Source organism: Cololabis saira, chromosome 5 (assembly GCF_033807715.1).
Source record: "Cololabis saira isolate AMF1-May2022 chromosome 5, fColSai1.1, whole genome shotgun sequence".
Lineage (NCBI taxonomy): Eukaryota > Metazoa > Chordata > Actinopteri > Beloniformes > Belonidae > Cololabis > Cololabis saira.
The window spans coordinates 3358813-3430901 of NC_084591.1; the positions used below are offsets into that span (position 1 = coordinate 3358813).

Genomic DNA, 72089 nt, shown 5'->3' on the forward strand with positions numbered 1-72089 from the left:
GTTTTTCTTTTGGTATTGTTTTATTTTCTTGTATGCTGTACAGCACTTTGGTCGACCTCGTCGTTTTTAAATGTGCTTTATAAATAAAATTGACATTGACATTGACAATACACAAAAACTTGTGCAATACAGTACCTGTACACTATAAAATTATATATATATATATATATATATATATATATATATATATATATATATGTATAAAATAAGAGCGCTTCACAGAGATCATTATTCATTCATACACATTCTCTCTGGTGGTGGTAGCTACGTTTGTAGCCACAGCTGCCCTGGGGCAGACTGACAGAAGCGTGGCTGCCATTCCGCGCCAAACGGCCCCTCCGACCACCACCAACATTCAAACACATTCAAACACATTCACACGTTGCAAGCTGGGTAAGGTGTCTTGCCCAAGGACACTACGACAGTAACTGAGATGGAGCAGGATTCAAACCGCCGACCTTCCGATCATTGGACGACCCGCTCTACCACCTGAGCTACTGCCGCCCCCATGAATAATATTTGCATATCGTTGTGATTGATTAAGCATCAGGTCCATTTCAGTGATGTTGATATACGGTGTAATCTGATTACTATAATGGTAAATAATGTCATTTCAATCTTTAATATTTAAAATTCAGGTTTCATCTCCAAATTCAGTGCAATTTAAATCAGTAACATTTACTATTCATGACTTTTCTGAGGTGGAGGGGGGTGTTGGAGCTGGTTATTCTGCTAGATACTTTGGGACTAGTTAGTAGTCGTGTCAATCCTTAAAAGCACTGGAGTCAATCCTCCAATAGTGTAGAAATAGCGGTAGTGCAGTCGCCACACAGATCTGATCTGAGCTGATGGATGGAAACATTTATAGTGAGTTCAACATCATCATCCACTTCTCTGTGTTATTGTGCTGCAGTTGAAAACAAGCTCATATGGAAACTAGAACCAGGATGATGGAATACAATCACGCAGGATCAGGACAGAACTGGGTTTGGTCTGGAGCTGAACTGGTCTTGATCTTGATACTCTCGGGTAGAAGATTAAAGTGGACTAATTAAAGGAGCATGAGGCAGGATTTATGAAAAAAATTCTTATACGTTTTAAGTTTTCTAGTAATAATGTCAGATGAAGCGTTCCAAACCCAAAAGAATGATCCTCTAGTGTATCTCTCCTTTGGCTTGAACAGGCTGTGTGCTGCAAAATGTGCTGCAATTCCGATCAGGAATTTCCCGCGCTGTCCTGCGGATGTGACGTCACATGACGCTGCATGTGCGTTCTCCCCGTTCTCCCGTGCCGGCTTCACTGTTGGCTGCAGTACCCCCAACGGCCGTCGTGGTGAAGGGTGGCGCTAGAGAGTCGCATTTCTTAAAAGGAGCCTCATGCTCCTTTAATATTGATGTGAGGATCAATACTGATATATCGATACTTCCGATACCAGATTAATATGCTCTAAAATCTTTTCTCAAACTAAAATATCGATACTTTTGATACTTCAGTCATATGTGGTAAAGTATATCATTAACAGGAATACGGTGAAGTGACTAAACTATTCAGATTCTGTCTAAATGACTGGCTGTTGGTAGGAACTACTTTTTATTTTTATAGTGGTTCTTATTTTTTTTGTTTATTATTCTCTTATTTATTTTAAGGGTTTTATTATTTTACGTAGGATCTTTTTTTAGTGATGGAAACAGCTCTTTCTGTTGTTGTAACAGCTCGGCTGTATAGTGAATGAGGCCACTATCTCAGAATACGCATATGAAATATATATATATATATACACACACACATACTTCTGACTTTAAAATAAATAGCTAAATAAGTGACTCTGATGTCTTTTATCCTTAAACTATCTAAAATACCAGTTTTTTAGATTTATCGGGATGTATAATGTATTGTGACTAAACACGGTGGTGAATGAACTGATTGAACTTTCTTTACCTCAGGTTTGTTTTGTCGTCTACTCTTCTCTCTCTCTCTCTCTCTCTCTCTCATTTCATTAAAAGTGCAGTTTAACTTGTGGTAAGAAACTTTAATCTCTCTGTGGTTCAAACGCACCTGGGTCTATTTAATAGTCGTTTGTGTGAAGTATGTAGAGACTATAGACCATATATTTTTGTGGGGTGCTACTGATGTTCTGGCTTGACATTCATAAATAGATAAAGTGAAGGATTTTATCCTTCCCAACTTCTATTACTAGAGATAATATAACATTTGGCATGTTTTTATAAAACAAAAGAAAACAAACTCTGTTGTAATGTAATCCTCTGTTTAGCCAATTTTTTTATTCAATAAAATAGATATAATGTCATCCCCCCAATTAAAAAAAAAAAAAAAAAAGAATTAAGATTATATTTTAAATCTTTAAAACTGATAACTGGAACAAAAGCACAAAAAATGTATGAAGTGTTAAGACATTTTCCCACTGATTTAGACTGATATCCTTACTTACCCCTTGTATGATGGACCTGGTTGTATTATTTTACTTAAATGTCATGTATTTAATTTATTATTGTTTGTACATTATTTTCATATTATATTACTGTATAATTGTCATGGGACATTCAATCTACACACTTTATTCTCATGTTTACATACAGTGTCCAATCTACTGTTCCCTTTATCAACCTCGTTTCCATTACTAATATTTGTATGGAATTATATTTGCCATGTTTGTTTTAGAATGAACCTTTGACACGAAGAAAAAAAACAAAAAAACTTTATTGTGTGAAGTGACCCGTTACCAGGTGATTAGTGCCCCCTTGTGGCTTGGAATATTAGTAGCACTAATATTATAACAAACCAAAACAAACCAAAAACACCCATATTGGCTCCAACAAGGTGTATTTGTTCAATGTATCGATATCTAATCTACAGAAGAGTATTAGCGTCAAGCACGAGAAAAATAAAAATAATATTTTAGAGGAGGAAGATTTTTTATTTCATTATGCATAAAAGTCAAAAGTCGCAAAAAAGTCGAAATGCCGAGAAAAAAGTCAAAATGTCGAGAAAAAAAGTAAAAATTTCGTGAATAAACTTGAAATTTCGGCTTTATTCTCGAAATTTCGACTTTATTCCCGAAATTTCGACTTTATTTTTGAAATTGTACTTCAACATTAATCTCGACATTTCGACTTTTTTCTCGAAGTGCAGAATTAAAAAAAAATCTTCCATTGTCAAATATTTTCTCTCCTGCATGGCCGATACTCTTCCGTACTAAATCGGTTTCACCGATACCAGCCTGAATTTTATTCAATATCGGAAAGGAAATTGCTGGTATTGAACGTCACCACTAATTAACTAAGCTGAAGTTTCCTGCACGAATCAGTTTGCTGTGACCAGAGGTGTCAAGTAACAAAGTACAAATACTTTGTTACCTTACTTAAGTAGAAATTTTGGTTATCTATACTTCACTGGAGTAATTATTTTTCAGATGACTTTTTACTTTTACTCCTTACATTTTCGCCCAACTATCTGTACTTTTTACTCCTTACATTTTAAAAACAGCCTCGTTACTCTATTTCATTTCACCTTAAATAAAAACTATCCAGTTAAATTGCTCCATCCGGATAGAGTGAATTTGGTTGTGGTTGTTTCAGATGTTCTTGTCCAGTTTTGTTCTTACATCCGTTCCCTCAGATTCCTGCAACTAAACTTGGATGTACATTCCAATAAAGGTTAGGATAAATGATAACATGAACATGAAGTTTGACTTTTTGCACCATTACAATACTTATAGGAACTAGTCATCATATCTTCTGCTCTCTGAAACACATGTTAATGCTCAATAGTACACATATATGGTTCTTTAATATATTTATATTATACTAAGATACATTCATTTTCAATGGCTTTTTTCCCCCTTATATTACTTTTACTTTTATACTTTAAGTTGTTTTGAAACCAGTACTTTTATACTTTTACTTGAGTAAAAAACTTGAGTTGATACTTCAACTTCTACAGGAGTATCTTTAAACTCTAGTATCTATACTTCTACCTGAGTAATGAATGTGAATACTGAAGACACCTCTGGCTGTGACCATTATTATGTATTATTGTGTCTGTGAACCCCAGATTCAGGTCCAGGGTTGCCATGGTGACGCCAGAGCGTCTCGTTAGCGTAGCCTCCAGGGGAGAGCGGAGCAGCCTTCAAGGCCGGCAGCCGGGGAGCCGATATCGTTAAAAACCGTATCTGGGTCGACTCCAGTAACTCAGTCTGCATGGACGTCTCTCCGGTCCGTCTCTCCGGTCCGTCTCTCCGGTCCGTCTCCATGTCCATGAATTGGAGGTCGGTTCCCGCCACGTGGAGCTTGGACTTCTCCCAGGTCTATTCTTTCCCGCCACATCAACACATCAACCGAACTGAGGAAGTCCAGCTCCCCTACATGACGGTTCCTCCAGCTAAAGCTGCTTTCATCAACCAAAATTATGACTAAATATCGACGTCAACGAACCTTTATCACCTGAGGAAAAGGAGACGCAACGAAAATGCTGGTCATGTGACGATAACGATAATTAAATATATAATGCAATATCGTAGAGGAATAAAAACCAGACTGAAATGTAGATTACAAAATAAAAACTCTAGGAACAAGTGTAAGTAGTAAGTAGTTTCCTCTGGTTTAGTCTTTAAACCAGTTTAGTCTTTAGATCTTTGGATCCACTTTCCTACATAGACGTGGAAAAGAAAACCCAATGAGTCATGGAAAAAGAAAAAGACGGGGAGAAATGTAGAAAAATAAATACTTTGTAAACTCAAATGAGTGTCTTCTGTATCTGGAATGAATGTATTCTTGAGTCTATAAGGTAACAATAATATAATCATAAGATAACCTTGTTTGAATTGTAAAATGGGTTTGGCTAAATACAATCTTTGACTAAAATGGACAATTCTCACTAAAATAAGACTAAAATGCTCAGACTTTTAGTCGACTGAAACTTGACACGACTAAAAGGAGAATGAACGTGACTAAAACTAATAAAAACTAAAATGATATATGGACCCAGAGACTAGACTGACGCGTCTCGTTTCCCCCCCAAAGCAGAACCAACACATGTGCAGCGTTGCAGTTTTGCCTCATGAGGTTCATAAAACTTAAATTAAACCGTAAATATGTCATGAATGTGAAATCTAACTTAATTATCGATCTTGAGGCTTCAAATATGCTAATTTCACCTTAAAATCCACATTTGAACAGTCACCTGTGGGTATTGACTGGTTTCTGGATCCTGCCCCCGGTGGAGACTCACTGAGCTGCAGCTTTCTTTACTCCTGCGTTTAATTCACCACATTTCTACCATTCATCAGAAGCAGAAGTTTAACCGGATTGGATGTAAATGGCAATTTATTGCAATTTGATACATTTATAGAAAAGTTTAGTTTAAATTGCTCTTATAGAGAATTCAATAAAATCTGTAGAGCTATTCCACTTCCCTTGAATTTCATGATAAAAAATATTCTTACATACTCAAGTGTTATTGTCAAACTGCCTGATTTAAAAGTCGGTGAATTGAAATTGGGTGAAAGAAAATGTAATAACAAAGTACTTGGAAATGTGTTTAAAGAAAAGCTATTCAATGATATCAAAAAATCAACAAAAATAAAGATAACAGAAATTGAAGTAACGTTAACAAAGACATACAGCAGCTCCTTAAATGGCCAATTTCACCCAAAGCAAAAGAAATTCAGTTTAAAATAATAAACAATATTTATCCTGCCGCTGAAACCCTAAGGAGAAGGTTCAATTTTGATGTAGATCCTTGTATTTTCTGTAAAACAGAACTCGAAACAATTGAACACTTATTCTTTTCTTGTTCATTCACAAAGCTTTTTTGGCAAGATGTTTATCGGTGGTTAAAGATTGGGATCAACAACTGTATGTTCAGCAAGTTTCAGGTCATAATTTATATTGATGGTCTACCAAAGAAGGTATCCAAGATGGTGAACATAATTCTAATTTTGGGTAAATATCATATTCATAAAAATAAATGGAAAAACAGCAAACCCTCCCTAGTATGTTTTAAAAACGAAATAAAAAGTTATATAACATCTATTAAGGTACTTTCAAAAGATAATCAGTTTATACAAGATTTATATGAAACCATGTTAGAGTCTCTTGTTCTTTAAGTTACATTTTTGCGACGCTATACATTTTTGTTGAAATGTCAACCCCCTGTGATTATTTTATTTTGTGATTTTTTAAATTTATTTTATTTATTTTCTTTTTATTTAAATTTAGAAGTTTATATTGGAAAAAATGTAAAGTTACATTTCGCTTGTGTGTTGTGAATTTATGTTTCAATTGCAAACTAATGTTTCCTCAAAGGAATTTTGTATTTTTGAAAATGTTGAATAAAGTTTGTAAAAAAAAAAAAAAAAAAAAAAGAAGTTTAACCGGATGGTTCAGCACCACCTGCTGGACACACGGAGTACAACCAGCAACCAGTAACCAGTAACCAGCCGTAACCAGCCAGTAACCAGTAACCATTAACCAGCCAGTAACCAGCCAGTAACCAGTAACCATTAACCAGCCAGTAACCAGCCGTAACCAGCCAGTAACCAGTAACCATTAACCAGCCAGTAACCAGCCAGTAACCAGCAAACTGCTGCAGTCCAAAGTTCCCAGACTGAAACCGATCGGTGGTTAAACTGGTCCAAGGGAAAAGATTTTGCCTGTCAAATGTTTCAAACCCATTTATAAGATATATATACAGTATATATGTATATATATACATATATACAGGGTGCGATTTGTGAAAAGACCAGAGGGGGGGATCATTTTGTGAAATATTTTTATTCAGAAAAATTACGACACAACAGCGGTCCAGCAGTATAGGCTATATGAAAACTTGTTTCTTGTGTAAACTTACACTTAAGCTACATAATGTAGGCGGTAGGCCTATTTTGAACATAAACTGAACTACTGCATTTGGCAGAAATATTTTCTCCTAATATTGTTTTTAAATGTGCCAAATAAAAATAAATAAACAAAATTAATATTTTTTTTAATTCTTTCTCGATATCAGTTTAACAGAAAACATGGGAGCTGGATTCAGCAATGTCACATCTTGTTTCATCTTCTGTCACATTTTTTCTCTGGATTTTTGGTTGTGATCCTGTAAAATATGAGGATATGCTTCTCTGGATTCTTTTCATTTTTTCATTCATTTGACTGACTGTATCTTTTATTTTGGCGGGCCCGAAGTCGGACTTTTGGAATGCAAGAAAATCCGATTTGTTTTCAAAATAAAACTGCTTTCTGTGGGCGCGACTCGATCCCGGTATGAAAATCAAAGCACAAGCAGAATGAACACGGACTCTGTGTATTTTGGTTTGTTATTACTTGTTAATAATTACGATGTAATGGTGAAAATACTTTGGGTGGGGGGGATACATTTTGTCCCCACCGAGGATCAAAATAATTCAGCAGAGGGTAGGACGTGTAAATATATATATATATATATATATATATATATATATATATATATATAAATATCATAACATAATAAACATCAGGGATGTTCATTTTCAGTTTTAAACCTAAGAAATGAGCCTGCAGCCGTCGGGGTGAACATGGAAGCACAAGGGACAAACATCAGGGATGTTTTCTTTCATTTATTTACAGTTTTTTACACCAGAAATTCCACCGTTTAAGTTCTTCTTCTTCTCCTCCCGCGACTGTTTGGTGGATTTTATGACGTGAAAGACATTTATAGGATTTAATGCTCTAATTTAACGCATTTCTGCATCAATCTGCTAAAAGCGTGAAGCGTCAGAAATCTTTTGCATGCAACACAACGCTGGACCCGAACGCTGCCAGATAAATCACAAGTCCACCGGTTTGCATTCAGTCTGTCTGCGTCAGAGTCATGTTTATACCCTAAATCTGTGCCATGAGCTGGATTTAGGAGGCGTGAAAGTCCCAGAGCGGCTCAGACGTTTCCAGAGTCTGTTAACCTGCAGGTAGCAGGTTAACGTCTGCTCGGCTTCGTCCGGTTTCAGAGCTGGTTCTGCCAGGCGTTCAGCAAATCCTGCAACAAACAGAAATAAATCAGATCAGTGTTTTCATCCATCTTTGAGGCGTCAACACTAGTGTTGTTTCTGGCAGCCTGTTCCAATTTTAGTTCGAGTCTAATCTTTGGGTCCAGCTATCATTTTAGTTTTTATTAGTTTTAGTCACGTTCATTCTCCTTTTAGTCGTGTCAAGTTTCAGTCGACTAAAAGTCTGAGCATTTTAGTCTTATTTTAGTCAGAATTGTCCATTTTAGTCTAGTTTTAGTCAAAGATTGTATTTAGCCAAACCCATTTAACAATTCAAACAAGGTTATCTTATTATTATATTATTGTTACCTTATAGACCAGGGGTCGGCAACCCAAAATGTTTTAGATCCATATTGGACTAAAAACACAAAAAACAAATATGTCTTGAGCCGCAAAAAATGAAAAGTCTCGTATCAGCCTTAGAATGAAGGAAACACATGCTGCATGTTTCTATACTAGTTATAACTGGGGGAAGATTTATTTTTTTCATTATGCACTTGGAGAAAAAAGTCGAAATGTCGAGAAAGAAAGGAGCCTAAAAGAAAGAAAGAAAGAAAGAAAGATAAGAGCCTAAAAAGAAAGAAAGAAAGAAAGAAAAGAGCCTAAAAAGAAAGAAAGAAAGAAAGAAAAGAGCCTAAAAAGAAAGAAAGAAAGAAAGAAAAGAGCCTAAAAAGAAAGAAAGAAAGAAAGAAAAGAGCCTAAAAAGAAAGAAAGAAAGAAAGAAAAGAGCCTAAAAAGAAAGAAAGAAAGAAAGATAAGAGCCTGAAAGAAAGAAAGAAAGAAAGAAAGAAAGAAAGAAAGAAAGAAAGAAAGAAAGAAAGAAAGAAAGAAAGAAAGAAAGAAAGAAAGAAAGAAAGAAAGAAAGAAAGAAAGAAAGAAAGAAAGAAAGAAAGAAAGAAAGAAAGAAGAGCTCCGGCGGAGCCTGAGTGGACTCACCTGCAGGAGCTCCGGCGGAGCCTGAGAGGACTCACCTGCAGGAGCTCCGGCGGAGCCTGAGTGGACTCACCTGCAGGTGCTCCAGCAGAGCCCGGGCCTCCAGCAGAGCCCCCAGGGCCCCCGGCTCTACTGGGGGGCCGGTTCCCCGTCCGGCCTCATGCTGAAGGGCTCCAGGCGCTCGGTCTCCGGCAGCATGTTGTTGAGCCGCTCCATCAGCGGCACCGTCTGGTCCACGCCCATCTGGATGCGGCGCAGGATCATGGACATCTCGTTGACCTTCTGGATCTGCTCGGCGTACTTGGCGTAGCGTTTCTGGCGCTCCTGCATGATGCTGAACAAGGTTTCCACCGACAGGTCCATCTGGGAGGACGAGGGGAGGACAGCTTTACCACGTAGGACTGAGACACAGGGCTGGGCCATATATCCAGATCTTAATATATATCGATATATTTTAAAACGCCATATGGTACGAGACAATATCGTTTATATCGATTATTAAAATTTTTTTTTTTTTACATTTTTTTTTTTAATGATTTTGATATCGCTTATTTATTAGTTTTATTTGAGATTTGCACAAATGTTTTGTTATTTGCACAACTGTCAACCTCAGTGGAAAAGTCTGCCTGTTACTGTCTACATTGTATTAATTACACAGTGTATTTTAATTTAATTATTATGCAGGAAAGGGATATTTGTTTTATTTTATTCAAGAAGCATTTTTATTCTATACATGCAGTAGGGATGGGCGGTATGGACTAAAAAATGTATCACGATAATTTCTGGCATTTATCCCAATAACGATAAAAAAAATACCAATTCAACTCCACTTTTGTAACTATAAATCTATCTCACCCTCAGATCCGCCATGTTTGTACACAAAACCATAAATCAGTTTTACACAAAAACGTCATCAACGGGAATTTATCATTTTTACCACGAGATACAAATTCTTACCGTGGGGAATTTTTTGGACGGTTTATCATGAACGGTAAAATATCACCCATTCCTAATATGCAGGCAGTTTATTTTTATTTCATTTGTTTTATACATGTTGATATTGTGCAGACCTCTGTTAATAAAGGAACCTGTGTGACATTTGGCACGAAGCTTTGTATTAAAACTGACTGTTTTTTTTAAGGGTTTGCCTCAGAGAAATTCCCCCATAATTGGCGGAAAATATCGATATATATTGAGTATCGCCATTCAGCTAGAAAAATATCGAGTTATGACTTTTGGTCCATATCATCCAGCCCTGCTGAGACAGAATAAGAGCTCGACTCTACAGGAAACTCAGCGTCTGGTTGCTACGGCAACCGTGGAGACAGAACCGTTCACAGCAGGAGCTCAGTCAGCTGCTCCAATCAGACACCGGTCAGTTTCCTGTTCACGTCTATACACGAATCCAGCAAAACCCGGAAGTCGAGCGGCCGCCATTACTGCGGTGACGGCTCCGCTCCTCCGCTCTAGCCCATAGACATATATACGTATATAGATCCATGCTCCGCTCCCTGCCAGGCTCTCTTAATGTATTTGTATCATCGGAACACTCCTGTCCCGGTCACGTGCATTTGTTTTGATAGTGAATGAAGACGGGATGGACTTTAAAATCTACTTTTCTGTTTCACCAAGTGAACAGACGGAACGCAAAAAAAAGATTTTAAACTGCTGGAAAGGAACTGGAATTTACCGGGATACCTTAAACAAGGAAGCCAGGGAGCGGTATATGGAGAAAATAATGATTATTAACGATTTGGGTCCATATGAAATCCCTACTAAAGAATGAAGCTCCGATGAGGATTTACTGCCACAGTTCTGCACAACCCACGTCTTACTACCTTAGTGTTTGGCAGCTGCTTTGGTAAATGTTTGACTCGCCATGTGTTTCAATAAATTTGTATAATAGTACAACATACAGTACATGTTTTGTATTACTCTTACTTCTCTTTTCTTTTTTTTTACCGCTATATTATGCTGAAGAGGCTCCGAGGCGTGAGCAATATTTTTCTTTTCCTCGTGAGATTATTTTTTTTCTTCTGCAGCTACAAATAGAGTTGATATTTTTTCCTCAACAAACTAGTTTTATCTGCAGATTGGGGTTATGTATGTATGTATTCTGTATCATCCGGAGCTGAGATAGTTCTGCCTTCAATTAGAGACCTGTAATTGCGTTTTTTTTGGTCATCGGACGCCAGGCGATCAATAAAATATTCTTGGATACCTAAAATAAAACAAAACATAAACAGGTGTTGTTGTTGTTGTTTTTTTTAATGACGTAGCCTTTCCATAATGATTACATTTTGCGCTGCTAACGTCAAACGTAACGTATGCTATATTACAGTGTTTAATCATACACTCCCTTATCTCCCTATTCCTCTATTCCTCTATTCTTTCCCGCTTATCGCTCAAACAAATCATTATTTATAAATTAACATCAGCATTAATTTAAGATACCTTCATTAGTTATGGGAGGCCACTGTCTAACATCATCAATCCAGCTATAATGATGCTGTAGCGTCAGGTTACAATAACAGCGCTGCGGTGGCAGATTGACACCTGCCACCGCAGCAATGGCGCCGCCGCAAGATGGCGGCGCACACAAACCGGTCGCCGGATTCGTGTATAGAATGAGACTATTCTGAACAACGGCGTCTACAGGTTTGACCAAGTTAAATTTAAGACTTTTTAATACCATTTTCAAACCAAATTAAAAACCGAAAAGACAGTCACACACTTTGAACCCAATGTCCAGAGAAACAGGAATTTTCTAGCCTTTTGGCTTTAAATCAACATTTATCCATATTTGCTTGCCCTAATTCAAGACGCGACTAATAAATCCAGCACTGAGGTCAAAATTGCCAGATCTGGCAGGTTTCAGCCCAAATACGACGTAAAACCTGCAGAAATAATGAAAAACCAACCCAAAACAAACATTCTCTATGTTAAAACCGTAGATTATTAAATGTGTAATAAATTTCAAGTTATAAGCAAATTAGGTCTGCTCCAACTGTCAGCTCCTTTAAATCAGGGTTAAAATCAGGGTTAAAAACATTACTGATTACTCAAGCGTACTCCTAAATTAAACTTACCTGCTGTACTCTACTGCCGTTATTTTTAACAGCTTGTGCTTTTTATTATTTTACTTCTTTTCTTATCATCTTATTCTTAATTTTTTCAATCTTATTTTTTATTTACTGTCTAATTATGTCTTGCCGTTTTTAATGTCAATGTAAAGCACTTTGAATTACCTTGTGTTGAATTGTGCTATATAAATACATTTCCCTTGCCTTGCCTAAGCCAAAAAAAGCTCCAAACAAAGACTACAATTAAATTGAGTACATTAAACCAAATTAAATATCAGTGAGTTTATTGTGTAAGTTTTTCTACTTTTCTCTGCCATACTGGAAACTTTTTTGTTAATAATTTCTCCTAAATATTTTGTAAAAACCAGGAAAAGCAGCCCAGATTTTATCAACCCGCCCAGTCCTGTATTTTTCAGCCCAATTGTGCTGAAACCCGCCCAACCTGGCAACACTGGCTGAGGCGTCTAACAACTGGTAAACAGATTTATTATTTATCCTTTTCAAAGCGTAAGAAAACTTTTTAATGATGACCAGATAAATTCCCTCTAAAATTAAGATTCAAATATTAAGACCCTTGGATTGAGATTTAAGACAAATGAAGACATTTAAAGGCCTTATTTTAGGAAAATGGAATCTAAGACTTTTTCAGACGTGTTAAGGAGCCTCCCTGTGGAGAGACGTGCAGCTTCTATCAGTCCAACCTCCTTGACCCTCTTGACGAGGGCGTTCTGGTCGAAGGCCACGGCCTCGGCGCACTGATGCAGATGCTCCTGGTAGCGGATGCAGAGCTGCAGCACCTGAGCCGCGTCCAGCCGCTCCAGACTCACGCTGCTGGGGGACGTCTGCCCACTCAGGACCCCTGTTCACAGTTCACAGAGTTTATTCACAAATCATTTAAAAACACAAATACAGAGAGCAATAAACTTGAGGTTTGTAAAATGGGACTCCCCACAAGCTAACTGTAGCTTATGAGTAGGGGCCCAGTCACACAGCAAAACAACTATGATTTAAATTACACAGATAAACATAATAACCTTATATATTTATATAAATAATACATAAATAAACACAGACAATAAAACCCTGAGACCTCCTAAGAGTTCCTAGATACAAAGATATTCTTGTAAAAATAATACATCAGGTACTGGTACATAAACATTGACAGATAGTTTTAGAGTTAGACATCATTATAGCACTTATCAATCTCATTCCACATTTTTGGACCTTTACAGGTTACACTGAAACTTGTACATTTCAGTTTCCTCTTCTTTCCCTTTAAAAGTTGTTTTCCCCTTGTGGCGTGTTCATGTGTTCATGAGTGTTAGGGTTAGGGTTAGGTTCATGTGTTCATGAGTGGGTTAGGGTTAGGGTTAGGTTCATGTGTTCATGAGTGGGTTAGGGTTAGGGTTAGGTTCATGTGTTCATGAGTGGGTTAGGGTTAGGGTTAGGTTCATGTGTTCATGAGTGGGTTAGGGTTAGGGTTAGGTTCATGTGTTCATGAGTGGGAGCATTAACTGGGATGAGATGAAATAGTCTGTCATTGAGTCTAAACACTACATTATACATTACACAGGCATTGTGGAAAATGTTACACTCAGTAAGTTTCAGAAGCTTATATCCATAAAAAAAGAGGATCAGAGGGAGCATTAAATTTGCTCCATGATATAACTCGGATCACTTTCTTTTGTAAGATCTGTAATTTGTCAACATAACTTTGATATGTATTACACCATAAAACATTACAATAATAGACCGGTACAGAGTTAGGAGAGCTTCAAGTCTCAGCCCATAAAATAAGCCAACATATTTAGATAATTTCTTTGATAGTTCATCAATATGTTTCCTAAAGTTTAAATCCACATATATTCCCAAAAACTTAATAAATTCTACCCTCTCGATAGCTCAACATTTATCTCTATTTGTATATGTTCAATATTACTTCGGTTTCTATTTGAGCGAAACAAAACATAGTTAGTTTTATGATATTTAAAGATAATCTAACGCATTTAAACCAGGAGTCCACCTTTGTCAATTCTTCATTCATAAGGTTTTGGAGATATTCCAGCTTCTTATGTGAAAGAAATAAGTTTGCGTCATCTGCAAAAATAACTTTATGCAGGATGTTAGAGGAGTTCTCAAAATCATCCTGTGGACACAAGAAGACTTGAAGCTGGGGCTGGATTCAGGGACCCGGTTACGACTGCTCTCTAGGAACTACGCCGACGCTCCCGTCGGCAGCTGTGAGGTGGAACAGATACCTTTCAGAAGCGGCTGGAAGGTGGGGATCTCCTGCAGCTTGATGACGTCGGGGTCGTTGTGGATGTTCCGCATCGACTGGGTCCCCGGAGCCACAACCACGATGTCGTCCATCTTGGCCTTCTGCTTCGCTGGGGACGGCACCACTGCAACAAGCCAGCGGATGTTTAGGAATCGACACCTTCAGAGGAGTAAACTCCTAAAACTCCTACTGATGAAAACCACCGGAGGATCTGGCTGCAGTGGGGTGAAGTTAGTCTCAGGTTGGACCTTCAGCAGCTGCTCACCATCCAGGCTATGAACACAGTTCTCTCTTTTGGTGACAGAATTCCTCTCAGATTTGAATTTAACCCATTTTTTCTTTTCACACTGCACTACTTTTATTTTTATTCCACTGTATATACTGTTAATATTTAGTGATTGTATATTTTTTACTTTTTTCCTCCTTTCACTGCATGTGTGTGTTGTGTTTACTGCTGCTGCACAAAGCGAATTTCCCCACTGAGGGATGAATAAAGGACTATCTATTCTAATCTATATACTTTGGAAGTTATTGGGAAGAAAATATAAGTTTCAAAAATAATATTCCATGTAACTGTTAATATAAAATAGAGGAACCCCTTTATTTATAAAATTCAGCTTTGGTTTGGAGTCACATTGTCCAGCACATTTTATGGATCCTACTAGAAAAATATCCAAAGAAACAGTGATTATAACATAAAATAAATCCTAAAACACAATAAAGAGAGTCATGTCTTGTTTGTCTCTTTAAGGGACATGATTTCCCTATACTTACTAATTTTAAAACTAATTTTAAAATACTAGTTACGCGGCCCGGTGCGAGTTTAGGGGGTAGGATTTTAGTTTTTACTTCTTCCTACTCCTTTTCCAGCATGTTACTTATGATGGATGCATGTTTTTATTTATATTTTTGTTTATTTTGTTTTCTTATTTACATTTATTTATTACTGATTATTATTGTTTTGTTTTTTATTCACTACTGTTTCATGTTCGAAATAAAAATTCAATTAAATTAAATTTGCAGCAATTTTGCCACAAAATTTGGAAACAGAAAAATAATCATAATGCAAAATATTAGTTTTGTCTACAAGAAAACCCAAATTTCAAACCAGAGACCAACTTCTCCGCAGTTTAGCCCAAGTGCTTCTTTTTTGTGATCAACTTTTTTTATTTATCTTTCATGATTTTCTGATTATAAACGGTGGCATCTACAATGATGTTAAACAAACATTAACACATATCTTTACCCCCTTCCAAAGCCACCCCTCGGACATAAGCATTTGATGAAAACAAGTAATAATTAATAATAAGAAAAACAGAAAAAAAGATGATAGAACAAAGGACAAAATAAAACAAAGGCAAAACATAATAATATCAAAAACTGGACAAGGATAGCTGCAACAAGGTAGTCTATATCAATTTTAAATACATCTTTCAAGTTTAGCTTTGATTTGATCTACTGACATATACCAAAATAAAATATTTGGTTGTTTTGCATTATGGTTTGGGGCTGTAAATATTTCCAGATAGATAATATCAAGAACATTCAGATACCAATGGTAGATTTTAAGTGTGTGTGGTGGTTTCCATCGTACTGCAATTATCTTTATTGCTGCTGTTAGGCCAGCAAGCAAGATTTGTTTTTGACATAGTGAAGCATTAATTGTGGATAAATTATTTAAAATAAGTGTTTGAGGGTTTATTGGATTACTGTTATCGAGGATAATGCAGTTGCAACCAGTTGCCATTTAGGACCATTTTTAAGGTCGTAATTTGATCATTTAGATGCGTTTTTTTCACGCGTAGACCCGTAGAAGATGATGTTCGGGGATGTGGGTGGAACCTGGAGCCGGACCTGCGGCGCTGTAGTCCGGCTGCTTGTGCTCCGCGTCTCCGCTCTGCTCGGCCCCCATGGTGCCGACCAGGACCAGGACCAGGACCAGGACCAGGACCGACCAGGACCAGGAACCCCGGGACCGAGTCCACCTCCTGGCCCTATAAAAGAAAGGGAAAAGATCAGCGCTCACCTCGGCTCCATGTCATTGACAGCTACGAATCAAGCCAGAAATCTTGGTGTAATTATTGACTCAGACCTGAACTTCAACAGCCATCTAAAGTTTATCACTAAATCTGCCTATTACCACCTAAAAAACATTGCTAGAATTAAGGGGATTCTGTCTAAACAAGACATGGAAAAACATATTCGTGCATTCATTTTCAGTAGATTGGATTATTGCAATGGCATCTTTACAGGCCTTAACAAGAAATCTATCAGGCAGCTGCAGCTGATCTAGAACGCTGAACAGAGTCCTTACAAACACCAGGAAACTGGACCGTATTACACCGGTCATGAAATCGCTCCACTGGCTTCCAGTGAGTCAAAGGATAGAGTTTAAAATCTTACTGCTGGTCTACAAAGACCTGAATGGTCTTGGACCAAAATACATGCTGGATCTGTTAGTTCCTATGAAGCTCCCAGACCCCTGAGCTTCATCTGGATCTGGTTTGTTGGTTCCCAAGAGCCAGAACCAAGCAAGGTTCAGCAGCGTTCAGTTATTCTGCTCCTCACCGGTGGAACAAACTTCCTGTAGACCTGAGGTCTGCTCCAACTGTAGATCCTTTAAATCAGGATAAAAACTTTACTGTTTACTGAAGCGTACTCTTAAATTAAATACTTGTTAAATATTAAACACTGGACTGTACTGCCCTTATTTTTAACAACTTGCGCTTTTTATTATTTTACCTCTTTTCTTATCATTTTATTTCATTTATTTGTTATTTACGCAGGTAGCACGCTATAATGTAATAATTTCCTGAAAATGTAATAACACCTGGAAATGTAATAAAATTTGCACTTAACTGAATTGAAAATGTAATAAAACCCAATAATGTAATAACTTCATCAATAATGTAATAAAATATCCTGATGGATATTGTAATAACATTTTTACCGATAATGTAATACCTTATTACATTATTGGGAATTTATTACATGGTACTCAAAGTTTACAATTTAAACCAATGGTCATTCTGGTGTTTCAAATTCAGTGTATATAACATTCTTAGATACTTAGAACACAAAATGTAGAACTCTGGACTGAAAATGAACATATATATTACATTATTTGTCAAGTATTACATTATCAGTTTTGAAAAAAAAAATGAAAAAAAAAAGACCCACCTGAAAATGTAATAAATTCCCAATAATGTAATAAGGTATTACATTATCGGTAAAAATGTTATTACAATATCAGTCAGATATTTTATTACATTATTGGTGAAGTTATTACATTATTGGATTTTATTACATTTTCAGGCGCGAGAACTGCGAATGAGATGTACCTGCTGGATCTACTGCCCTTACTATTCAGCAACTTGTGCTTTTTATTATTTTACCTTCTTTTCTCATAATTTTATTTCATTGTATTTGTTATTTACTGTCTAATTATGTCTTGCCGCTTTTAATGTTCGTTCGTTCGTTTTTGTTTATTTCGAACATGTATAACCGCGGTTGAATTGGTTTGATATTGGATATTATGAATTCAACACCCATAAAACTTGTGATACATACCACTGATTTTGGTCAAACCACTTGTGATGTGTTCATGGTCATCTAGACTATATATCACAAAACATTAATTATTAAAAAATCATATATATGGGCATATATATGGGCTGATTTAAAAATCATATTATGGGCTGATTTAATGGGGTTGAATGAAAACAATCGGTGTTATGTATCACAAGTTTTATGGGTGTTGAATTCATTAAACCACATTAAATCAGCCCATATACCGTATATGATTTTTAAATCAGCCCATATATATGATTTTTAAATCAGCCCATATATATGCCCATATATATGATTTTTTAATAATTACTGTTTTGTGATATATAGTCTAGATGACCATGAACACATCACAAGTGGTTTGACCAAAATCAGTGGTATGTATCACAAGTTTTATGGGTGTTGAATTCATAATATCCAATATCCAATATCAAACCAATTCAACCGCGGTACATGTATAAAAAACAAGAAAAAAGATAAACAAATCGAGGTGGTCATTCCACCACATAAAGAAACAAAAAAAACAACATCAAAATGCATATTTCAATTATTTGTTTGAAAAGGAGTGGGGGGAAGTATTAACTTATTTAATCTCAACCCCTTTCCACAACTAAACATAAATTATATGTCTGTATTTACTTTTTATATCATACACTCATTTGTATAAATATATAACATTTTTACAAAAAATAACCTGTTTAATTCAAGATGTAAGCTCTATCATAAATATAATATAACAATGATATATATATAATCAGTACTGGAGTTGAGGGGGGATGAGGGGGGATGAGGGGGGATGGCATCCCCCCTGAAATAAAAACGGTCCAAATCATCCCCCCTGTAAAACTGACATCCCCCCTTTCCATCCCTTATGTCATTTCATTAATGAATGTGGTTTTACTGCTATTTCAACATTTAGAGTCATCACCAGAAAAATAACTTATTTGACAATTTTCACCTGTTTCAAGTAAATTTTCACTTGAAATAAGTAGGAAAATCTGCCAGTGGGACAAGATTTATCTTCTTATTACAAGCAAAAAAATCTTGTTCCACATGCAGATTTTTCTACTTATTTCAAGTGAAAATCTACTTGAAACAGGTGAAAATTGTTGTTTTTTCCAGTGATGAGTCTTGTTTTAAGTGTAATGAGATTTTTTTTACTAAAATGAGACATTTTAACTAGAAATAAGACAAATATTCTTGTTAAGATTTTAAGATTTTGCAGTGATCCATGTTACTTATCCTGTGAAGGACAGAGTCATATTGATAAGTTCAGAAAAGTGTTTTTTATTGTTGTGTTTTGATGTATTTTATGTAAGCCCAGTGGATATTTAAAGCTTACAGAAGGCTGCATTTTAACTGCTGCTGTGTCATTCCTGCAGTATTTCTGCAGGTGTTTTGGTCACTGCTATTATTTGTAATATATTATATTATTTGTAATAAGTACAAATTATCTGTCCCCATATGATAAAATCCACCATCCCCCCTGATTTTGTTTTACAACTCGAGTACTGAATATATATATAATTTTTACAAAAAATAACCTGTTTATTACAAGATGTAAGCTCTATCATAAATATAATATAACTATGATATACCTCTGCTCGCTGGGCCTCCACCTCTGCTCGCTGGGCCTTCACCTCTGCTAGCTGGGCCTTCACCTCTGCTAGCTGGGCCTTCACCTCTGCTAGCTGGGCCTTCACCTCTGCTCGCTGGGCCTTCACCTCTGCTAGCTGGGCCTTCACCTCTGCTCGCTGGGCCTTCACCTCTGCTAGCTGGGCCTTCACCTCTGCTAGCTGGGCCTTCACCTCTGCTCGCTGGGCCTTCACCTCTGCTAGCTGGGCCTTCACCTCTGCTCGCTGGGCCTTCACCTCTGCTAGCTGGGCCTCCACCTCTGCTCGCTGGGCCTTCACCTCTGCTAGCTGGGCCTTCACCTCTGCTCGCTGGGCCTTCACCTCTGCTAGCTGGGCCTTCACCTCTGCTCGCTGGGCCTTCACCTCTGCTGGCTGGGCCTCCACCTCTGCTAGCTGGGCCTCCACCTCTGCTGGCTGGGCCTCCACCTCTGCTGGCTGGGCCTCCACCTGAGCTGCCTGGGCCTCCACCTCTGCTAGCTGGGCCTTCACCTCTGCTGCCTGGGCCTCCACCTCTGCTGGCTGGGCCTCCACCTCTGCTAGCTGGGCCTCCACCTCTGCTGCCTGGGCCTCCACCTCTGCTAGCTGGGCACCCACCTCTGCTGGCTGGGCCTTCACCTCTGCTAGCTGGGCCTCCATCTCTGCTAGCTGGGCCTCCACCTCTGCTGGCTGGGCCTCCATCTCTGCTAGCTGGGCCTCCATCTCTGCTAGCTGGGCCTCCACCTCTGCTGGCTGGGCCTCCACCTCTGCTAGCTGGGCCTCCACCTCTGCTGGCTGGGCCTCCACCTGAGCTGCCTGGGCCTCCACCTCTGCTAGCTGGGCCTCCACCTCTGCTGCCTGGGCCTCCACCTCTGCTGGCTGGGCCTCCACCTCTGCTAGCTGGGCCTCCACCTCTGCTGGCAGAGCTCCGGCTGGGTACCACCGGAGACACGGCCGCCTCGCGTGAGTCCCCACATACAAGACTAAGTAGTAAGGCTCGAAACCCAGTATTCAGGAAACATAAACTATTTAATTTCTTCAGGACACTAAACTAGGCTAGGACTGTATGGGACCCAGATTTTAAACGGGGGGGTTTATTTGGTGGTTATTTAAATGTTCGCAGCCTGGTTCCAAAACGCGAACAGATTGAGCACTTGTTATGTCATTCTAATGTTGACTTTTTTGGTTTAACTGAAACGTGGCTCACCAGCTCTTCAGCAGAAGCAGCGGTGGCACTACAGGAATATATCATTTTCAGAAAAGATAGGGGGCAGGGGAAGGGAGGTGGGGTTCTCATGTATGTAAAGAATAAGTTGACGTCCACACATGTGGACGTCCAACTCTACGCAGATGACACAGTCTTATTCACCAAAGCTAAAGACCCTGAGGAAGCAGCTTGTGTACTCTCTACAGCTCTTACACACATACAAACGTGGCTCCACAGATCATGTCTTGTTTTAAACGCTAAAAAAACCGTATGCTTATACTTTTCTAAGCAACCCTCCCCTATGCGTTCTCTACCCGGGGTCAGCTTAGGCACTGAAAAGTTAGAAGTGGTAACAGACTTTAAATACTTAGGTGTTGTTCTAGACTCAAATTTCTCTTTTAAAAAACATATAAAAATGATCACTAAAAAAATAAAGTTCAATCTTTATAATTTTAAGCACATTAGATGTGCCATGTCAAACACTGCTGCCCTAACATTTTTACATGCTATGATTTTTTCACATATAAGCTACTGCATCACAACCTGGACCATGGTGGGGCCTACCACACTCAGGCCAGTGGAGGTTTTATATAAAAAAGCACTCAAAATCCTAGATAAAAAACCTATCTCATACCATCATTGTAACATCTTGGACAAATACAATCTATTAAGCTTCGACAACTTCTGCAAATTCTCATACAGTTGTCTAATGTATAAAACCCTACATGGCCTAGCACCACCTTGCCTCCAGGAATTTTTTAAATACCGACAGTCACGGGTCACTCGAGCAGTGTCCAACAGAAACGTAGAGGTCCCGTTCAGAAAAACTGCTTTTAGCCATAACGCACTATCCATAAAGGGTAGTGCGTTATGGAATTCTATACCTGTACACATAAGGGAAAGCTCCTCTTTAATAACTTTTAAAAACCAGATAAAAATGTGGCTCAGAGGTCAACAAATGTGTACACACACCTAATGTGTGTTTGGGTCTCTTCCTACCTACTAACTTTTTTTTTATCATTCTCATTTTACTAATTGTACTTGTCTTTACTAATTGTACTTGTCTTTGTTTCTGTTTTCTTTTTCTTATTGCATCTTTACCTCTTCTGCTTTTAACACCTTACCTGCCTGTATTGGACTACAGATGGAAACTAGCCTTGTGCTACAATCTGGCACATTTACATATGTATATATGTTCATCAATGTGCATTGTCCTGAGAAATAAATAAATAAATAAATATAATATAACTATGATATAAATATAATACGTATATCTAAGTATATAAACATACCAACATGACACACACAGCTGGTGATCTTTAAACACAGTCTTCACTTTTATACCTGAAATAAACTATTTCTTTATATTTCTTTATATTTCTTCTATATTATTATATATTATTTCTTTCTATATTATATTTCTTTATATTTCTTCTTAAATTGTTTTATGTTTGTACATTCTTTTAACTCCAAATTCAAACCATTCCACAGTTTAATTCCAATTAATGTCGATGTAAAGCACTTAATTACCTTGTGTTGAATTGTGCTATATAAATATAAATATAAATAAACTTGCCTTGCCTCCTTGGTTCCGAGCGGCTCGGATTTGCTCTAAATCTTCCTCCCGAGACGCTTCTGTGCTCCTGAATAGTTAGGAAATGGTCTTATATCCGATCAACTAGGGATATAAATCAAGATGAATCAATGTTAAACATCTCAATACGAATTAAATCCACTTCTATTCAAATGCAGCTTCACTTCCGTAAATATTGACCTGCGTCAGCGCTGTGCGTGATGACGTCACTGCCCCCTGCTGGAGCGGAGGCCTCGTTACGCAATGATTTATTTATATGTATTGTTATATGTATTATTATTCTGTATTATATATATATATATATATATATATATATATATATATATATATATATATATATATATATATATATATATATATATATATATATATATATATATATATATATATATATATATGAGATGCTGTCAAATAGAGCTATATAGAAAAACAATTAACTATATATTGAAATAAAAGATAAAAAATAAAAGGGGTTTTTATGAAGTGCAAACTATCAAAGTATCACAGTATTTAAAATCAGGCAAACAAAAGTGCCAAAAAGAGGAGCAAGGACTGAGACATGAATCAAAAAAGCAGAAAACAAGATATATCGTCACAAATTTTTTTTCCATTTTGTTGGAGTCTATTTTTCTTAGGGATAAGAAGAATAATTTAAAATCATTTAAAAATCAATCAAAGGAGGGTTTGCTATTCCTCCTCTTACTACAATGGATATGATAGTTACCCATGAGAATAACTATATTTATTATGTCAGATACATTCGACTTCAAGTTATCTATATAGAAAAATATATGAGAGATATCAAAGACTGGTATGTCCTCTATTCTAAGTAGTAACCAGTTTCTTAATTCTAACCAGAAGTTTCAGGACACAGGAAAAACATATGTTCTAAAGTTTCATCTGCTACATTACAGAAAGCACATTGATCAACTTCGGACTTGAATCTTATTTTTAAGGAATTCTGCAACCGGGTGCACTTTATACAATATTTGAATGTGAGTTTCCTTAATCTTTGGGGAAATGGGCCATCTAATTTATTTAGAATGAGCTTTTATCAACATAGACACAGTTAATTTGTCATTCTCTTGAGGTTTAAATCCTCGGTTATTATGATCATAAAATACTATTGATTTCCAGGCAGCATTAATCACTTTGTTATTACACTTATCATTCGCCAATTTTGGTAGTATCAATTTAACACTTGAATATAACAAAGTATTTTTGATTAATTGAAGGAGTGGGACGGGAATTGCTTTACAAATCTTATTATATTCCCTGTACTGTTACACCCAGTGTGACTCCTGTCATATACTGGGATTCACAGCCAGCTAAACTCTTCATGACACTAATGTCATAAATTGTGAAACTGAAACACAAAGTACAGAAAAATACAAGTTAATGGCAAAACGATGTCAGTTAATAACGGACATGGCGGATCTAGTATTCATAGATCTAGGCAGAGCAGCGTCCGCGAACGGATCCGACCGTCATATTAACACATAACTAAATAAAAGTGTCAAACTAAACAAAAGGTGTCAAACAGAACAGTTTACACTTGCTGTCTAATAATTACAAATGTACTCATTTTATTCTGTCCTCGCAGTACGTTTCAGCTTGTACAGCTAGACAGATAGCTAACATCCTGAAGAAAAGGAGAGGCTGAAGAAATGCTTTTGTTTGAGGATCAGTTATTTTTGTAAGACTGCAAACAAATAAACAAAGATAAACATTACTACAAATAGTGTCCGTTATATCTGGATGCTTTTCACACAAACATATTTACATACTTAAATGGAAACAAACATAAGCAGTAATAACATTAATGTCATTTTTTCTAACGTTATTACTGATTAAACAGATAAATAAAGCCAGTTAAATCGGCTGTGACGGACTAACTGGCGCCCTCTGGTGGACAAATAAAAACTGCGCTGTCACGATAAAACGATAAAGGTGACAAACTACGTAAAGAAATAAATACCAAACTTGAACTGTAAGTAAGAGTGTACACTACAAATCATAGTATACTTAACAATATAACATGACATTACTTACAGACAAAGATTTACCAAGCTCCGTTTGAGAGACAACTTGTAACTGTTTTCATGCTGCGTTTTCCAGCCCCGTTGCCATGGTAACTGTTAACGTCGCCGGAGCTGCACGCGTCTGTTTAGAAAACGGTCAGACTAATCAAATCATATCAAATCAAATCAAATCAAATCAAATCAAATCAAATCAAATCAAATCAAATCAAATCAAATCAAATCAAACTTTATTTTTAAAGCACCTTTCATACAAAAAAAAATGTAACACAAAGTGCTTTTCATAAAACATAAACATAAAATGTATTAGTGCCCCCCCCCCCCTCCCCCTCCCCCTCCCCGCACACACACAGATAGACACACACAGACACACGGTGCAGACATGGCTAGGCACAGAGGATCCAGGTGAGGAAACGGTAACAGGGAGCCGTCCAGGCCAGGAGGTCTCATAGCCCGCAGCTACAAGGGGGGGGGGGGGCCCACAGAGACCATCCCGGCCCGGACGGATAGAGAAGTCCACACCACAGCGGTGAAGCCGTGGTGCAGAACTCCACCACCATCCAGGCCAGAACCATCCCCAGGACGACCCCCTGCAGGCCAGAGTCACTCCCAGCATGGAGGCTCCCCATGAGGAAACACTGGAGATAAAAGCTACAAGAAAACAGGATAAAATACACTAATAGAGTTTAAAAAGTATAACATAACGTAAAATCCTAAAAGTATGTCTAAAAAGCAAGACATTAAAAACTAAAGGACTAAGACAGTAAAATGTATAAAATAGACCATAAATAACGACTAAAATATTTAGATAAAACATTAAGATAAAACAATGAGAATAAATTATGATAATAAAAAAGGATAAACTAACTATAAAACAGAGTAGTAAGATCCAATAAAAATAAGGGTGAGCATAAAAAATGTAAAAGAGTTAAATGAGTCAGTTAAAAGCCTGATTAAAGAGATGAGTCTTGAGCCTCTTTTTAAAAACATCAACAGTCTCTGCGGCCCTGAGGTTCTCCGGGAGGCTGTTCCACAATCAGGGACCATAAAAACTGAATGCCGCCTCCCCGTGTGTCCTAGTTCTAACTTTTGGTATGGTTAAAAGGCCAGCACCGGAGGACCTCAGGGTCCGTGAGGGTCGATAGGGTAAAAGTAGTGCAGACAAATAAGAAGGCCCAAGACCATTAAGACACTTAAAAACTAGTAAAAGAACCTTAAAATCAACCCTGAAGCGCACAGGGAGCCAATGCAGCGATTTTAAAACAGGTGTAATGTGCTCCCGCCCTCTGGTCCTCGTCAGCACGCGTGCGGCTGAGTTCTGTAGTAATTGTAGATTGTACATGTTCTTTTTGGGAAGACCAGAGAGCAGGGCGTTACAATAATCTAAACGACATGAGATAAAAGCATGCATTAGCACCTCCGTGCTGGCCTGAGAGAGAAACGGGCGGACTCTGGCTATGTTCTTAAGATGGTAAAAACCGATCTTTGTTATGTTTTTAATATGTGGAATAAAAGTGAGCTCAGAGTCAAAAAATCACGCCCAGATTTTTAACTGATTTTGAGGGTTTAAAATCCTGTAACTTTGGTAAAAGTTTCTCTCTCTGGCCTTCAGGACCGATGAGTAAAATCTCTGTTTTGCCCTGGTTGAGCTGTAGGAAGTTTGCTGCCATCCATGACTTGATGTCTAAAATACAGTTAAAAAGGGCATCAATTGGCCCAGTGTCATCAGGAGACACGGCGATGTACAGTTGCGTATCGTCAGCGTAACTATGGAAGCTGATGCCGTGTCTCCTGATGACGTCCCCAAGGGGCAGCATGTACAGATTAAAAAGAGTTGGACCTAAAATTGACCCTTGGGGAACCCCACACCTTATCTTATAGATTCCTGAGGAACATGTATCCATACTTACGAAGAAACTACGATCAGTGAGGTAGGACGTGAACCATTTAAGAACAGTACCAGAGAGGCCGACCAGGTGCTTCAGTCTGTTTAATAAAATGTGATGGTCTACTGTATCGAAGGCGGCGGTTAGATCCAGCAGAACCAAGACTGTGAGTTTTTGGTTATCTAAATTGCACCTGATGTCATTTAAAATCTTTAAAAGTGCTGTCTCTGTACTGTGGTTCATCCTAAAACCGGACTGATGAGCCTCTAAAATGTGTGTTGAGTTTAAAAATTCATTCACTTGATTAAAAACAAGTTTTTCTAAAATTTTACTTAAAAACGGTAAGTTGGATACAGGCCGGTAGTTATTTAAAACATTGGGGTCCAACCCACTCTTCTTCAGAAGGGGCTTCACCACCGCCGTTTTAAAGGCGGTGGGGAAGACACCCGTCTGAAGAGAGCAGTTGACCAAATATAAAAGCTGTTCCTCAAAGAATCCATAGAGTGTTTTAAAAAACGGTGTGGGAATGGGGTCTAAAAGGCAGGTTGTGGGCTTTACCTTGGAGAAAACTCTACAAAGTGTCCCCGCATCAACCAAGGCAAAACTCTCCAGTGTTTCCTCAGGTAAAAGCACTGATCCAGGTGTGTTAAGAGTTAAAATCTGTTGAGATAAAAGACTGGATCTAATGTCATCAATTTTACCCCTGAAGTGGTCTGCAAAATCCTCACAGTAATGGTCTGTTGCTGTTTTATGGGATCTGTCAGGGTTTCCATTTGTTAAAAAATCTATTGTGGAGAATAAGAATTTGGAATTGTTTTTGTTATTTAAAATTAAGTTTTTGAAATGTGAAGTTCTTGCTTTTTTAATAGTATTATTGTAGTTTTTAAGGAGTTGGCATAAAATTTCATAGTGTATGGTTAATTTTGATTTCCTCCATCTCCTTTCAGCACTCCTGCAGTTTCTTTTTAGTTTCTTTATTTCCTCAGTTCTCCATGGGGGTGTAGGTTTTCTGCTAATTCTTTTGGTTAAAATCGGAGCCACTGAGTCCAGCGTTGTTTTGAGTATTTTGTTAAAATTGTCAATGATAAAATCACAGGGTGCTGGTAAAATCTCTGCAGGAGTGTTCTGTAAAATAAAGACTAGGAACGTTACTAGTTCCCCGCAGGGCAGAACACACTTATATTGCCACTTCGAGGGTTAAAACAATCAGTTAGAGAAAAGTGCGCATCTGAACGCTGTCTGTGCGTTTCTCTTATTGTGGAAGAGAAGAAAACACTTCCGGTTACATCGCTTCACGTAACTTAACCATGGATCTATTAACGAATTTAACGGACTCTGGGAAAATCCCGAAACAGCTAAATAAGCAAACTATGCCCACTACAGGCATGAAAATACTACTGCAAATGCAAGTTATAACAGTTCCAACACACTCCCTCTGAGTACAATTTATTTTATATTTTTCTAACTGGTCTGCCATGTTTTTTTTTTAAAACAAACTTTATTCAACATTTCAAAAGTACAAAATTACTTTGAGGAAACATTAGTTTGCAACTGAAACATAAGTTCACAACACACAAGCGAATATGTAAATATATACATTTTTTTCCAAGATAATCTTCTAGATTAAATTAAAAAAAAAATAATAATAATCACAGGGGTTGACATTCCAACAAAAGTGTTTAAGCGTAGCAAAATTTGTAAATTAAAGAGCTAGAGACTTTAACATGGTTTCATATAAATCATGTATAGACTGATTTTCTTTTGATAGTACCTTTACAGATGTTATATAATTTTTTATTTCGTTTTTAAAACATACTATGGAGGGTTTGCTGTTTTTCCATTTATTTTTATGTATATGATATTTTTTGTTTCAAACTTTATTGAAACAAAATTCTGTAGGGTGAACAATAAAGGAGAAGGTCCTCGCTGCAGCACCGCGGAAGGGGGCGGGGCGTCGGACATCACAGGGGCGGGGCGTCGGACATCACAGGGGCGGGGCGTAGGACATCAAAGGGGATGGATGGATTGTTTTTTAAATGTTTTTTAAATGTTAAAACATTTTAAAAACTCTGTGGAAAGTGTGTGGGGAGCTTTTGGGTGGAAAAGTTGCAACTGAACCTAGTAGCCTACCCCTCGCTGCAGCACCGCGGAAGGGGGCGGGGCGTCGGACATCACAGGGGCGGGGCGTAGGACATCACAGGGGCGGGGCGTGATATCAAAATGACACAGCACCATCTGGTGACCATTTCCAAGAATTACAAATGCAAATTTATATTCAAAGTCATCATTATACAGATGAATCTCCAAAAATAAGAATACCGTGCAAAAGTTAATTTGTTTCAGTAATTAAACTCAAAATGTGACACTAATATATATATATATATATATATATATACTCATAATATGCAAAGATAGATATTATATAAGATTATAAAACATACTTGTAATATAATTATTATGTTTAATATTACATAATTATAATAAAAATATATAGATTGTCATTGGGTATTGAGTGTGATGAGTAGGCTAGCACTAAAAATCATTGGTAGTAATGATTTCATATATACAAATTACATTTTTTCAACAAACAAAAGAGGGACAAGGACAACAAAAGCAGGTGTTTTGTGTTAATGTGTGTATTCATTCAGCGAGTCAGCAGTGAGGAGACGCTGCCCAGAGAGTTGGAAAACTCAAGAGATGACTCCATTTATACCAGTGGCTCACAGTGAATTCAGTAGCAGGACTTCAGTTCAGTTGCAACTTTTCCGCCCAAAAGCTCCCCACACACTTTCCACAGAGTTTTTAAAATGTTTTAACATTTAAAAAACATTTAAAAAACAATCCATCCATCCCCTGTGATGTCCGACGCCCCGCCCCTGTGATGTCCGACGCCCCGCCCCTGTGATGTCCGACGCCCCGCCTCCTTCCGCGGTGCTGCAGCGAGGGGTACTAGCAATAAAGGGCACATGAAACAAAACAATCAATTATCTACAGATATTGAACATTTGGGGGGTTGAGAGCAAAAAAAAAAAAGGAGATACATTTATTGACAAGCTATGGGAAATGTATTAATAAAAATTAAGAAACAAAGACATCGTTTCATATAAGCTTTTGGCAATAGGATTTTTTTCACCCATCGCTGTGGGCGTGGCTTAACCTCCGCTCATCGTGACGTCACTGTAGAACGTAAAACTTCAGAGAAAATGATGACGTCATCGAATGCTTTAAATACGGCCGTTCGGCTTCAGAATCGAATTACTTTCAGAAGCAACAACTTGTGACACATCTGCAACACACAGTAACGCCTTAACTTGACCACAGAAATGACTTCTACACAAAATATGCAGCAGCAATCCACTGACTTGGAAGAAAAACATACATTACTTGAAGAGACAAAAAGAGATATTGAAGGGGAGAATGATCAAGAGAAAATTGATTTGTTAGAGCAGAATAAAAGGTTGGACCTTGAGAAAGATGAACTTGTGAAAGCAAAAAGAGAACATCAGAGAGAAATAGAAATGCTGCAATCATCACAGTCGAACTTGGACAGGCAATGGGAAGACCTGGAATCCAGGTCCCAAGAACTGGATCTGGAGAAAAGTGAGTTGTACTTTATTAAGGGAGAAAATGAAGCATCTTCTAAAAAAACTAAGTCCCAGACAAAGAGGCTGCGGCAGCAGGTCACGGATTTAGAGGAAAAACAGAAAGAACTGAAAGAGGGCTGGAAAAAACTGGAACGAGAACAAAAACAATTATGTGACATTAAAGAGAAACTGCAGGAAGACCGTGAAGAACTAGAGGAGGAAAAGAAAGGATTTGAAATGGAGAAAGCGCTCATGCAGCAATCTAAAGTAAAAGAAGAGGAAATAAATAAGGAACTAAGAGTTAAAAATGAAAGTCTGCAGCAACAGGTAAAAGAAATGGAGGATGACAAGACACAACTGGAGGAGCAAAAGGAAAAATTGCAAATGGAGAAAAGACAAATCAATGAGACAAAGATCAAAATGGATAAAGGTCTCCAAGAACTACAGACAGAGAAGGAAACGCTGCTGCAGCAATCCTTACAATTAAAGGAGGAACAAAAATCCATGGAAGAAGAGAAGAAAACCTTGGAGATGCAGAAATCTATAACAGAGCAATCCAAGGTAAACGTGGAGGAAACCAAGCAACAACTACAATTAGAAAAAAATAATCTGCAGCTGCAGGTAAGAAAAGTGGAGGATGACAGGAAACAGCTGGAAGAGGAGAGGGAGAAACTGCAACTGGAGAAAAGAGAAATGAATGAGATGAAGATTGAAATGGATAAAGGTCTCCAAGAACTACAGACAGAGAAGGAAACGCTGCTGCAGCAATCCTTACATTTAAAGGAAGAACAGAAATCCATGGAAGAAGAGAAGAAAACCTTGGAGATGCTGAAATCTGTAACAGATCAATCTATTCTAATATTGGAGAAATCCTCGAAACATTTAACATTAGTAAAGAATAGTCTGGATGATGACAAGGAAACGCTGCTGCAGCAATCCTTACAATTAAAGGAGGAACAGAAATCCATGGAAGAAGAGAAGAAAACCTTGGAGATGCAGAAATCTATAACAGAGCAATCCAAGGTAAACGTGGAGGAAACCAAGCAACAATTACAATTAGAAAAAAATAATCTGCAGCTGCAGGTAAGAAAAGTGGAGGATGACAGGAAACAGCTGGAAGAGGAGAGGGAGATATTAGAGCAGGAGAAAAGAGAAATGAATGAGATGAAGATCAAAATGGATAAAGGTCTCCAAGAACTACAGACAGAGAAGGAAACGCTGCTGCAGCAATCCTTACATTTAAAGAATGGACAGAAACTCCTTGAAGAAGAGAAGAAAACCTTGGAGATGCTGGAATCTATAACAGATCAATCTATTCTAAAATTGGAGGAATCCTGGAAAGATTTAACATTATTAAAGAATAGTCTTCAGACAGAGGTGAACCAACTGGGGGATGACAGGAAACAACTGGAAGAAGAGAGGGAGACATTAGAGCAGGAGAAAAGAGAAATGAATGAGATGAAGATTGAAATGGAGGAAGTCCTTCAAGACCTCCAGACGAAGGAGGAAACACTGCAGCAGCTGCAAGGAAAACTGGAGGAAGACATGAAACATTTCACATTCATGAAGAATAGTCTGGATGATGACAGGAAACAGCTGGAAGAAGAGAGGGAGACATTGGAGCAGGAGCAAAGACAAATGAATGAGAGGAAGATTGAAATGGAGGAAGACCTTCAAGACCTCCAGACAGAGAAGGAAACGCTGCTGCAGCAATCCTTACATTTAAAGGAGGAACAGAAACTCCTGGAAGAAGAGAAGAAAACCTTGCAGATGCAGAAATCTATAACAGAGCAATCCAAGGTAAATGTGGAGGAAACCAAGCAACAATTACAATGGGAAAAAAATCATCTGCTGCTGCAGGTAAGAAAAGTGGAGGATGACAGGAAACAGCTGGAAGAGGAGAGGAAGAAACTGCAGCTGGAGAAAAGAGAAATGAATGAGATGAAGATAAAAATCAAGGAAATCCTTCAAGACGTCCAGACGACGGAGGAAACGCTGCAGCAGCTGGAAGAAAAATGGGAGGAAAACAATAAACATTTCACATTCATGAAGAATAGTCTGGATGATGACAGGAAACAGCTGGAAGAAGAGAGGGAGAGATTGGAGCAGGAGCAAAGACAAATGAATGAGAGGAAGATTCAAATGATGGAAGTCCTTGAAGACGTCCAGACGAAGGAGGAAACGCTGCAGCAGCAATCCTTACAATTAAAGGAGGAACAGAAACTCCTGGAAGAAGAGAAGAAAACCTTGGAGATGCAGAAATCTATAACAGAGCAATCCAAGGTAAACGTGGAGGAAACCAAGCAACAATTACAATTGGAAACTAATCATCTGCAGCTGCAGGCAAGAAAAGTGGAGGATGTCAGGAAACAGCCGGAAGAGGAGAGGGAGAAACCGGAGCGGGAGAAAAGACAAATGAATGAGATGGAGATTAAAATTACGGAAGTCCTTCAAGACCTCCAGACGAAGGAGGAAACGCTGCAGCAGCTGCAAGAAAAATTGGAGGAAAACAATAAACATTTAACATTAACAAAGAATAGTCTGATGTCTGATGATGACAGGAAACAGCTGGAAGAAGAGAGGGAGACAGGGACTAAAGCGAAAAAAATGTTTTTGACAGAATTTCTTTTTTGCACTGCACCACGCTTTAGGAGTGGTCCCTTTTCTCTCGTGCGGTCGCTTCCTGAAGCTTTCAAGTAAAAAAGTTAAATACTGTATTAGCCTTTCTGTTTTCTAATACAGCATTTAAGGTGTAAGAAGACTTTAACCAACACTATTAGATTTGATTGCAAAGAAGAAGCTGCAAATTCAGAACGAGACGGATGAATTGCAGGAGAGAACGAATGACTTGAAGAAGGGGGAAAATATTTTCAGCGAAATTAAACAAATGCTTGAACAAACAAAGAGAACTGAATGAAGAGAGAAACAGACGGATGACTGAACTTCAGGAAGAGCAAAACAGTCCAGAAGAAAAAGAGGGGATTCTTCTCAAAGATGTTCAAGAGCAGAGTATCAGACGAGTAGTTCCCCTCTTGTTTCTAACATCTATTCCCCCCCACCCACCTCCACCCACTCACACATAAACCTGCACCAACATCAATAATCAATTGATCAATAATCATAATAAAACAGGGGCAGCATGGAGGTTTCAGAGATCGGCAGCCCCACAGAAGCTCGTCCACCTGTGGCTCTGTTTCTGTGGGGACTCAGGTTTTCTCCCCATGTTGCGTGGGTTTCCTCCGGGACGCTCCGGTTTCCCCCCACATCCCCAAAACACCAACTATAGACGTTATTGGAAAATCTAAATTTGCTCCGATAACTTATAAACCAATCAGTCATCCAATCAATACTTTCTTGTTTAAAAACAAACTTTTCTCTGTTGGGTCCAAATCAACATTACATAAATTCATAACGAGGAAAGATTACCTTGGAATGGGTCTTTAGCGCACTCCTGCAGGAGGGGGAGAGCAGAGGAGTGCAGGGCAATGTGGCCCTCATTGAGAACTCCTGAGCTTCCCCAAGTTCCTCCTCCCAGAAGATGCTTTTATTAAGAAACTTTGACAGGAAATGACCATATTAGGACTGTCAACAGTAAACGGTTAGACAGTGAACAATGAATAGTAAACAATTAGACAGTAGACAATGGGGTGGAAGTGATAACGTGTGATTGAGTCCTGACATTACAGTGGTCAGCTGTCACCAGGACAGTCCAAAACCTGAGTAGATCAGGAAGTGGCTGCCGTGAGTTCTGTTAGCCAAGCATGTGACAGTTTCATAATGACCAAACAAGTTCAAAGGTTGATTAACCTCACAATTCCCTCCTCTTTGTCGTTTTGTAACTTCAACTAAGATCCGTCCATTAGGCTTAGAATAATAGCCTCATAAACATTTAAGAAATAGCAAGGGGAGCTTATAACACACTTAACGCAAGCTTGTTAACAAGTAATATATGTCAAGGAAATATGTCAAGGGAGAGGCGAAAACCCGGTTATATGGGGCAAAATTTCTCTCCGACCCTCCTAGTGAGCGATCACTCTGGCCAAGACACATAAAAGCTTAAAACATTTCACAGTAAACAAAATGAAACAGTATACACTCCAGTGTTATCATAAACATCCTTGTCATCAGTTAGGAATACTGGACTAAGAAAGTTTGGATGGTTCTCTGGACCATTGCACTTAGACACTGAATGATACAGGCAGTGAAAACACAGAACAGTACAAGGACAGTAATAATCAAAATCATAATTTTAGCCATTATGTCAGTCCACGGGCCGGAAGTCAGCCAGGACCGGGAAGTCAGCCAGGACCCAAAAGTGGTGCCTGCTGAGCCTCTGTCTTCTGACACGACTTTGGCCAACTGACGTAATTCGGCTATAGCTTTGGTAACATTAGCCTCAACACCAGTTCATCAGGGATGAACGTACAGCCTAAATTACAACACAGCAATGTAAGTAAAGAGTTTTAAGGAACAATTCCTAACATGTCAGCATGACTCATTAGTGGAAGAGTTTCTTCCATCTCTCGGAGTCTGTTGTCGCAAGTCAGCTTAGGCTAGTCATCTTCTTCAGGCCCGTGGCTGGTGAGTAGGCGTCAGATGAGTTCTTCAGCGGACAAGGGTTTTGATACCGTCCGACTTCCCGCCTACTCAAGGCCTGGGACATTTCCCACTAGCTTTCACTGCAACTGGTGGACTCACTTAGATCGTTCAGCCATCTTTACTGCTGTCGGTGTTGCAATCTGGACCACAAAGGGACCGTCCTAACGGAGTGATGACCATGTTTTTCGTCTCACCACTCGAATCGGGATCTGGCCACCTGGTTTCAGCAGTTCCTGCTTAGGAGAGAGAGGAGAAAGCGGCAGCTTACAAGAACTTTAAACATTTGTTCAGCAAACAGTTCACTCATCCACATCGAGAGTGGCTCCCTCTTCGGCTTAGCCTTAGCTGAGCTGAGCCTTAGCCTTAACAGTGCAGGGTTTTTCCTGCATTCAAAATTAAGAGGCGGCCACCTCCGCCTAATTTCGTGCCGCCCCCAGCTCTCAAAACTCCGACGTCATAAAAATGGTTATTATCTGGCAGGCGTTGGACTGGAAGATGTAATTTTAACTGCAGTTACAGCGTTACGCCACTATGGGGGCGCTGTTTCAACGACAGTGCACCAGACCAGAAGAAAAAGAAGACTAATTTTGAGAATTATTTTCTGCCTTTTACCGCCAGTGGTATTTAAAATCGGTGTTCTGGTTTTCCCTGGCTGTTCAAACAGGTAAGTATTGTTTCTTTTGCATCCAAGCATGTCTTGTTTATTTAAAAAAAAGTTTCCTCTGTATCAGTGTAACGTTATTGGTTTTAGCGTTGCAGATATGGCTGGTAAAATCAGCAACTACTTTAAAAAGCGACCTCGCGACGAGGAGAAGCAAGAGTGCAGGTGAAACAGGGCAGACAATTAACGTTACAGGCAGTTAAAAAGTAATAAATCATGTTACTGACGAGATGCAGCAATTTTGTCAGGGCGGAAAGTAGTGCACAAATATACATGGAAGGGACCGGTGATCCTTCCCCCTCCTTGAACCGCCACCTTACTGTGGTGGAGGGGTTTGTGTGCCCGAGTGATCCTAGGAGCTATGTTGTCGGGGGCTTTACGCCCCTGGTAGGGACTCCCATGGCAAACAGGTCCTGGGTGACGAGCCAGACTAAGAGCGGTTCACAAGCCTTTCATGAAGAAAAATAAATCAAGGACCGTTACGTCGCCCGGATCGGCGTCACCGGGGCCCCGCCCTGGAGCCAGGCCTGGGGTTGGGGCTCGTAGGCGAGCGCCTGGTGGCCTTTGCCCGTGGGACCCGGCCGGGCTCAGCCCGAAACGGCGACGCGGGTCCGCCTTCCCGTAGGCCCACCACCCGCAGGAAGGACCATGGCAGGCCGGTGCATTGTGGACTGGGTAGCAGTCGTGGCGGGGTGCCTCGACGACCCAATCCCTGGACCAAAACCCTCACAGTGGGGACATGGAATGTCACCTCGCTGGGGGGGAAGGAGCCGGAGCTTGTGCGTGAGGTTGAGAGATACCGGCTAGAGATAGTCGGGCTCACCTCCACACATAGCTTGGGCTCTGGAACCCAGCTCCTTGAAGGGGGCTGGACCCTCCACTACTCTGGAGTTGCCCAGGGTGAGAGGCGGCGGGCTGGTGTGGGCTTGGTTATAGCCCCCCAGCTCAGCCGCGATGTGTTGGAGTTCACCCCAGCCCGGAAGTAAATTGTTATAAGGATATATTATTACAGTGGTGTTCAGATTAACTATATCTTGCAATTTAAGTGTTAACATACAGATATTCAGCCAAACATTTATACACAAAAAACTCATGCAATACACTAAAACTTGTGCAATGCAGTATACACTATAAAATTATATATATGTATAAATGAATAAAATAAGAGCGCTTCACAGAGATCATTATTCATTCATACACATTTTCACCGCTCTACCACCTGATCTACTGCCGCCCCCATGAATAATATTTGCATATCGTTGTGATTGATTAAGCATCAGGTCCATTTCAGTGATGTTGATATACGGTGTAATCTGATTACTATAATGGTAAATAATGTCATTTCAATCTTTAATATTTAAAATTCAGGTTTCATCTCCAAATTCAGTCCAATTTAAATCAGTAACATTTACTATTCCTTCCTTTCCTGAGGTGGAGGGGGTTGTTGGAGCTGGTTATTCTGCTAGAGGACTTTGGGACTAGTTAGTAGTCGTGTCTATCCTTAAAAGCACTGGAGTCAATCCTCCAATAGTGTAGAAATAGCGGTAGTGCAGTCGCCACACAGATCTGATCTCAGCTGATGAAAACATTTATAGTGAGTTCAACATCATCCTCCACTTCTCTGTGTTATTGAGCTGCAGTTGAAAACAAGCTCATATGGAAACTAGAACCAGGATGATGGAATACAATCACGCAGGATCAGGACAGAACTGGGTTTGGTCTGGAGCTGAACTGGTCTTGATCTTGATACTCTCGGGTAGAAGATTAAACTGGACTAATTAAAGGAGCTTGAGGCAGGATTGAGGCAGGATTTATGAAAAAAATCCGTATACATTTTAAGTTTTCTAGTAATAATGTCAGATGAAGCGTTCCAAACCAAAAAGAATGATTCCTCTACCGTATCTCTCCTTTGCCTTGAACAGGCTGTGTGCTGCAGAATGTGCTGCAATTCGGTCCCGAATTTCCCGCGCTGTCCTGCAGATGTGACGTCACATGACGCTGCATGCACGTTCTCCCCGTTCTCCCGTGCCGGCTTCACTGTTGGCTGCAGTACCCCCGACGGCCGTCGTGGGGAAGGGTGGTGCTAGAGAGTCTCATTTCTTAAAAGGAGCCTCATGCTCCTTTAATAGTGATGTGAGGATCAATACTGATATATCGATACTTCCGATACCAGATTAATATGCTCTAAAATCGATTCTCAAACTAAAATATCAATATTTTTGATACTTCAGTCATATGTGGTAAAGTATATCATTAACAGGAATACGGTGAAGTGACTAAACTATTCAGATTCCGTCTAAATGACTCGCTGTTGGTAGGAATTACTTTTTATTTTTATAGTGGTTCTTATTTTTTTTGTTTATTATTCTCTTATTTATTTTAAGGGTTTTATTATTTTACGTAGGATCTTTTTTTAGTGATGGAAACAGCTCTTTCTGTTGTTGTAACAGTTAAAATAAATAGCTAAATAAGTGACTCTGATGTCTTTTATCCTTAAACTATCTAAAATACCAGTTTTTTAGATTTATCGGGATGTATAATGTATTGTGACTAAACACGGTGGTGAATGAACTGATTGAACTTTCTTTACCTCAGGTTTGTTTTGTCGTCTGCTCTTCTCTCTCTCTCTCTCTCTCTCTCTCTCTCTCTCATTTCATTAAAAGTGCGGTTTAACTTGTGGTAAGAAACTTTAATCTCTCTGTGGTTCAAACACAGCTGGGTCTATTTAATACTCGATTGTGTGAAGAACACAGAGACTACGGACCATATATTTTTCTCATGTGGGGTGCTACTGATGTTCTGGCTTGACATTCATAAATAGATAAAGCGAAGGATTTTATCCTTCCCAACTTCTATTACTAGAGATAATATAACATTTGGCATGTTTTTATAAAACAAAAGAAAACAAACTCTGTTGTAATGTAATCCTCTGTTTAGCCAATTTTTTTATTCAATAAAATAGATATAATGTCATCCCCCCAATTAAAAAAAAAAAAAAAAAAAGAATTAAGATTATATTTTAAATCTTTAAAACTGATAACTGGAACAAAAGCACAAAAAATGTATGAAGTGTTAAGACATTTTCCCCCTGATTTAGAAGACTGATATCCTTACTTACCCCTCGTATGATGGACTTTGTTGTATTATTTTACTTAAATGTCATGTATTTAATTTATTATTGTTTGTACCTTATTTTCATATAATATTACTGTATAATTGTCATGGGACATTAATCTCTACACACTTTATTCTCAGGTTTACATACAGTGTCCAATCTACTGTTCCCTTTATCAACCTCGTTTCAATTACAAATGTATTTGTATGGAATTATGTGCCATGTTTGCTTTATAATGAACCTTTGACACGAATAAAAAACAAACAAAACAAAAAAAACTTGATTGTGTGAAGTGACCCGATACCAGGTGATTAGTGCCCCCTTGTGGCTTGGAATATTAGTAGCACTAATATTATAACAAACCAAAACAAACCAAAAACACCCATATTGGCTCCAACAAGGTGTATTTGTTCAATGTATCGATATCTAATCTACAGAAGAGTATTAGGGCCAGGCAGAAGAAAAATCAAAATAATATTTTAGAGGAAGATTTTTTTTTTCATTATGCATAAAAGTCAAAAGTCGCAAAAAAGTCGAAATGCCGAGAAAAAAGTCAAAATGTCGAGAAAAAAGTAAAAATTTCGTGAATAAACTTGAAATTTCGGCTTTATTCTCGAAATTTCAACTTTATTTTTGAAATTGTACTTCAACATTAATCTCGACATTTCGACTTTTTTCTCGAAGTGCAGAATTAAAAAAAAATCTTCCATTGTCAAATATTTTCTCTCCTGCATGGCCCTGATACTCTTCCGTACTAAATCGGTTTCACCGATACCAGCCTGAATTTTATTCAATATCGGAAAGGAAATTGCTGGTATTGAACGTCACCACTAATTAACTACGCTGAAGTTTCCTGCACGAATCAGTTTGCTGTGACCAGAGGTGTCAAGTAATAAAGTACAAATACTTTGTTACCTTACTTAAGTAGAAATTTTGGTTATCTATACTTCACTGGAGTAATTATTTTTCAGACGACTTTTTACTTTTACTCCTTACATTTTCACACAATTATCTGTACTTTTTACTCCTTACATTTTAAAAACAGCCTCGTTACTCTATTTCATTTCGGCCTTTAATAAAAACTATCCAGTTAAATTGCTCCATCCGGATAGAGTGAATTTGGTTGTGGTTGTTTCAGATGTTCTTGTCCAGTTTTGTTCTTACATCCGTTCCCTCAGATTCCTGCAACTAAACTTGGATGTACATTCCAATAAAGGTTAGGATAAATGATAACATGAACATGAAGTTTGACTTTTTGCACCATTACAATACTTATAGGAACTAGTCATCATATCTGCTGCTCTCTGGAACACATGTTAATGCTCAATAGTACACATATATGCTTCTTTAATATATTTATATTAACACATGTTAATGCTCAATAGTACACATATATGCTTCTTTAATATATTTATATTAACACATGTTAATGCTCAATAGTACACATATATGCTTCTTTAATATATTTATATTAACACATGTTAATGCTCAATAGTACACATATATGCTTCTTTAATATATTTACATTATACTAAGATACATTCATTTTCAATGGCTTTTGTCCTTAATGGCTTTTTTCCACCTTACATTACTTTTACTTTTATACTTTAAGTAGTTTTGAAACCAGTACTTTTATACTTTTACTTGAGTAAAAAACTTGAGTTGATACTTCAACTTCTACAGGAGTATTTTTAAACTCTAGTATCTATACTTCTACCTGAGTAATCAATGTGAATACTGAAGACACCTCTGGCTGTGACCATTATTGTGTATTATTGTGTCTGTGAACCCCAGATTCAGGCCCAGGGTTGCCATGGTGACGCCAGAGCGTCTTGTTAGCGTAGCCTCCAGGGGAGAGCGGAGCAGCCTTCAAGGCCGGCAGCCGGGGAGCCGATATCGTTAAAAACCGTATCTGGGTCGACTCCAGTAACTCAGTCTGCATGGACGTCTCTCCGGTCCGTCTCCATGGCGACTCCAGGTCCATGAATTCGAGGTCGGTTCCCGCCACGTGGAGCTTGGACTTCTCCCAGGTCTATTCTTTCCCGCCACATCAACACATCAACCAAACTGAGGAAGTCCAGCTCCCCTACATGACGGTTCCTCCAGCTAAAGCTGCTTTCATCAACCAAAATTAGGACTAAATATCGTCGTCAACGAACCTTTATCACCTGAGGAAAAGGAGACGCAACGAAAATGCTGGTCATGTGACGATAACGATAATTAAATATATAATGCAATATCGTAGAGGAATAAAAACCAGACTGAAATGTAGATTACAAAATAAAAACTCTAGGAACAAGTGTAAGTAGTAAGTAGTTTCCTCTGGTTTAGTCTTTAAACCAGTTTAGTCTTTAGATCTTTGGATCCACTTTCCTACATAGACGTGGAAAAGAAAACCCAATGTGTCATGGAAAAAGAAAAAGACGGGGAGAAATGTAGAAAAATAAATACTTTGTAAACTCAAATGAGAGTCTTCTGTATCTGGAATGAATGTATTCTTGAGTCTATAAGGTAACAATAATATAATCATAAGATAACCTTGTTTGAATTGTAAAATGGGTTTGTAAATACAATCTTTGACTAAAACCAGACTAAAATGGACAATTCTCACTAAAATGAGACTAAAATGATTCTCAGACTTTTAGTCGACTGAAACTTGACACGACTAAAAGGAGAATGAACGTGACTAAAACTAATAAAAACTAAAATGATATATGGACCCAGAGACTAGACTGACGCGTCTCGTTTCCCCCCCAAAGCAGAACCAACACATGTGCAGCGTTGCAGTTTTGCCTCATGAGGTTCATAAAACTTAAATTAAACCGTAAATATGTCATGAATGTGAAATCTAACTTAATTATCGATCTTGAGGCTTCAAATATGCTAATTTCACCTTAAAATCCACATTTGAACAGTCACCTGTGGGTATTGACTGGTTTCTGGATCCTGCCCCCGGTGGAGACTCACTGAGCTGCAGCTTTCTTTACTCCTGCGTGTAATTCACCACATTTCTACCATTCATCAGAAGCAGAAGTTTAACCGGATTGGATGTAAATGGCAATTTATTGCAATTTAATACATTTATAGAAAAGTTTAGTTTAAATTGCTCTTATAGAGAATTCAATAAAATCTGTAGAGCTATTCCACTTCCCTTGAATTTCATGATAAAAAATATTCTTACATACTCAAGTGTTATTGTCAAACTGCCTGATTTAAAAGTCGGTGAATTGAAATTGGGTGAAAGAAAATGTAATAACAAAGTACTTGGAAATGTGTTTAAAGAAAAGCTATTCAATGATATCAAAAAATCAACAAAAATAAAGATAACAGAAATTGAAGTAACGTTAACAAAGACATACAGCAGCTACCTTAAATGGCCAATTTCACCCAAAGCAAAAGAAATTCAGTTTAAAATAATAAACAATATTTATCCTGCCGCTGAAACCCTAAGGAGAAGGTTCAATTTTGATGTAGATCCTTGTATTTTCTGTAAAACAGAACTCGAAACAATTGAACACTTATTCTTTTCTTGTTCATTCACAAAGCTTTTTTGGCAAGATGTTTATCGGTGGTTAAAGATTGGGATCAACAACTGTATGTTCAGCAAGTTTCAGGTCATAATTTATATGGATGGTCTACCAAAGAAGGTATCCAAGATGGTGAACATAATTCTAATTTTGGGTAAATATCATATTCATAAAAATAAATGGAAAAACAGCAAACCCTCCCTAGTATGTTTTAAAAACGAAATAAAAAGTTATATAACATCTATTAAGGTACTTTCAAAAGATAATCAGTTTATACAAGATTTATATGAAACCATGTTAGAGTCTCTTGTTCTTTAAGTTACATTTTTGCGACGCTATACATTTTTGTTGAAATGTCAACCCCCTGTGATTATTTTATTTTGTGATTTTTTAAATTTATTTTATTTATTTTCTTTTTATTTAAATTTAGAAGTTTATATTGGAAAAAATGTAAAGTTACATTTCGCTTGTGTGTTGTGAATTTATGTTTCAATTGCAAACTAATGTTTCCTCAAAGGAATTTTGTATTTTTGAAAATGTTGAATAAAGTTTGTAAAAAAAAAAAAAAAAAAAAAAAAAGAAGTTTAACCGGATGGTTCAGCCCCACCTGCTGGACACACGGAGTACAACCAGCAACCAGTAACCAGCCAGTAACCAGCCGTAACCAGCCAGTAACCAGTAACCAGTAACCAGTAACCATTAACCAGCCAGTAACCAGCCGTAACCAGCCAGTAACCAGTAACCATTAACCAGCCAGTAACCAGCCAGTAACCAGCAAACTGCTGCAGTCCAAAGTTCCCAGACTGAAACCGATCGGTGGTTAAACTGGTCCAAGGGAAAAGATTTTGCCTGTCAAATGTTTCAAACCCATTTATAAGATATATATACAGTATATATGTATATAATATACATATATACAGGGTGCGATTTGTGAAAAAACCAGAGGGGGGGATCATTTTGTGAAATATTTTTATTCAGAAAAATTACGACACAACAGCGGTCCAGCAGTATAGGCTATATGAAAACTTGTTTCTTGTGTAAACTTACACTTAAGCTACATAATGTAGGCGGTAGGCCTATTTTGAACATAAACTGAACCACTGCATTTGCAGAAATATTTTCTCCTAATATTGTTTTTAAATGTGCCAAATAAAAATAAATAAACAAAATTAATATTTTTTTAATTCTTTCTCGATATCAGTTTAACAGAAAACATGGGAGCTGGATTCAGCAATGTCACATCTTGTTTCATCTTCTGTCACATTTTTTCTCTGGATTTTTGGTTGTGATCCTGTAAAATATGAGAATATGCTGCTCTGGATTCTTTTCATTTTTTCATTCATTTGACTGACTGTATCTTTTATTTTGGCGGGCCCGAAGTCGGACTTTTGGAATGCAAGAAAATCCGATTTGTTTTCAAAATAAAACTGCTTTCTGTGGGCGCGACTCGATCCCGGTATGAAAATCAAAGCACAAGCAGAATGAACACGGACTCTGTGTATTTTGGTTTGTTATTACTTGTTAATAATTACGATGTAATGGTGAAAATACTTTGGGTGGGGGGGATACATTTTGTCCCCACCGAGGATCAAAATAATTCAGCAGAGGGTAGGACGTGTAAATAAATATATATATATATATATATATATATATATATATATAAATATCATAACATAATAAACATCAGGGATGTTCATTTTCAGTTTTAAACCTAAGAAATGAGCCTGCAGCCGTCGGGGAGAACATGGAAGCACAAGGGACAAACATCAGGGATGTTTTCTTTCATTTATTTACAGTTTTTTACACCAGAAATTCCACCGTTTAAGTTCTTCTTCTTCTTCTTCTCCTCCCGCGACTGTTTGGTGGATTTTATGACGTGAAAGACATTTATAGGATTTAATGCTCTAATTTAACGCATTTCTGCATCAATCTGCTAAAAGCGTGAAGCGTCAGAAATCTTTTGCATGCAACACAACGCTGGACCCGAACGCTGCCAGATAAATCACAAGTCCACCGGTTTGCATTCAGTCTGTCTGCGTCAGAGTCATGTTTATACCCTAAATCTGTGCCATGAGCTGGATTTAGGAGGCGTGAAAGTCCCAGAGCGGCTCAGACGTTTCCAGAGTCTGTTAACCTGCAGGTAGCAGGTTAACGTCTGCTCGGCTTCGTCCGGTTTCAGAGCTGGTTCTGCCAGGCGTTCAGCAAATCCTGCAACAAACAGAAATAAATCAGATCAGTGTTTTCATCCATCTTTGAGGCGTCAACACTAGTGTTGTTTCTGGCAGCCTGTTCCAATTTTAGTTCTAGTCTAATCTTTGGGTCCAGCTATCATTTTAGTTTTTATTAGTTTTAGTCACGTTCATTCTCCTTTTAGTCGTGTCAAGTTTCAGTCGACTAAAAGTCTGAGCATTTTAGTCTTATTTTAGTCAGAATTGTCCATTTTAGTCTAGTTTTAGTCAAAGATTGTATTTAGCCAAACCCATTTAACAATTCAAACAAGGTTATCTTATTATTATATTATTGTTACCTTATAGACCAGGGGTCGGCAACCCAAAATGTTTTAGATCCATATTGGACTAAAAACACAAAAAACAAATATGTCTTGAGCCGCAAAAAATGAAAAGTCTCGTATCAGCCTTAGAATTAAGGAAACACATGCTGCATGTTTCTATACTAGTTATAACTGGGGGAAGATTTATTTTTTTCATTATGCACTTGGAGAAAAAAGTCGAAATGTCGAGAAAGAAAGGAGCCTAAAAGAAAGAAAGAAAGAAAGAAAGATAAGAGCCTAAAAAGAAAGAAAGAAAGAAAGAAAAGAGCCTAAAAAGAAAGAAAGAAAGAAAGAAAAGAGCCTAAAAAGAAAGAAAGAAAGAAAGAAAAGAGCCTAAAAAGAAAGAAAGAAAGAAAGAAAAGAGCCTAAAAAGAAAGAAAGAAAGAAAGAAAAGAGCCTAAAAAGAAAGAAAGAAAGAAAGAAAAGAGCCTAAAAAGAAAGAAAGAAAGAAAGAAAAGAGCCTAAAAAGAAAGAAAGAAAGAAAGAAAAGAGCCTAAAAAGAAAGAAAGAAAGAAAAGAGCCTGAAAGAAAGAAAGAAAGATAAGAGCCTGAAAGAAAGAAAGAAAGAAAGAAAGAAAGAAAGAAAGAAAGAAAAGAGCCTAAAAAGAAAGAAAGAAAGAAAGAAAAGAGCCTAAAAAGAAAGAAAGAAAGAAAGAAAAGAGCCTGAAAGAAAGAAAGAAAGATAAGAGCCTGAAAGAAAGAAAGAAAGAAAGAAAGAAAGAAAGAAAGAAAGAAAGAAAGAAAGAAAGAAAGAAAGAAAGAAAGAAAGAAAGAAAGAAAGAAAGAAAGAAAGAAAGAAAGAAAGAAAGATTACCATTGATGAGGTTTTTGTATTTTTTTTATTGTTATCAGGATAAATGCCAGAAATTATCGTGATACATTTTTTAGTCCATACCGCCCATCCCTACTACATAATTAATTATTATTTTCCATCTGAGGATGTTTTTACCAAATACTGAGACACGGTACGGTCGGATTACTTTATAACGTTATAATTGAGAGAGCGGTCATGTGAGTAAACGGGGCTCCTGGACTCACCTGCAGGAGCTCCGGCGGAGCCTGAGTGGACTCACCTGCAGGAGCTCCGGCGGAGCCTGAGTGGACTCACCTGCAGGAGCTCCGGCGGAGCCTGAGAGGACTCACCTGCAGGAGCTCCGGCGGAGCCTGAGTGGACTCACCTGCAGGAGCTCCGGCGGAGCCTGAGAGGACTCACCTGCAGGAGCTCCGGCGGAGCCTGAGAGGACTCACCTGCAGGAGCTCCGGCGGAGCCTGAGAGGACTCACCTGCAGGAGCTCCGGCGGAGCCTGAGTGGACTCACCTGCAGGAGCTCCGGCGGAGCCTGAGTGGACTCACCTGCAGGAGCTCCGGCGGAGCCTGAGTGGACTCACCTGCAGGAGCTCCGGCGGAGCCTGAGTGGACTCACCTGCAGGAGCTCCGGCGGAGCCTGAGTGGACTCACCTGCAGGAGCTCCGGCGGAGCCTGAGAGGACTCACCTGCAGGAGCTCCGGCGGAGCCTGAGTGGACTCACCTGCAGGTGCTCCAGCCGAGCCCGGGCCTCCAGCAGAGCCCCCAGGGCCCCCGGCTCTACTGGGGGGCCGGTTCCCCGTCCAGCCTCATGCTGAAGGGCTCCAGGCGCTCGGTCTCCGGCAGCATGTTGTTGAGCCGCTCCATCAGCGGCACCGTCTGGTCCACGCCCATCTGGATGCGGCGCAGGATCATGGACATCTCGTTGACCTTCTGGATCTGCTCGGCGTACTTGGCGTAGCGTTTCTGGCGCTCCTGCATGATGCTGAACAAGGTTTCCACCGACAGGTCCATCTGGGAGGACGAGGGGAGGACAGCTTTACCACGTAGGACTGAGACACAGGGCTGGGCCATATATCCAGATCTTAATATATATCGATATATTTTAAAACGCCATATGGTACGAGACAATATCGTTTATATCGATTATTAAAATTTTTTTTTTTTTACATTTTTTTTTTTAATGATTTTGATATCGCTTATTTATTAGTTTTATTTGAGATTTGCACAAATGTTTTGTTATTTGCACAACTGTCAACCTCAGTGGAAAAGTCTGCCTGTTACTGTCTACATTGTATTAATTACACAGTGTATTTTAATTTAATTATTATGCAGGAAAGGGATATTTGTTTTATTTTATTCAAGAAGCATTTTTATTCTATACATGCAGTAGGGATGGGCGGTATGGACTAAAAAATGTATCACGATAATTTCTGGCATTTATCCCAATAACGATAAAAAAAATACCAATTCAACTCCACTTTTGTAACTATAAATCTATCTCACCCTCAGATCCGCCATGTTTGTACACAAAACCATAAATCAGTTTTACACAAAAACGTCATCAACGGGAATTTATCATTTTTACCACGAGATACAAATTCTTACCGTGGGGAATTTTTTGGACGGTTTATCATGAACGGTAAAATATCACCCATTCCTAATATGCAGGCAGTTTATTTTTATTTCATTTGTTTTATACATGTTGATATTGTGCAGACCTCTGTTAATAAAGGAACCTGTGTGACATTTGGCACGAAGCTTTGTATTAAAACTGACTGTTTTTTTTAAGGGTTTGCCTCAGAGAAATTCCCCCATAATTGGCGGAAAATATCGATATATATTGAGTATCGCCATTCAGCTAGAAAAATATCGAGTTATGACTTTTGGTCCATATCGTCCAGCCCTGCTGAGACGGAATAAGAGCTCGACTCTACAGGAAACTCAGCGTCTGGTTGCTACGGCAACCGTGGAGACAGAACCGTTCACAGCAGGAGCTCAGTCAGCTGCTCCAATCAGACACCGGTCAGTTTCCTGTTCACGTCTATACACGAATCCAGCAAAACCCGGAAGTCGAGCGGCCGCCATTACTGCGGTGACGGCTCCGCTCCTCCGCTCTAGCCCATAGACATATATACGTATATAGATCCATGCTCCGCTCCCTGCCAGGCTCTCTTAATGTATTTGTATCATCGGAACACTCCTGTCCCGGTCACGTGCATTTGTTTTGATAGTGAATGAAGATGGGATGGACTTTAAAATCTACTTTTCTGTTTCACCAAGTGAACAGACGGAACGCAAAAAAAAGATTTTAAACTGCTGGAAAGGAACTGGAATTTACCGGGATACCTTAAACAAGGAAGCCAGGGAGCGGTATATGGAGAAAATAATGATTATTAACGATTTGGGTCCATATGAAATCCCTACTAAAGAATGAAGCTCCGATGAGGATTTACTGCCGCAGTTCTGCAGAACCACCGTCTTACTACCTTAGTGTTTGGCAGCTGCTTTGGTAAATGTTTGACTCGCCATGTGTTTCAATAAATTTGTATAATAGTACAACATACAGTACATGTTTTGTATTACTCTTACTTCTCTTTTCTTTTTTTTTACCGCTATATTATGCTGAAGAGGCTCCGAGGCGTGAGCAATATTTTTCTTTTCCTCGTGAGATTATTTTTTTTCTTCTGCAGCTACAAATAGAGTTGATATTTTTTCCTCAACAAACTAGTTTTATCTGCAGATTGGGGTTATGTATGTATGTATTCTGTATCATCCGGAGCTGAGATAGTTCTGCCTTCAATTAGAGACCTGTAATTGCGTTTTTTTTGGTCATCGGACGCCAGGCGATCAATAAAATATTCTTGGATACCTAAAATAAAACAAAACATAAACAGGTGTTGTTGTTGTTGTTTTTTTTAATGACGTAGCCTTTCCATAATGATTACATTTTGCGCTGCTAACGTCAAACGTAACGTATGCTATATTACAGTGTTTAATCATACACTCCCTTATCTCCCTATTCCTCTATTCTTTCCCGCTTATCGCTCAAACAAATCATTATTTATAAATTAACATCAGCATTAATTTAAGATACCTTCATTATTTATGGGAGGCCACTGTCTAACATCATCAATCCAGCTATAATGATGCTGTAGCGTCAGGTTACAATAACAGCGCTGCGGTGGCAGATTGACACCTGCCACCGCAGCAATGGCGCCGCCGCAAGATGGCGGCGCACACAAACCGGTCGCCGGATTCGTGTATAGAATGAGACTATTCTGAACAACGGCGTCTACAGGTTTGACCAAGTTAAATTTAAGACTTTTTAATACCATTTTCAAACCAAATTAAAAACCGAAAAGACAGTCACACACTTTGAACCCAATGTCCAGAGAAACGGGAATTTTCTAGCCTTTTGGCTTTAAATCAACATTTATCCATATTTGCTTGCCCTAATTCAAGACGCGACTAATAAATCCAGCACTGAGGTCAAAATTGCCAGATCTGGCAGGTTTCAGCCCAAATACGACGTAAAACCTGCAGAAATAATGAAAAACCAACCCAAAACAAACATTCTCTATGTTAAAACCGTAGATTATTAAATGTGTAATAAATTTCAAGTTATAAGCAAATTAGGTCTGCTCCAACTGTCAGCTCCTTTAAATCAGGGTTAAAATCAGGGTTAAAAACATTACTGATTACTCAAGCGTACTCCTAAATTAAACTTACCTGCTGTACTCTACTGCCCTTATTTTTAACAGCTTGTGCTTTTTATTATTTTACTTCTTTTCTTATCATCTTATTCTTAATTTTTTCAATCTTATTTTTTATTTACTGTCTAATTATGTCTTGCCGTTTTTAATGTCAATGTAAAGCACTTTGAATTACCTTGTGTTGAATTGTGCTATATAAATACATTTCCCTTGCCTTGCCTAAGCCAAAAAAAGCTCCAAACAAAGACTACAATTAAATTGAGTACATTAAACCAAATTAAATATCAGTGAGTTTATTGTGTAAGTTTTTCTACTTTTCTCTGCCATACTGGAAACTTTTTTGTTAATAATTTCTCCTAAATATTTTGTAAAAACCAGGAAAAGCAGCCCAGATTTTATCAACCCGCCCAGTCCTGTATTTTTCAGCCCAATTGTGCTGAAACCCGCCCAACCTGGCAACACTGGCTGAGGCGTCTAACAACTGGTAAACAGATTTATTATTTATCCTTTTCAAAGCGTAAGAAAACTTTTTAATGATGACCAGATAAATTCCCTCTAAAATTAAGATTCAAATATTAAGACCCTTGGATTGAGATTTAAGACAAATGAAGACATTTAAAGGCCTTATTTTAGGAAAATGGAATCTAAGACTTTTTCAGACGTGTTAAGGAGCCTCCCTGTGGAGAGACGTGCAGCTTCTATCAGTCCAACCTCCTTGACCCTCTTGACGAGGGCGTTCTGGTCGAAGGCCACGGCCTCGGCGCACTGATGCAGATGCTCCTGGTAGCGGATGCAGAGCTGCAGCACCTGAGCCGCGTCCAGCCGCTCCAGACTCACGCTGCTGGGGGACGTCTGCCCACTCAGGACCCCTGTTCACAGTTCACAGAGTTTATTCACAAATCATTTAAAAACACAAATACAGAGAGCAATAAACTTGAGGTTTGTAAAATGGGACTCCCCACAAGCTAACTGTAGCTTATGAGTAGGGGCCCAGTCACACAGCAAAACAACTATGATTTAAATTACACAGATAAACATAATAACCTTATATATTTATATAAATAATACATAAATAAACACAGACAATAAAACCCTGAGACCTCCTAAGAGTTCTTAGATACAAAGATATTCTTGTAAAAATAATACATCAGGTACTGGTACATAAACATTGACAGATAGTTTTAGAGTTAGACATCATTATAGCACTTATCAATCTCATTCCACATTTTTGGACCTTTACAGGTTACACTGAAACTTGTACATTTCAGTTTCCTCTTCTTTCCCTTTAAAAGTTGTTTTCCCCTTGTGGCGTGTTCATGTGTTCATGAGTGGGTTAGGGTTAGGGTTAGGTTCATGTGTTCATGAGTGGGTTAGGGTTAGGGTTAGGTTCATGTGTTCATGAGTGGGTTAGGGTTAGGGTTAGGTTCATGTGTTCATGAGTGGGTTAGGGTTAGGTTCATGTGTTCATGAGTGGGTTAGGGTTAGGGTTAGGTTCATGTGTTCATGAGTGGGTTAGGGTTAGGGTTAGGTTCATGTGTTCATGAGTGGGTTAGGGTTAGGTTCATGTGTTCATGAGTGGGTTAGGGTTAGGGTTAGGTTCATGTGTTCATGAGTGGGAGCATTAACTGGGATGAGATGAAATAGTCTGTCATTGAGTCTAAACACTACATTATACATTACACAGGCATTGTGGAAAATGTTACACTCAGTAAGTTTCAGAAGCTTATATCCATAAAAAAGAGGATCAGAGGGAGCATTAAATTTGCTCCATGATATAACTCGGATCACTTTCTTTTGTAAGATCTGTAATTTGTCAACATAACTTGGATATGTATTACACTATAAAACATTACAATAATAGACCGGTACAGAGTTAGGAGAAGCTTCAAGAGGAAGTCTCAGCCCATAAAATAAGCCAACATATTTAGATAATTTCTTTGATAGTTCATCAATATGTTTCCTAAAGTTTAAATCCACATATATTCCCAAAAACTTAATAAATTCTACCCTCTCGATAGCTCAACATTTATCTCTATTTGTATATGTTCAATATTACTTCGGTTTCTATTTGAGCGAAACAAAACATAGTTAGTTTTATGATATTTAAAGATAATCTAACGCATTTAAACCAGGAGTCCACCTTTGTCAATTCTTCATTCATAAGGTTTTGGAGATATTCCAGCTTCTTATGTGAAAGAAATAAGTTTGCGTCATCTGCAAAAATAACTTTATGCAGGATGTTAGAGGAGTTCTCAAAATCATCCTGTGGACACAAGAAGACTTGAAGCTGGGGCTGGATTCAGGGACCCGGTTACGACTGCTCTCTAGGAACTACGCCGACGCTCCCGTCGGCAGCTGTGAGGTGGAACAGATACCTTTCAGAAGCGGCTGGAAGGTGGGGATCTCCTGCAGCTTGATGACGTCGGGGTCGTTGTGGATGTTCCGCATCGACTGGGTCCCCGGAGCCACAACCACGATGTCGTCCATCTTGGCCTTCTGCTTCGCTGGGGACGGCACCACTGCAACAAGCCAGCGGATGTTTAGGAATCGACACCTTCAGAGGAGTAAACTCCTAAAACTCCTACTGATGAAAACCACCGGAGGATCTGGCTGCAGTGGGGTGAAGTTAGTCTCAGGTTGGACCTTCAGCAGCTGCTCACCATCCAGGCTATGAACACAGTTCTCTCTTTTGGTGACAGAATTCCTCTTAGATTTGAATTTAACCCATTTTTTCTTTTCACACTGCACTACTTTTATTTTTATTCCACTGTATATACTGTTAATATTTAGTGATTGTATATTTTTTACTTTTTTCCTCCTTCTTTCACTGCATGTGTGTGTTGTGTTTACTGCTGCTGCACAAAGCGAATTTCCCCACTGAGGGATGAATAAAGGACTATCTATTCTAATCTATATACTTTGGAAGTTATTGGGAAGAAAATATAAGTTTCAAAAATAATATTCCATGTAACTGTTAATATAAAATAGAGGAACCCCTTTATTTATAAAATTCAGCTTTGGTTTGGAGTCACATTGTCCAGCACATTTTATGGATCCTACTAGAAAAATATCCAAAGAAACAGTGATTATAACATAAAATAAATCCTAAAACACAATAAAGAGAGTCATGTCTTGTTTGTCTCTTTAAGGGACATGATTTCCCTATACTTACTAATTTTAAAACTAATTTTAAAATACTAGTTACGCGGCCCGGTGCGAGTTTAGGGGGTAGGATTTTAGTTTTTACTTCTTCCTACTCCTTTTCCAGCATGTTACTTATGATGGATGCATGTTTTTATTTATATTTTTGTTTATTTTGTTTTCTTATTTACATTTATTTATTACTGATTATTATTGTTTTGTTTTTTATTCACTACTGTTTCATGTTCGAAATAAAAATTCAATTAAATTAAATTTGCAGCAATTTTGCCACAAAATTTGGAAACAGAAAAATAATCATAATGCAAAATATTAGTTTTGTCTACAAGAAAACCCAAATTTCAAACCAGAGACCAACTTCTCCGCAGTTTAGCCCAAGTGCTTCCATTTAGGACCTTTTTTTTTGTGATCAAATTTTTTTATTTATCTTTCATGATTTTCTGATTATAAACGGTGGCATCTACAATGATGTTAAACAAACATTAACACATATCTTTACCCCCTTCCAAAGCCACCCCTCGGACATAAGCATTTGATGAAAACAAGTAATAATTAATAATAAGAAAAACAGAAAAAAAGATAATAGAACAAAGGACAAAATAAAACAAAGGCAAAACATAATAATATCAAAAACTGGACAAGGATAGCTGCAACAAGGTAGTCTATATCAATTTTAAATACATCTTTCAAGTTTAGCTTTGATTTGATCTACTGACATATACCAAAATAAAATATTTGGTTGTTTTGCATTATGGTTTGGGGCTGTAAATATTTCCAGATAGATAATATCAAGAACATTCAGATACCAATGGTAGATTTTAAGTGTGTGTGGTGGTTTCCATCGTACTGCAATTATCTTTATTGCTGCTGTTAGGCCAGCAAGCAAGATTTGTTTTTGACATAGTGAAGCATTAATTGTGGATAAATTATTTAAAATAAGTGTTTGAGGGTTTATTGGATTACTGTTATCGAGGATAATGCAGTTGCAACCAGTTGCCATTTAGGACCATTTTTAAGGTCGTAATTTGATCATTTAGATGCGTTTTTTTCACGCGTAGACCCGTAGAAGATGATGTTCGGGGATGTGGGTGGAACCTGGAGCCGGACCTGCGGCGCTGTAGTCCGGCTGCTTGTGCTCCGCGTCTCCGCTCTGCTCGGCCCCCATGGTGCCGACCAGGACCAGGACCAGGACCAGGACCAGGACCAGGACCAGGACCGACCAGGACCAGGAACCCCGGGACCGAGTCCACCTCCTGGCCCTATAAAAGAAAGGGAAAAGATCAGCGCTCACCTCGGCTCCATGTCATTGACAGCTACGAATCAAGCCAGAAATCTTGGTGTAATTATTGACTCAGACCTGAACTTCAACAGCCATCTAAAGTTTATCACTAAATCTGCCTATTACCACCTAAAAAACATTGCTAGAATTAAGGGTATTCTGTCTAAACAAGACATGGAAAAACGTATTCATGCATTCATTTTCAGTAGGTTGGATTATTCCAATGGCATCTTAACAGGCCTTAACAAGAAATCTATCAGGCAGCTGCAGCTGATCTAGAACGCTGGAGAGTCCTTACAAACACCAGGAAACTGGACCGTATTACACCAGGAAACTGGACCGTATTACACCGGTCATGAAATCGCTCCACTGGCTTCCAGTGAGTCAAAGGATAGAGTTTAAAATCTTACTGCTGGTCTACAAAGACCTGAATGGTCTTGGACCAAAATACATGCTGGATCTGTTAGTTCCTATGAAGCTCCCAGACCCCTGAGCTTCATCTGGATCTGGTTTGTTCTGGTTCCAGAACCAGAACCAGCAAGGTGAGGCAGCGTTCAGTTATTCTGCTCCTCACCGGTGGAACAAACTTCCTGTAGACCTGAGGTCTGCTCCAACTGTAGATCCTTTAAATCAGGCCTAAAAACTTTACTGTTTACTGAAGCGTACTGAAAGAAATACGCGTTCGTTTGTCTGGTGAATCAAGAAAGACTAGTGGAAAGAATTATAGGTTAACAACTTTTAATCATGTCAAGCACAAGGTGTTTCCGGTCGGAGGTACATTTGTCTCCGGCCGGGGTACACTTCTTCTCAGACCGCGTGGGTACGGAGAGAAATGCACGACGTTTTCATGAGTCCAGTTGACTTTATACTCTAAAAGGAGGATGTTCTTTGCAAGTGAATTTCATTGGTGGAGGGAGTCAGCTACGGGAAAAAACCCCCGAACTTTGTCACTTCCAGCTCTACATTTCCTTTAACTGTCTCCCATCTGAGGTGTCAAACCAGACCGCAGACCAGACCCCCCAATGCTAAACATCTGTTTCTGCCCATTGTCTTCTCTCAACAAATTGTATGTGTATTGCTAATTAATTTAATTGGAAGAGCCAGCTTCAAGGAGAAATCACCTTAAGGTGTCACCTTTTTCCCCCGTTTCCTCTCCAACAATATGTGTATTGTATTTAACTTCTAATCTAATTTAAACCTTTTGCTCTTAATCAGAATGAGATTACTTTGAAGAGAGAGCTTAGACAGTTTTGAGCTTCAATAATTTCATTAAATCCTAACAGTACTGTTAAATTAAATACTTGTTAAATATTAAACACTGGACTGTACTGCCCTTATTTTTAACAACTTGCGCTTTTTATTATTTTACCTCTTTTCTTATCATTTTATTTCATTTATTTGTTATTTACGCAGGTAGCACGCTATAATGTAATAATTTCCTGAAAATGTAATAACACCTGGAAATGTAATAAAATTTGCACTTAACTGAATTGAAAATGTAATAAAACCCAATAATGTAATAACTTCATCAATAATGTAATAAAATATCCTGATGGATATTGTAATAACATTTTTACCGATAATGTAATACCTTATTACATTATTGGGAATTTATTACATGGTACTCAAAGTTTACAATTTAAACCAATGGTCATTCTGGTGTTTCAAATTCAGTGTATATAACATTCTTAGATACTTAGAACACAAAATGTAGAACTCTGGACTGAAAATGAACATATATATTACATTATTTGTCAAGTATTACATTATCAGTTTTGAAGGAAAAAAAAAAGACCCACCTGAAAATGTAATAAATTCCCAATAATGTAATAAGGTATTACATTATCGGTAAAAATGTTATTACAATATCAGTCAGATATTTTATTACATTATTGGTGAAGTTATTACATTATTGGATTTTATTACATTTTCAGGCGCGAGAACTGCGAATGAGATGTACCTGCTGGATCTACTGCCCTTACTATTCAGCAACTTGTGCTTTTTATTATTTTACCTTCTTTTCTCATAATTTTATTTCATTGTATTTGTTATTTACTGTCTAATTATGTCTTGCCGCTTTTAATGTTCGTTCGTTCGTTTTTGTTTATTTCGAACATGTATAACCGCGGTTGAATTGGTTTGATATTGGATATTATGAATTCAACACCCATAAAACTTGTGATACATACCACTGATTTTGCTCAAACCACTTGTGATGTGTTCATGGTCATCTAGACTATATATCACAAAACATTAATTATTAAAAAATCATATATATGGGCATATATATGGGCTGATTTAAAAATCATATTATGGGCTGATTTAATGGGGTTGAATGAAAACAATCGGTGTTATGTATCACAAGTTTTATGGGTGTTGAATTCATTAAACCACATTAAATCAGCCCATATACCGTATATGATTTTTAAATCAGCCCATATATATGATTTTTAAATCAGCCCATATATATGATTTTTAAATCAGCCCATATATATGATTTTTAAATCAGCCCATATATATGCCCATATATATGATTTTTTAATAATTACTGTTTTGTGATATATAGTCTAGATGACCATGAACACATCACAAGTGGTTTGACCAAAATCAGTGGTATGTATCACAAGTTTTATGGGTGTTGAATTCATAATATCCAATATCCAATATCAAACCAATTCAACCGCGGTACATGTATAAAAAACAAGAAAAAAGATAAACAAATCGAGGTGGTCATTCCACCACATAAAGAAACAAAAAAAACAACATCAAAATGCATATTTCAATTATTTGTTTGAAAAGGAGTGGGGGGAAGTATTAACTTATTTAATCTCAACCCCTTTCCACAACTAAACATAAATTATATGTCTGTATTTACTTTTTATATCATACACTCATTTGTATAAATATATAACATTTTTACAAAAAATAACCTGTTTAATTCAAGATGTAAGCTCTATCATAAATATAATATAACAATGATATATATATAATCAGTACTGGAGTTGAGGGGGGATGAGGGGGGATGAGGGGGGATGGCATCCCCCCTGAAATAAAAACGGTCCAAATCATCCCCCCTGTAAAACTGACATCCCCCCTTTCCATCCCTTATGTCATTTCATCAATTAATGTGGTTTTACTGCTATTTCAACATTTAGAGTCATCACCAGAAAAATAACTTATTTGACAATTTTCACCTGTTTCAAGTAAATTTTCACTTGAAATAAGTAGGAAAATCTGCCAGTGGGACAAGATTTATCTTCTTATTACAAGCAAAAAAATCTTGTTCCACATGCAGATTTTTCTACTTATTTCAAGTGAAAATCTACTTGAAACAGGTGAAAATTGTTGTTTTTTCCAGTGATGAGTCTTGTTTTAAGTGTAATGAGATTTTTTTTACTAAAATGAGACATTTTAACTAGAAATAAGACAAATATTCTTGTTAAGATTTTAAGTTTTTGCAGTGATCCATGTTACTTATCCTGTGAAGGACAGAGTCATATTGATAAGTTCAGAAAACTGTTTTTAATTGTTGTGTTTTGATGTATTTGATGTAAGCCCAGTGGATATTTAAAGCTTACAGAAGGCTGCATTTTAACTGCTGCTGTGTCATTCCTGCAGTATTTCTGCAGGTGTTTTGGTCACTGCTATTATTTGTAATATATTATATTATTTGTAATAAGTACAAATTATCTGTCCCCATATGATAAAATCCACCATCCCCCCTGATTTTGTTTTACAACTCGAGTACTGAATATATATATAATTTTTACAAAAAATAACCTGTTTATTACAAGATGTAAGCTCTATCATAAATATAATATAACTATGATATACCTCTGCTAGCTGGGCCTCCACCTCTGCTCGCTGGGCCTCCACCTCTGCTAGCTGGGCCTCCACCTCTGCTCGCTGGGCCTTCACCTCTGCTCGCTGGGCCTTCACCTCTGCTCGCTGGGCCTCCACCTCTGCTCGCTGGGCCTTCACCTCTGCTAGCTGGGCCTTCACCTCTGCTCGCTGGGCCTTCACCTCTGCTAGCTGGGCCTTCACCTCTGCTAGCTGGGCCTTCATCTCTGCTGGCTGGGCCTTCACCTCTGCTCGCTGGGCCTTCACCTCTGCTAGCTGGGCCTCCATCTCTGCTGGCTGGGCCTTCACCTCTGCTCGCTGGGCCTTCACCTCTGCTAGCTGGGCACCCACCTCTGCTGGCTGGGCCTTCACCTCTGCTAGCTGGGCCTCCATCTCTGCTAGCTGGGCCTCCACCTCTGCTGGCTGGGCCTCCACCTCTGCTAGCTGGGCCTCCACCTCTGCTGGCTGGGCCTCCACCTCTGCTGGCTGGGCCTCCACCTGAGCTGCCTGGGCCTCCACCTCTGCTAGCTGGGCCTTCACCTCTGCTGCCTGGGCCTCCACCTCTGCTGGCTGGGCCTCCACCTCTGCTAGCTGGGCCTCCACCTCTGCTGCCTGGGCCTCCACCTCTGCTGCCTGGGCCTCCACCTCTGCTAGCTGGGCCTCCACCTCTGCTGGCAGAGCTCCGGCTGGGTACCACCGGAGACACGGCCGCCTCGCGTGAGTCCCCACATACAAGACTAAGTAGTAAGGCTCGAAACTCAGTATTCAGGAAACATAAACTATTTAATTTCTTCAGGACACTAAACTAGGCTAGGACTGTATGGGACCCAGATTTTAAACGGGGGGGTTTATTTGGTGGTTATTTAAATGTTCGCAGCCTGGTTCCAAAACGCGAACAGATTGAGCACTTGTTATGTCATTCTAATGTTGACTTTTTTGGTTTAACTGAAACGTGGCTCACCAGCTCTTCAGCAGAAGCAGCGGTGGCACTACAGGAATATATCATTTTCAGAAAAGATAGGGGGCAGGGGAAGGGAGGTGGGGTTCTCATGTATGTAAAGAATAAGTTGACGTCCACACATGTGGACGTCCAACTCTACGCAGATGACACAGTCTTATTCACCAAAGCTAAAGACCCTGAGGAAGCAGCTTGTGTACTCTCTACAGCTCTTACACACATACAAACGTGGCTCCACAGATCATGTCTTGTTTTAAACGCTAAAAAAACCGTATGCTTATACTTTTCTAAGCAACCCTCCCCTATGCGTTCTCTACCCGGGGTCAGCTTAGGCACTGAAAAGTTAGAAGTGGTAACAGACTTTAAATACTTAGGTGTTGTTCTAGACTCAAATTTCTCTTTTAAAAAACATATAAAAATGATCACTAAAAAAATAAAGTTCAATCTTTATAATTTTAAGCACATTAGATGTGCCATGTCAAACACTGCTGCCCTAACATTTTTACATGCTATGATTTTTTCACATATAAGCTACTGCATCACAACCTGGACCATGGTGGGGCCTACCACACTCAGGCCAGTGGAGGTTTTATATAAAAAAGCACTCAAAATCCTAGATAAAAAACCTATCTCATACCATCATTGTAACATCTTGGACAAATACAATCTATTAAGCTTCGACAACTTCTGCAAATTCTCATACAGTTGTCTAATGTATAAAACCCTACATGGCCTAGCACCACCTTGCCTCCAGGAATTTTTTAAATACCGACAGTCACGGGTCACTCGAGCAGTGTCCAACAGAAACGTAGAGGTCCCGTTCAGAAAAACTGCTTTTAGCCATAACGCACTATCCATAAAGGGTAGTGCGTTATGGAATTCTATACCTGTACACATAAGGGAAAGCTCCTCTTTAATAACTTTTAAAAACCAGATAAAAATGTGGCTCAGAGGTCAACAAATGTGTACACACACCTAATGTGTGTTTGGGTCTCTTCCTACCTACTAACTTTTTTTTTTATCATTCTCATTTTACTAATTGTACTTGTCTTTACTAATTGTACTTGTCTTTGTTTCTGTTTTCTTTTTCTTATTGCATCTTTACCTCTTCTGCTTTTAACACCTTACCTGCCTGTATTGGACTACAGATGGAAACTAGCCTTGTGCTACAATCTGGCACATTTACATATGTATATATGTTCATCAATGTGCATTGTCCTGAGAAATAAATAAATAAATAAATATAATATAACTATGATATAAATATAATACGTATATCTAAGTATATAAACATACCAACATGACACACACAGCTGGTGATCTTTAAACACAGTCTTCACTTTTATACCTGAAATAAACTATTTCTTTATATTTCTTCTATATTATTATATATTATTTCTTTCTATATTATATTTCTTTATATTTCTTCTTAAATTGTTTTATGTTTGTACATTCTTTTAACTCCAAATTCAAACCATTCCACAGTTTAATTCCAATTAATGTCGATGTAAAGCACTTAATTACCTTGTGTTGAATTGTGCTATATAAATATAAATATAAATAAACTTGCCTTGCCTCCTTGGTTCCGAGCGGCTCGGATTTGCTCTAAATCTTCCTCCCGAGACGCTTCTGTGCTCCTGAATAGTTAGGAAATGGTCTTATATCCGATCAACTAGGGATATAAATCAAGATGAATCAATGTTAAACATCTCAATACGAATTAAATCCACTTCTATTCAAATGCAGCTTCACTTCCGTAAATATTGACCTGCGTCAGCGCTGTGCGTGATGACGTCACTGCCCCCTGCTGGAGCGGAGGCCTCGTTACGCAATGATTTATTTATATGTATTGTTATATGTATTATTATTCTGTATTATATATATATATATATATATATATATATATATATATATATATATATATATATATATATATATATATATATATATATATATATATATATATATATATATATGAGATGCTGTCAAATAGAGCTATATAGAAAAACAATTAACTATATATTGAAATAAAAGATAAAAAATAAAAGGGGTTTTTATGAAGTGCAAACTATCAAAGTATCACAGTATTTAAAATCAGGCAAACAAAAGTGCCAAAAAGAGGAGCAAGGACTGAGACATGAATCAAAAAAGCAGAAAACAAGATATATCGTCACAAATTTTTTTTCCATTTTGTTGGAGTCTATTTTTCTTAGGGATAAGAAGAATAATTTAAAATCATTTAAAAATCAATCAAATGAGGGTTTGCTATTCCTCCTCTTACTACAATGGATATGATAGTTACCCATGAGAATAACTATATTTATTATGTCAGATACATTCGACTTCAAGTTATCTATATAGAAAAATATATGAGAGATATCAAAGACTGGTATGTCCTCTATTCTAAGTAGTAACCAGTTTCTTAATTCTAACCAGAAGTTTCAGGACACAGGAAAAACATATGTTCTAAAGTTTCATCTGCTACATTACAGAAAGCACATTGATCAACTTCGGACTTGAATCTTATTTTTAAGGAATTCTGCAACCGGGTGCACTTTATACAATATTTGAATGTGAGTTTCCTTAATCTTTGGGGAAATGGGCCATCTAATTTATTTAGAATGAGCTTTTATCAACATAGACACAGTTAATTTGTCATTCTCTTGAGGTTTAAATCCTCGGTTATTATGATCATAAAATACTATTGATTTCCAGGCAGCATTAATCACTTTGTTATTACACTTATCATTCGCCAATTTTGGTAGTATCAATTTAACACTTGAATATAACAAAGTATTTTTGATTAATTGAAGGAGTGGGACGGGAATTGCTTTACAAATCTTATTATATTCCCTGTACTGTTACACCCAGTGTGACTCCTGTCATATACTGGGATTCACAGCCAGCTAAACTCTTCATGACACTAATGTCATAAATTGTGAAACTGAAACACAAAGTACAGAAAAATACAAGTTAATGGCAAAACGATGTCAGTTAATAACGGACATGGCGGATCTAGTATTCATAGATCTAGGCAGAGCAGCGTCCGCGAACGGATCCGACCGTCATATTAACACATAACTAAATAAAAGTGTCAAACTAAACAAAAGGTGTCAAACAGAACAGTTTACACTTGCTGTCTAATAATTACAAATGTACTCATTTTATTCTGTCCTCGCAGTACGTTTCAGCTTGTACAGCTAGACAGATAGCTAACATCCTGAAGAAAAGGAGAGGCTGAAGAAATGCTTTTGTTTGAGGATCAGTTATTTTTGTAAGACTGCAAACAAATAAACAAAGATAAACATTACTACAAATAGTGTCCGTTATATCTGGATGCTTTTCACACAAACATATTTACATACTTAAATGGAAACAAACATAAGCAGTAATAACATTAATGTCATTTTTTCTAACGTTATTACTGATTAAACAGATAAATAAAGCCAGTTAAATCGGCTGTGACGGACTAACTGGCGCCCTCTGGTGGACAAATAAAAACTGCGCTGTCACGATAAAACGATAAAGGTGACAAACTACGTAAAGAAATAAATACCAAACTTGAACTGTAAGTAAGAGTGTACACTACAAATCATAGTATACTTAACAATATAACATGACATTACTTACAGACAAAGATTTACCAAGCTCCGTTTGAGAGACAACTTGTAACTGTTTTCATGCTGCGTTTTCCAGCCCCGTTGCCATGGTAACTGTTAACGTCGCCGGAGCTGCACGCGTCTGTTTAGAAAACGGTCAGACTAATCAAATCATATCAAATCAAATCAAATCAAATCAAATCAAATCAAATCAAATCAAATCAAATCAAATCAAATCAAATCAAATCAAATCAAACTTTATTTTTAAAGCACCTTCCATACAAAAAAAAATGTAACACAAAGTGCTTTTCATAAAACATAAACATAAAATGTATTAGTGCCCCCCCCCCCCTCCCCCTCCCCCTCCCCGCACACACACAGATAGACACACGCAGACACATGGTGCAGACATGGCTAGGCACAGAGGATCCAGGTGAGGAAACGGTAACAGGGAGCCGTCCACGCCAGGAGGTCTCATAGCCCGCAGCTAGAAGGGGGGGGGGGGGCCCACAGAGACCATCCCGGCCCGGACGGATAGAGAAGTCCACACCACAGCGGTGAAGCCGTGGTGCAGAACTCCACCACCATCCAGGCCAGAACCATCCCCAGGACGACCCCCTGCAGGCCAGAGTCACTCCCAGCATGGAGGCTCCCCATGAGGAAACACTGGAGATAAAAGCTACAAGAAAACAGGATAAAATACACTAATAGAGTTTAAAAAGTATAACATAACGTAAAATCCTAAAAGTATGTCTAAAAAGCAAGACATTAAAAACTAAAGGACTAAGACAGTAAAATGTATAAAATAGACCATAAATAACGACTAAAATATTTAGATAAAACATTAAGATAAAACAATGAGAATAAATTATGATAATAAAAAAGGATAAACTAACTATAAAACAGAGTAGTAAGATCCAATAAAAATAAGGGTGAGCATAAAAAATGTAAAAGAGTTAAATGAGTCAGTTAAAAGCCTGATTAAAGAGATGAGTCTTGAGCCTCTTTTTAAAAACATCAACAGTCTCTGCGGCCCTAAGGTTCTCCGGGAGGCTGTTCCACAATCGGGGACCATAAAAACTGAATGCCGCCTCCCCGTGTGTCCTAGTTCTAACTTTTGGTATGGTTAAAAGGCCAGCACCGGAGGACCTCAGGGTCCGTGAGGGTTGATAGGGTAAAAGTAGTGCAGACAAATAAGAAGGCCCAAGACCATTAAGACACTTAAAAACTAGTAAAAGAACCTTAAAATCAACCCTGAAGCGCACGGGGAGCCAATGCAGCGATTTTAAAACAGGTGTAATGTGCTCCCGCCCTCTGGTCCTCGTCAGCACGCGTGCGGCTGAGTTCTGTAGTAATTGTAGATTGTACATGTTCTTTTTGGGAAGACCAGAGAGCAGGGCGTTACAATAATCTAAACGACATGAGATAAAAGCATGCATTAGCACCTCCGTGCTGGCCTGAGAGAGAAACGGGCGGACTCTGGCTATGTTCTTAAGATGGTAAAAACCGATCTTTGTTATGTTTTTAATATGTGGAATAAAAGTGAGCTCAGAGTCAAAAATCACGCCCAGATTTTTAACTGATTTTGAGGGTTTAAAATCCTGTAACTTTGGTAAAAGTTTCTCTCTCTGGCCTTCAGGACCGATGAGTAAAATCTCTGTTTTGCCCTGGTTGAGCTGTAGGAAGTTTGCTGCCATCCATGACTTGATGTCTAAAATACAGTTAAAAAGGGCATCAATTGGCCCTGTGTCATCAGGAGACACGGCGATGTACAGCTGTGTGTCGTCAGCGTAACTATGGAAGCTGATGCCGTGTCTCCTGATGACGTCCCCAAGGGGCAGCATGTACAGATTAAAAAGAGTTGGACCTAAAATTGACCCTTGGGGAACCCCACACCTTATCTTATAGATTCCTGAGGAACATGTATCCATACTTACGAAGAAACTACGATCAGTGAGGTAGGACGTGAACCATTTAAGAACAGTACCAGAGAGGCCGACCAGGTGCTTCAGTCTGTTTAATAAAATGTGATGGTCTACTGTATCGAAGGCGGCGGTTAGATCCAGCAGAACCAAGACTGTGAGTTTTTGGTTATCTAAATTGCACCTGATGTCATTTAAAATCTTTAAAAGTGCTGTCTCTGTACTGTGGTTCATCCTAAAACCGGACTGATGAGCCTCTAAAATGTGTGTTGAGTTTAAAAATTCATTCACTTGATTAAAAACAAGTTTTTCTAAAATTTTACTTAAAAACGGTAAGTTGGATACAGGCCGGTAGTTATTTAAAACATTGGGGTCCAACCCACTCTTCTTCAGAAGGGGCTTCACCACCGCCGTTTTAAAGGCGGTGGGGAAGACACCCGTCTGAAGAGAGCAGTTGACCAAATATAAAAGCTGTTCCTCAAAGAATCCATAGAGTGTTTTAAAAAACGGTGTGGGAATGGGGTCTAAAAGGCAGGTTGTGGGCTTTACCTTGGAGAAAACTCTACAAAGTGTCCCCGCATCAACCAAGGCAAAACTCTCCAGTGTTTCCTCAGGTAAAAGCACTTATCCAGGTGTGTTAAGAGTTAAAATCTGTTGAGATAAAAGACTGGATCTAATGTCATCAATTTTACCCCTGAAGTGGTCTGCAAAATCCTCACAGTAATGGTCTGTTGCTGTCTTATGGCATCTGTCAGGGTTTCCATTTGTTAAAAAATCTATTGTGGAGAATAAGAATTTGGAATTGTTTTTGTTATTTAAAATTAAGTTTTTGAAATGTGAAGTTCTTGCTTTTTTAATAGTATTATTGTAGTTTTTAAGGAGTTGGCATAAAATTTCATAGTGTATGGTTAATTTTGATTTCCTCCATCTCCTTTCAGCACTCCTGCAGTTTCTTTTTAGTTTCTTTATTTCCTCAGTTCTCCATGGGGGTGTAGGTTTTCTGCTAATTCTTTTGGTTAAAATCGGAGCCACTGAGTCCAGCGTTGTTTTGAGTATTTTGTTAAAATTGTCAATGATAAAATCACAGGGTGCTGGTAAAATCTCTGCAGGAGTGTTCTGTAAAATAAAGACTAGGAACGTTACTAGTTCCCCGCAGGGCAGAACACACTTATATTGCCACTTCGAGGGTTAAAACAATCAGTTAGAGAAAAGTGCGCATCTGAACGCTGTCTGTGCGTTTCTCTTATTGTGGAAGAGAAGAAAACACTTCCGGTTACATCGCTTCACGTAACTTAACCATGGATCTATTAACGAATTTAACGGACTCTGGGAAAATCCCGAAACAGCTAAATAAGCAAACTATGCCCACTACAGGCATGAAAATACTACTGCAAATGCAAGTTATAACAGTTCCAACACACTCCCTCTGAGTACAATTTATTTTATATTTTTCTAACTGGTCTGCCATGTTTTTTTTTAAAACAAACTTTATTCAACATTTCAAAAGTACAAAATTACTTTGAGGAAACATTAGTTTGCAACTGAAACATAAGTTCACAACACACAAGCGAATATGTAAATATATACATTTTTTTCCAAGATAATCTTCTAGATTAAATTAAAAAAAAAAAAATAATAATCACAGGGGTTGACATTCCAACAAAAGTGTTTAAGCGTAGCAAAATTTGTAAATTAAAGAGCTAGAGACTTTAACATGGTTTCATATAAATCATGTATAGACTGATTTTCTTTTGATAGTACCTTTACAGATGTTATATAATTTTTTATTTCGTTTTTAAAACATACTATGGAGGGTTTGCTGTTTTTCCATTTATTTTTATGTATATGATATTTTTTGTTTCAAACTTTATTGAAACAAAATTCTGTAGGGTGAACAATAAAGGGCACATGAAACAAAACAATCAATTATCTACAGATATTGAACATTTGGGGGGTTGAGAGCAAAAAAAAAAGGAGATACATTTATTGACAAGCTATGGGAAATGTATTAATAAAAATTAAGAAACAAAGACATCGTTTCATATAAGCTTTTGGCAATAGGATTTTTTTCACCCATCGCTGTGGGCGTGGCTTAACCTCCGCTCATCGTGACGTCACTGTAGAACGTAAAACTTCAGAGAAAATGATGACGTCATCGAATGCTTTAAATACGGCCGTTCGGCTTCAGAATCGAATTACTTTCAGAAGCAACAACTTGTGACACATCTGCAACACACAGTAACGCCTTAACTTGACCACAGAAATGACTTCTACACAAAATATGCAGCAGCAATCCACTGACTTGGAGGAAAAACATACATTACTTGAAGAGACAAAAAGAGATATTGAAGGGGAGAATGATCAAGAGAAAATTGATTTGTTAGAGCAGAATAAAAGGTTGGACCTTGAGAAAGATGAACTTGTGAAAGCAAAAAGAGAACATCAGAGAGAAATAGAAATGCTGCAATCATCACAGTCGAACTTGGACAGGCAATGGGAAGACCTGGAATCCAGGTCCCAAGAACTGGATCTGGAGAAAAGTGAGTTGTACTTTATTAAGGGAGAAAATGAAGCATCTTCTAAAAAAACTAAGTCCCAGACAAAGAGGCTGCGGCAGCAGGTCACGGATTTAGAGGAAAAACAGAAAGAACTGAAAGAGGGCTGGAAAAAACTGGAACGAGAACAAAAACAATTATGTGACATTAAAGAGAAACTGCAGGAAGACCGTGAAGAACTAGAGGAGGAAAAGAAAGGATTTGAAATGGAGAAAGCGCTCATGCAGCAATCTAAAGTAAAAGAAGAGGAAATAAATAAGGAACTAAGAGTTAAAAATGAAAGTCTGCAGCAACAGGTAAAAGAAATGGAGGATGACAAGACACAACTGGAGGAGCAAAAGGAAAAATTGCAAATGGAGAAAAGACAAATCAATGAGACAAAGATCAAAATGGATAAAGGTCTCCAAGAACTACAGACAGAGAAGGAAACGCTGCTGCAGCAATCCTTACAATTAAAGGAGGAACAAAAATCCATGGAAGAAGAGAAGAAAACCTTGGAGATGCAGAAATCTATAACAGAGCAATCCAAGGTAAACGTGGAGGAAACCAAGCAACAACTACAATTAGAAAAAAATAATCTGCAGCTGCAGGTAAGAAAAGTGGAGGATGACAGGAAACAGCTGGAAGAGGAGAGGGAGAAACTGCAACTGGAGAAACAGAAATCCATGGAAGAAGAGAAGAAAACCTTGCAGATGCCGAAATCTCTAAGAGAGCTATCTATTCTAAAATTGGAGGAATCCGCGAAACATTTAACATTAGTAAAGAATAGTCTTCAGACACAGGTGAAAAAACTGGAGGAAGACAGGAAACAACTGGAAGAGGAGAGGGAGAAACTGCAACTGGAGAAAAGAGAAATGAATGAGATGAAGATTGAAATGGATAAAGGTCTCCAAGAACTACAGACAGAGAAGGAAACGCTGCTGCAGCAATCCTTACAATTAAAGGAGGAACAGAAATCCATGGAAGAAGAGAAGAAAACCTTGGAGATGGCGATATTTATAACAGAGCAAGCTCGTCTAGAATTGGAGGAATCCTGGAAACATTTCACATTAGTAAGGAATAGTCATCAGACACAGGGGAAAAAACTGGGGGATGACAGGAAACAACTGGAAGAGGAGAGGGAGACATTAGAGCAGGAGAAAAGAGAAATGAATGAGATGAAGATTGAAATGGATAAAGGTCTCCAAGAACTACAGACAGAGAAGGAAACGCTGCTGCAGCAATCCTTACATTTAAAGGAAGAACAGAAATCCATGGAAGAAGAGAAGAAAACCTTGGAGATGCTGAAATCTGTAACAGATCAATCTATTCTAATATTGGAGAAATCCTCGAAACATTTAACATTAGTAAAGAATAGTCTGGATGATGACAAGGAAACGCTGCTGCAGCAATCCTTACAATTAAAGGAGGAACAGAAATCCATGGAAGAAGAGAAGAAAACCTTGGAGATGCAGAAATCTATAACAGAGCAATCCAAGGTAAACGTGGAGGAAACCAAGCAACAATTACAATTAGAAACTAATCATCTGCAGCTGCAGGTAAGAAAAGTGGAGGATGTCAGGAAACAGCTGGAAGAGGAGAGGGAGAAACTGCAACTGGAGAAAAGAGAAATGAATGAGATGAAGATTGAAATGGATAAAGGTCTCCAAGAACTACAGACAGAGAAGGAAACGCTGCTGCAGCAATCCTTACATTTAAAGGAGGAACAGAAATCCATGGAAGAAGAGAAGAAAACCTTGGAGATGCTGAAATCTGTAACAGATCAATCTATTCTAATATTGGAGAAATCCTCGAAACATTTAACATTAGTAAAGAATAGTCTTCCGACACAACAGCTGGAAGAGGAGAGGGAGACATTAGAGCAGGAGAAAAGACAAATCAATGAGACAAAGATCAAAATGGATAAAGGTCTCCAAGAACTACAGACAGAGAAGGAAACGCTGCTGCAGCAATCCTTACATTTAAAGGAGGAACAGAAACTCCTGGAAGAAGAGAAGAAAACCTTGGAGATGCAGAAATCTATAACAGAGCAATCCAAGGTAAACGTGGAGGAAACCAAGCAACAATTACAATTAGAAAAAAATAATCTGCAGCTGCAGGTAAGAAAAGTGGAGGATGACAGGAAACAGCTGGAAGAGGAGAGGGAGATATTAGAGCAGGAGAAAAGAGAAATGAATGAGATGAAGATCAAAATGGATAAAGGTCTCCAAGAACTACAGACAGAGAAGGAAACGCTGCTGCAGCAATCCTTACATTTAAAGGAGGAACAGAAATCCATGGAAGAAGAGAAGAAAACCTTGGAGATGCTGAAATCTGTAACAGATCAATCTATTCTAATATTGGAGAAATCCTCGAAACATTTAACATTATTAAAGAATAGTCTTCAGACAGAGGTGAACCAACTGGGGGATGACAGGAAACAACTGGAAGAAGAGAGGGAGACATTAGAGCAGGAGAAAAGAGAAATGAATGAGATGAAGATTGAAATGGAGGAAGTCCTTCAAGACCTCCAGACGAAGGAGGAAACGCTGCTGCAACAATCCTTACATTTAAAGAATGGACAGAAACTCCTTGAAGAAGAGAAGAAAACCTTGGAGATGCTGGAATCTATAACAGATCAATCTATTCTAAAATTGGAGGAATCCTGGAAACATTTAACATTATTAAAGAATAGTCTTCAGACAGAGGTGAACCAACTGGGGGATGACAGGAAACAACTGGAAGAAGAGAGGGAGACATTAGAGCAGGAGAAAAGAGAAATGAATGAGATGAAGATTGAAATGGAGGAAGTCCTTCAAGACCTCCAGACGAAGGAGGAAACACTGCAGCAGCTGCAAGGAAAACTGGAGGAAGACATGAAACATTTCACATTCATGAAGAATAGTCTGGATGATGACAGGAAACAGCTGGAAGAGGAGAGGAAGAAACTGCAGCTGGAGAAAAGAGAAATGAATGAGATGAAGATAAAAATCAAGGAAATCCTTCAAGACGTCCAGACGACGGAGGAAACGCTGCAGCAGCTGGAAGAAAAATGGGAGGAAAACAATAAACATTTCACATTCATGAAGAATAGTCTGGATGATGACAGGAAACAGCTGGAAGAAGAGAGGGAGAGATTGGAGCAGGAGCAAAGACAAATGAATGAGAGGAAGATTGAAATGGAGGAAGACCTTCAAGACCTCCAGACAGAGAAGGAAACGCTGCTGCAGCAATCCTTACATTTAAAGGAGGAACAGAAACTCCTGGAAGAAGAGAAGAAAACCTTGCAGATGCAGAAATCTATAACAGAGCAATCCAAGGTAAATGTGGAGGAAACCAAGCAACAATTACAATGGGAAAAAAATCATCTGCTGCTGCAGGTAAGAAAAGTGGAGGATGACAGGAAACAGCTGGAAGAGGAGAGGAAGAAACTGCAGCTGGAGAAAAGAGAAATGAATGAGATGAAGATAAAAATCAAGGAAATCCTTCAAGACGTCCAGACGACGGAGGAAACGCTGCAGCAGCTGGAAGAAAAATGGGAGGAAAACAATAAACATTTCACATTCATGAAGAATAGTCTGGATGATGACAGGAAACAGCTGGAAGAAGAGAGGGAGAGATTGGAGCAGGAGCAAAGACAAATGAATGAGAGGAAGATTGAAATGGAGGAAGACCTTCAAGAACTACAGACAGAGAAGGAAACGCTGCTGCAGCAATCCTTACAATTAAAGGAGGAACAGAAACTCCTGGAAGAAGAGAAGAAAACCTTGGAGATGCAGAAATCTATAACAGAGCAATCCAAGGTAAACGTGGAGGAAACCAAGCAACAATTACAATTGGAAACTAATCATCTGCAGCTGCAGGCAAGAAAAGTGGAGGATGTCAGGAAACAGCCGGAAGAGGAGAGGGAGAAACCGGAGCGGGAGAAAAGACAAATGAATGAGATGGAGATTAAAATTACGGAAGTCCTTCAAGACCTCCAGACGAAGGAGGAAACGCTGCAGCAGCTGCAAGAAAAATTGGAGGAAAACAATAAACATTTAACATTAACAAAGAATAGTCTGATGTCTGATGATGACAGGAAACAGCTGGAAGAAGAGAGGGAGACAGGGACTAAAGCGAAAAAAATGTTTTTGACAGAATTTCTTTTTTGCACTGCACCACGCTTTAGGAGTGGTCCCTTTTCTCTCGTGCGGTCGCTTCCTGAAGCTTTCAAGTAAAAAAGTTAAATACTGTATTAGCCTTTCTGTTTTCTAATACAGCATTTAAGGTGTAAGAAGACTTTAACCAACACTATTAGATTTGATTGCAAAGAAGAAGCTGCAAATTCAGAACGAGACGGATGAATTGCAGGAGAGAACGAATGACTTGAAGAAGGGGGAAAATATTTTCAGCGAAATTAAACAAATGCTTGAACAAACAAAGAGAACTGAATGAAGAGAGAAACAGACGGATGACTGAACTTCAGGAAGAGCAAAACAGTCCAGAAGAAAAAGAGGGGATTCTTCTCAAAGATGTTCAAGAGCAGAGTATCAGACGAGTAGTTCCCCTCTTGTTTCTAACATCTATTCCCCCCCACCCACCTCCACCCACTCACACATAAACCTGCACCAACATCAATAATCAATTGATCAATAATCATAATAAAACAGGGGCAGCATGGAGGTTTCAGAGATCGGCAGCCCCACAGAAGCTCGTCCACCTGTGGCTCTGTTTCTGTGGGGACTCAGGTTTTCTCCCCATGTTGCGTGGGTTTCCTCCGGGACGCTCCGGTTTCCCCCCACATCCCCAAAACACCAACTATAGACGTTATTGGAAAATCTAAATTTGCTCCGATAACTTATAAACCAATCAGTCATCCAATCAATACTTTCTTGTTTAAAAACAAACTTTTCTCTGTTGGGTCCAAATCAACATTACATAAATTCATAACGAGGAAAGATTACCTTGGAATGGGTCTTTAGCGCACTCCTGCAGGAGGGGGAGAGCAGAGGAGTGCAGGGCAATGTGGCCCTCATTGAGAACTCCTGAGCTTCCCCAAGTTCCTCCTCCCAGAAGATGCTTTTATTAAGAAACTTTGACAGGAAATGACCATATTAGGACTGTCAACAGTAAACGGTTAGACAGTGAACAATGAATAGTAAACAATTAGACAGTAGACAATGGGGTGGAAGTGATAACGTGTGATTGAGTCCTGACATTACAGTGGTCAGCTGTCACCAGGACAGTCCAAAACCTGAGTAGATCAGGAAGTGGCTGCCGTGAGTTCTGTTAGCCAAGCATGTGACAGTTTCATAATGACCAAACAAGTTCAAAGGTTGATTAACCTCACAATTCCCTCCTCTTTGTCGTTTTGTAACTTCAACTAAGATCCGTCCATTAGGCTTAGAATAATAGCCTCATAAACATTTAAGAAATAGCAAGGGGAGCTTATAACACACTTAACGCAAGCTTGTTAACAAGTAATATATGTCAAGGAAATATGTCAAGGGAGAGGCGAAAACCCGGTTATATGGGGCAAAATTTCTCTCCGACCCTCCTAGTGAGCGATCACTCTGGCCAAGACACATAAAAGCTTAAAACATTTCACAGTAAACAAAATGAAACAGTATACACTCCAGTGTTATCATAAACATCCTTGTCATCAGTTAGGAATACTGGACTAAGAAAGTTTGGATGGTTCTCTGGACCATTGCACTTAGACACTGAATGATACAGGCAGTGAAAACACAGAACAGTACAAGGACAGTAATAATCAAAATCATAATTTTAGCCATTATGTCAGTCCACGGGCCGGAAGTCAGCCAGGACCGGGAAGTCAGCCAGGACCCAAAAGTGGTGCCTGCTGAGCCTCTGTCTTCTGACACGACTTTGGCCAACTGACGTAATTCGGCTATAGCTTTGGTAACATTAGCCTCAACACCAGTTCATCAGGGATGAACGTACAGCCTAAATTACAACACAGCAATGTAAGTAAAGAGTTTTAAGGAACAATTCCTAACATGT

General features: G+C 38.5%; 3 protein-coding genes across 3 annotated transcripts; 1 reads left to right on the top strand and 2 right to left on the bottom strand.

The window, feature by feature from the left end:
• Positions 1–6772: 6772 nt before the first annotated feature.
• On the bottom strand, positions 6773–22500 carry LOC133443675 (BLOC-1-related complex subunit 5-like). Its single transcript, XM_061720806.1, has 6 exons — positions 22293–22500; positions 16187–16326; positions 14313–14456; positions 12756–12913; positions 9045–9334; positions 6773–8028 (listed from the first exon to the last, which is right to left on the bottom strand). The coding sequence occupies exons 2-5, from the start codon at positions 16242–16244 to the stop codon at positions 9101–9103; spliced, it is 594 nt and encodes a 197-aa protein (XP_061576790.1). The 5' UTR covers positions 16245–16326; positions 22293–22500; the 3' UTR covers positions 6773–8028; positions 9045–9100.
• A 20173-nt stretch (positions 22501–42673) lies between these two features.
• Positions 42674–59806, bottom strand: LOC133443676 (BLOC-1-related complex subunit 5-like). Its single transcript, XM_061720807.1, has 6 exons — positions 59599–59806; positions 53059–53210; positions 51168–51311; positions 49504–49661; positions 45801–46090; positions 42674–43929 (listed from the first exon to the last, which is right to left on the bottom strand). Exons 2-5 carry the CDS (start codon positions 53114–53116, stop codon positions 45857–45859), a joined length of 594 nt encoding a protein of 197 aa, XP_061576791.1. The 5' UTR covers positions 53117–53210; positions 59599–59806; the 3' UTR covers positions 42674–43929; positions 45801–45856.
• A 6687-nt stretch (positions 59807–66493) lies between these two features.
• On the top strand, positions 66494–71749 carry LOC133444531 (trichohyalin-like). Its single transcript, XM_061722371.1, has 4 exons — positions 66494–68143; positions 68237–69403; positions 69656–69886; positions 71732–71749. The coding sequence occupies exons 1-4, from the start codon at positions 66494–66496 to the stop codon at positions 71747–71749; spliced, it is 3066 nt and encodes a 1021-aa protein (XP_061578355.1).
• The last annotated feature ends 340 nt before the right edge of the window (positions 71750–72089 follow it).

Excerpts from the sequence above, each read along its gene's own strand:
- LOC133443675 (XM_061720806.1), bottom strand. The coding sequence starts at position 16,244 with ATGGGGGCCGAGCAGAGCGGAGACGCGGAGCACAAGCAGCCGGACTAC. Across the intron at positions 14,457-16,186 it reads GCCGGACTACAGCGCCGCAG|TGGTGCCGTCCCCAGCGAAG; the intron begins GTCCGGCTCCAG and ends GGCTTGTTGCAG. Across the intron at positions 9,335-12,755 it reads TCGTCAAGAGGGTCAAGGAG|ATGGACCTGTCGGTGGAAAC; the intron begins GTTGGACTGATA and ends TCGTCCTCCCAG.
- LOC133444531 (XM_061722371.1), top strand. The coding sequence starts at position 66,494 with ATGGATAAAGGTCTCCAAGAACTACAGACAGAGAAGGAAACGCTGCTG. Across the intron at positions 68,144-68,236 it reads CTATAACAGAGCAATCCAAG|GAAGAGGAGAGGGAGATATT; the intron begins GTAAACGTGGAG and ends AGGAAACAGCTG. Across the intron at positions 69,404-69,655 it reads CTATAACAGAGCAATCCAAG|AATAGTCTGGATGATGACAG; the intron begins GTAAATGTGGAG and ends ACATTCATGAAG.
- LOC133443676 (XM_061720807.1), bottom strand. The coding sequence starts at position 53,116 with ATGGGGGCCGAGCAGAGCGGAGACGCGGAGCACAAGCAGCCGGACTAC. Across the intron at positions 51,312-53,058 it reads GCCGGACTACAGCGCCGCAG|TGGTGCCGTCCCCAGCGAAG; the intron begins GTCCGGCTCCAG and ends GGCTTGTTGCAG. Across the intron at positions 49,662-51,167 it reads CTTCCAGCCGCTTCTGAAAG|GGGTCCTGAGTGGGCAGACG; the intron begins GTATCTGTTCCA and ends AACTGTGAACAG.